This window comes from Apium graveolens, chromosome 1 (genome assembly GCF_009905375.1).
Source record: "Apium graveolens cultivar Ventura chromosome 1, ASM990537v1, whole genome shotgun sequence".
Taxonomy (NCBI): Eukaryota; Viridiplantae; Streptophyta; class Magnoliopsida; order Apiales; family Apiaceae; genus Apium; species Apium graveolens.
In genome coordinates, this window is record NC_133647.1 from 8,490,096 (window position 1) to 8,562,184 (window position 72,089).

The 72,089-nt window shown below is 36.1% G+C and overlaps 2 protein-coding genes and 1 long non-coding RNA gene across 17 annotated transcripts; 1 reads left to right on the plus strand and 2 right to left on the minus strand.

Moving 5' to 3' along the window:
• The first annotated feature begins 6,728 nt into the window (after positions 1-6,728).
• On the plus strand, positions 6,729-26,193 carry LOC141660496 (endoribonuclease Dicer homolog 2-like). Of its 15 annotated transcripts, none has more exons than XM_074467513.1 (26): positions 6,729-6,856; positions 7,549-8,574; positions 9,120-9,208; positions 12,630-12,906; positions 15,132-15,223; positions 15,503-15,680; positions 15,763-15,876; positions 16,232-16,366; positions 16,666-16,750; positions 16,880-16,944; positions 17,299-17,439; positions 17,617-17,745; positions 17,818-17,947; positions 18,056-18,155; positions 19,392-19,587; positions 19,669-19,829; positions 19,963-20,181; positions 20,261-20,487; positions 20,575-20,846; positions 20,927-21,351; positions 21,437-21,540; positions 22,118-22,311; positions 22,956-23,165; positions 23,880-24,284; positions 24,834-25,112; positions 25,516-26,193. In XM_074467513.1, exons 4-26 carry the CDS (start codon positions 12,820-12,822, stop codon positions 25,954-25,956), a joined length of 4,389 nt encoding a protein of 1,462 aa, XP_074323614.1. In that variant the 5' UTR covers positions 6,729-6,856; positions 7,549-8,574; positions 9,120-9,208; positions 12,630-12,819; the 3' UTR covers positions 25,957-26,193. The 15 variants fall into 15 exon arrangements, with proteins under 15 accessions (XP_074323614.1, XP_074323634.1, XP_074323589.1 ...); XM_074467533.1 differs by having other exon boundaries at positions 12,655-12,906; XM_074467488.1 differs by having other exon boundaries at positions 7,549-12,431.
• Positions 26,194-27,137: 944 nt separating this feature from the next.
• Positions 27,138-33,984, minus strand: LOC141660553 (uncharacterized). Its single transcript, XM_074467549.1, has 14 exons — positions 33,855-33,984; positions 33,008-33,095; positions 32,596-32,825; positions 31,890-31,962; positions 31,699-31,773; positions 31,265-31,375; positions 31,066-31,108; positions 30,448-30,544; positions 29,999-30,101; positions 29,826-29,921; positions 29,662-29,694; positions 28,501-28,594; positions 27,767-27,851; positions 27,138-27,640 (listed from the first exon to the last, which is right to left on the minus strand). Exons 2-14 carry the CDS (start codon positions 33,077-33,079, stop codon positions 27,523-27,525), a joined length of 1,230 nt encoding a protein of 409 aa, XP_074323650.1. The 5' UTR covers positions 33,080-33,095; positions 33,855-33,984; the 3' UTR covers positions 27,138-27,522.
• Positions 33,985-66,510: 32,526 nt separating this feature from the next.
• Positions 66,511-69,838, minus strand: LOC141660559 (uncharacterized). The gene is made up of 3 exons (XR_012549878.1): positions 69,702-69,838; positions 67,749-68,914; positions 66,511-67,637 (listed from the first exon to the last, which is right to left on the minus strand). It is a non-coding gene; the product is annotated as an uncharacterized LOC141660559 (long non-coding RNA).
• Between the last annotated feature and the right edge of the window lie 2,251 nt (positions 69,839-72,089).

Here is a 72,089-nt window from a genome sequence, read left to right on the forward strand (position 1 = left end):
GGTTATTGTTGTGCCTTCCCACAGATGGCACCAAATGTTATGGATAAAAAACTAAGGTTATTATTTGCCGTATTTATTACTAAAGAACGTGAGCTCAAGGCCTTTAATGGCTGCTCTCGTGTTTCGTAGCCTAACTCTGCCTTTACGAGATGCCTACGTATCTCTGTGAATTAGATAATCAAGCCAAAAACGTAGTTCTTGATCTGTGGGGTGAGGCCCCTTATATAGATGTGGGAGTCCTTGAATTGAACTTGGTATAGGAGACTTGATGGTCAAGTCTCTGAATTAGGATGGACTTAGGAGTCCTAGGAAGTAGGAAGCTGATTTCTTATCCTATGAGGTTCCTTGGAGGCCAATCTACAAGGATTTATATCCCCACTAGGACTTATCTTAATAGCTGTTTTTCTCCCTTATTAATTAATTACAAAATTAATTAATAATCAGGGTTTTGGGCCTTCTTTGTTCCATCAGGCCTGATCTGGTCCATCAGGCCTGATCAATGTGTTAACCTTTTGGTCTGAATATCATACATCTTCTTATTGGGCCTAGCAGCCTACATCTTGTATAATCAATGTAATATTTAATTACACAATCAGGATTTATCTATCCCTATCAATTGCTGTTGGTAGTTGTTGTGCACAGATATTATGGATGAGGAATCAACTATTTGACTATGGGCTAAATATTGATAAAATTTCAATATTCTGTGACAACACAAGTGCCATTGCCATTACTGAAAATTCAGTTCAGCATTCAAGAACCAAGCACATTGACATCAAGTACCACTTCATAAGGGAGCATGTGATGAATGGTACAGTGGAACTTCATTTTGTTCCAAGTGAAAAACAAATTGCAAACATATTTACCAAGCCACTTGATGAATCAATATTCACAGAATTAGTAAGTGAGCCAGGTATGCTTAATTATTCCTAAATTCATGTCTTAATTGTAATTTGTTTTGTAGCCTGAAATGAATTTGTTGCAAGAACAAAGTTGGCTTTAAGTAAAGTTTATTCTATCAATGGATATTCCCTATCCGTTGAAAGCCAAAGTTGTTCTATCAACGGATGTCCATTATCCGTTGAAAGACAAATACATTACTGGTAATTTTATCCTCCAACGGATGAAACTGTGTTAATCGTCAACGGATAACTATTTACCTCATCCGTTGAAGTGTCACATCAGTCGTTTTGAGTGAGTCACGACCGTTGATTCTATTTACTTAACCGTTGATATATATATATATATACACACACAGTTGTATATATTTGTATTAAAGGCAGTTTTTAGAATACTTACAGTTTTTCTTTTATTCTCAAACGGCTGTAATTCACTTAAAAATATTGTTTAATCATTCTCTTTACGTTTTAATTTGAGAAAGTATAAAAGCCCTTTTGAATTCTTATTTTCACTTTACGGTCATATCAGTGGGGTTGAACTCAGCAGTTGTCCATATTTCTTCAACTACCTCACAGTAAATCATTGGGGCTTCCAGCATTGCATAGCTCAGTTTGTAGTTTTTAATGAAGTCCATCATCTTGTGATAATCTGAGTGGGCTTCATTCTTTTCCACCAAAGCTACGAAATTGTTTTTCTCATAGACAAACCCAGATTGGGACATTATCTTTACTAAAGGTGCCATTGTTGTGAGTAGAAGTAGCAGAGAAAAGTTGAGAGTTTTGGGAAAGAAAGAGAGTAAAAGATTTTGAAAATTTCAAAAAAACGTAAAGTGAAAATAAAATAAGTACAATTTTATTTTTTGTAGACAAAAAAAATTGAATCATTAACTAAAAGAGAAATTTCATTTGAATATTAAGTTTTTAATTTTCGAAGCAAATAAAAAAGAAAAGACATGACTGCCACATGCCAAATAGAAAAACAAACTCAGGGTAATATAATATTTTTATTATTTTGCTCTGATAATTAAGAACTTGCTCTGAAAATATAACATCTTTAACTAAATTGTTATATATATACACATGTACGTACATACGTACATATGTTTGTATGGATATATGTATGTATGTATATATGGATATATGCATGCGTGCATGTATTTATATAATAATTAGTTATACATATATATTAAGTATGCAATAATTAATCGATATTAGTAAGTCACTTATGGGATAACTTATGTATTATATGATGCATGCATGTATCTCTATAATTATTAGTTATAAATAAATATATATACTAAGTATGCAACACCTAATCGATATTAGTAAGTCAGTTATGTATTATATGAATTCTTATGTAAGGGTTATCATTTAAAATTTTTATACTAATTTTTTTTAAGAGAGTATGTAAATTTTATGAAGAAATTATTTTTAATGACTTGTATATTAATGATGTTTTAATTGAGGTAATAAAAATTATATGAATAAATCCGTATTAAATATATAATAATGAAAGAGTTGCATATTAATGATGTTTTAATTGAGATAATAAAAATTACATGAATGAATCAGTATTAATTATATAATAATGAATGAGCATTAATGGTTAAAACAAATCATGTATGGATATTAATTACTGTATTTATGATTAAATTTGCTCAGCGAACCCCCATGTTGCTGTATTATATATATATAATAGATATGTCCATAAACTAATTTTTTTTCCCTCTTGGAGTCAGGTGTTGGAAGCTATTACTACTAAGAAATGTCAAGAACAATTTGATTTGGAGTCACCGGAGGCTCTTGGAGATTCCTTTCTAAAATACGCTGCTTGTCAGCAGGTGTTCAAAATGCATCAAGATAAATATGAAGGCATTCTTAGTATTAAAAAAATAAAATCATATCTAATTCTAACCTATGCAAGCTTGGGTGCAGCCGTAAACTCCCGGTATACCTCTTAAACCTTTAAGTCAAACACCTAGGAAACATGGGTGCGGATGCGGGGATACGGGTGCGCGGTACGGGGATACAGAAATTCGGAAATTTAAAAAATACGGGGACTCGGGTGCGGCGGGATACGGCAAATATTAAAATATTAAAATTATATTAAAATTATATTATATATAGTGAGGCACAATAAGCACCGACGAAATAAAGGAAAAAGAATATTGAAGTAGGGCTGAGCAAAACCGAACTGAAACCGAAAAACCGAACTGAACCGTGCTAATTCGGTTTGGTTGGGTCCTAAATTTTTCAGAAATTCAGTCTATTCGGTCTGGACCGAATAAACCGAAATAAAATTCGATTCGGTTCGGTTCGGTTCTTTTCACAAATATTTCGGTCCGGACCGAATAGACCAAATCATAAATACTATAATTTTGTATTATATATATTTTACATATATCTTAAAAATTATAATCAAAATTTTTAATTTGTAATTATATTTATGGAGTATTAGAACTCTACATATCACATTACTTTAATTATATTTTAAAATTTATAATTTGTGATTTAATTTTTAATGCAATTTTATTTTTGAAAAAAAAATCGGTCTATTCGGTCCAAAACCGGACCGAAACGAATTATTTTGGTTCGGTTCGGTCCGGTCCATAATATAACTTCGGTCCGGCTCGGTCCAAGGAAAAATGACTATTCGGTTTTTCGGTCCGATTTTGGACCGAACCAACCGAATGCTCAGCCATGTATTGAACATTCTCTCATTCTCTCGGTCTCAACCCCCTCTCAACTCCAACCCCAACCGCAAAAAGAAGCTGAAAAATCGAAAAAAGGAAAGAGATCGAAGAATTTTTTAATTGAAGAAGATATATTGCTCATTTCCGCTTTGTTAAATATTAGCATGGATCTGATACAAGGCAACAACCAAACACGTAAGCGTTATTGGGATAGGATTCAGAATTATTACAATGAAAATAAAAAGGGTCTTAGAGTGATCGAACCTCAAATTCGTTGTGTAATCGATGATGTACAATTAACGAAAAAGTGGCCAAATTTGTAGGATTCTACAATCAAGTTTGCTAAAAAAAATCTTATAGTAGAGAATACTTAAATGCATTACATTTCAAATATGTATTTATTTGAAATACTTAAATGCATTATCATTGATCATTGATTTGTGTGGAATGTGACTTGCTTAGTTTTGCTTTGAGTCCTTGAGTTGGTTATCTTGGTGCTCATTATGTTAATTGCTTAATTGTTGCTTAATTGTTGATTGTGGTTTGAGTTTAAGGGTCTAGCCATGATCTTAGTTTTGCAGTTTGAGTCATAAGGTCACTTCCCTTACTTGTTTTATGAGTTAGTCATATTTTATTTAAGTTGATGTCTTGCAACCATGAGTTTGCAATTACAGAAGGAAATGATGCAATTACAAAAAGAGGACTTACAACTAGGTTTGGCAAAAGAGGGGCGAGAAAGACATAAGGAGGAGCGGAGGAATCCATTATGACAATGGACACCAGAAAAATGCCACCGGATCAAGCTAAATATTATGATTATGATGCCATTTGTAATAATTTCAATTATGTATTCGACTTTATAAAATGCGACTCTTATGTATTTGTTAGAATATTTGAATAAAAAAATTATAGTACTTTTTATTATTTTGATTTTCTAACTCATAAAATTGATTTTGTATATCCCTAATCTATACTCTTAATCATAAAATTGATTTTGTAACTCCCTAATCTATACTTTTTAATAATAAGTGAAATCATGTATAATTTGGTGTTAAAAGTATTAAAATATCAAAGTACCAAATTTTGGTACTTATCTGACATAAGTTGACTTTTATTCTCAATAAATTTTGTTTTTAACACAAATCGACTTCTATTATTTGTAAATTTTATTTTGGTTTTAGTTAGTGTTAATCCAATTGTCTATTTACTTATAAAATAAAAAAAAATAAACGATTTGTAAATTATATTAAAAATTTATTAAGTTGCGTTAAATTAAGTAAAATAACTTTTATTTATTTTTAATTTTAGAAAAACTATAAAGTAAACTACTAACACGAATTGACTCTGTAAATTTTATTTATTTATAAACTATATTTAAAATTTATTAAGTTACATTAAATTAAGTAAAATAACATATATTTACTTTTATTTTAAAAAATTACGAATTACAAAGTAAACTATTAACACGACTTCTATTCTCGGTTTTATTTTCTATAGTATAATTTTAAAAATAATTAAATAATAACAAATGACTTTAGTAACATTTATTAACTTTTAAACCGAAAATTATTGATTTAACGATTGTATTTGTTACTGTCCATCACAACTTTTATTTACTTTAAATTAAAAAACATCATTTTAACAGTAACAAATTTATGGGTTGTATTTAGATTATATTAAGTAATGTTAAATACTGTTTAATAACATTTATTTACTTTTAATTTGTAAATTAATTTTTATCGATAATTAAGTAATATTAAATAAACTATATTAAAAAGACTAATTATAATATAATTATCGAATTAAATTTAATTAATATTAAATTATCTAAAGAACAGATATTTGGTTCATAAGATAGAGATACAATTCTTTTCAAAAAATAAAATTGATATGTTAGATTTATATATCAAGTAAAATAATGCAAAATAAGAATTATAGTGAAAAATTTCATAACTGATTCGATTATTTTTAACCACATAACTATTTTTTGCAAGTACCAATTTAATATTGATATTAATATACTAATTTTAATTCGTATTTCGCACTGATTATGAATAATTCTCTACAAATATTAATTCATTATTTTTAATCTCGGCACGGGTCTATACTAATAAGAAAACCATGTTTAGGTCATAAATCTTGGTACTCACTAGAAAATTATACAACTATTTTTAAAATTTTATGTAATAAAATCTCAACCGACAAAAATTAACTTCTACTCTTTGTAAATTTTATTTCCCTTCAATTTTTATTTGTTGTTAAACATTCAAGCGTCGGTTTACTTTAAAATAATTATATTAGTAAGTTAACATTTCAGATTTATATAAGTAAATAATTAGGTGCATGCATAACTAGATTTATACAGTGAAAATTTAGAGTTACACTTAACTTCGATTTTTTTATCCACACATTTTAACATCATTTTATATTTTATATTTAGATCTGTATTTTGCACGGATTATGAGTTTCAGTTTTATGCAAATAACAATGTGATATCATTATTTTTAATTTCGGCCCCTGTTTTGCACAGGTTACCAACTAGTAATGACATAAAGGTGAAAATGGGTGAAACGTGTTAGACGCTACTTATTCAGTAGATTGCATTTATTGTACCAGTAGATTGAATTCAATGTACCATCATGATGGACATGAATATAAATTTATGGTCATGAATTTTTCCGTTTTTTTATAGGCATACTTATTAGTGTAGTCTAAATGTTTAAATTTGAAAATAATATTAAAATAATATTTCTGAAACGAACAATGGACCAAAATATCACTTTTGAGTGCTAATTGGTCCAAAATGTCACTTTTGAAAATAATGACCCAAAATGTCACTTCAAAACGGTACTTCGTCTTCCGTTTTATTTTTTTAGTGCAAAACGGTACATAGTGTTCCGTTTTGGTATTTTAATTTTTTTTAAATTTTTTTTTATAATATGCAAAACGGTGGTTGATGTAGCGTTTTGGCTCAAAACGGTACATCATATAGCGTTTTGTACCAAAACGGAACTTCATCTACCGTTTTGCGCATAAAAAAAATTCAAAATACCAAACCGTTACATAAAGTTTCGTTTTAGGTATTTTACATAAACGGTACACGATATACCGTTTTGAAGTGACATTTTAGGCCGCAGTCCAAGAACAACATCTTGAGCAAATTTTAGCTAACTACCGTTATAGTTATCCCCGCCTAGGAAAGTATGAAAAGATGTTTGATCGAAAATATTCATCAGTTGATCTGGGAGTCGCAACTCGCAAGAGGTAAGGAATTTGTGTTATCTGAGATCATTGGTTATTAATCCAAAATTGTATTTTATATTCCCACGCACATAAAAACATTAGAGATAAAAGGAAATATCCTTTTGTAATCCTCACAGTAAGCAGCACCCCCAATATTTTTATTAAACTCCTGTATATATAATGGATATCGCTCTTGATTAAAACAGATTATTGATTATTCATTGAGAGGACTTGAGGTACAATAAATTGAACAAAACTTTAGACTTTATTTGAATTTCAGTTTTATGTTTGTATTACCTACGTATTTAATATAATGTTCAGTAAGTTTAATTCTGTAAATTTGTTCTAATTGTTTTTGTAGTGAATACTGTTTTGATTTGCATTGTTCCAGAAATTTACAAAGCTCTGATACAATATTTGAATGTAGTATTAGAGCTTACATTAATTTCTTACGTGTCTATGTTATATAAACTATCAGATTATTTAATGTTTGATATGGTTTTATTCTTTGAATCCTTCCAAATAATAATTGTATAATTTCTTCAATTTCTGGTGGTTAGTAGTTGTATATTTGTTGGAGTGTTTGGTTTTACATAGGCTTTATTCAGTTAGATTCTTATGAACTTATGTACCTAATTCTTTACTAGTTCTGTTTGTTTATTTCTTGGTCGTGTAAGAATTTATCCAAATTTATTTGTTAATGTGTTTGATAGTGAGATAGGAAGCTTGCTGTGTTGTATTCCGGAGTTGTTGAGATTACTAACCGAAAGGCTACGGCCATTATCAGAGGAGCCCAGTGCAAAGGAAGTGGAAACCGAAAACTCAAAGGTGGCCGTATGTAAACCTGAGGAGCCCAGTGCGAAGGAACTGGAAACTGAAAACTCAAACTCAAAGGTGGACATATGCGAACCTCTTCCACAAGAACTCGTAACCGATATCTTGAGCAGATTGCCTGCTGATAGTCTCTATCAATGTGCCAAGGCTTACAAGGATTGGAACTCTTTTTTCTCAACCCATTATTTTATTCATGTATTGTTCCTACCAAGAGCCTCCCCAACTATCATTGTTTACCGTGGATGTTTGGCCGACGATGAACTATTCTACCTTGATGGTTTTGGTAATGGTTGTAAGATAACTCCAATTACTTTTAAGGTTAATGATGATCCTTGCATACGTGGGTGTCTTCGATTAAGTTTTTCATCTTTTGGGTTGCTTTTCTTCACAAATCCATATCTTAATTATGCAGTTGTCGTTAATCCTGAAACATGCGAGAAAATATACCTTTTTCATGATTGTGGAGGCCATACTGATATATGTGGTGTATATTACCACCCAATTGCAAAAGAATTCTGTGTTTTACTTGTATCACAGTTTGATGGTGATGATTACATTCACTTTAAGTTGTTGAAGGAGCGGGGGCCATCCTGTTGGACTAGATTATCTAGCATTTTATACTTACCTTTGACTCTAGTACCTCCAGTATATCTTAATGGAGCGCTGCATTGGATGCGTTTACACATGACTCCTTGCTCTGACTCCATTGTTTTGTTTTCCGTTGTAGAAGAAGAATTTAAGTTAATGCCCCACCCAGCGGTTGTACCAGTATTGAATCTCAATGGGAAGTCGAAAATGCTAGATTATCTGATTTTAGCGTCTTCTCATTCTCACTCTCTTTATTACTTGTCTTATCACATTGCAGAGAACCAAGAGTGCAGGTGCAGGTATTGTTGGAAAATATGGTATGTTCATGTTATTCAGTTATTTTAGCTCTAAGAAGTCAATCGTTTCTAATTATTTATGTTAATTAAGCATTGGGGAGATAAATATTTTATTGTTTGGTGAAACTTACACTTAGGATTGTCTGCACACAGAAGTGCACGACTCTTACATGCTTCTTTTGGATAACTTTGATATCAGGTGGCTAATTATTTCCCTCTTCTAATCATAAAAAGTACTTCCAGTTTAACTTCGTTGTTAATACTTGACATGTAAATGGTTTGAATTGTTAGATAATCAGTCGCACTAAAACTTTAAGGTGTTAGAGGAAGGCCCGAATATGAATTTATATTCTTTAACATGAATCATGGAGCAGTGGTGGGTTGAATATTGGTGTATTTTTATGTCAAAATATTAAATGAGAAATTAGAATACTTAACTTTCTGCATTTTTGCTTGGTTTTGTTTTTTATTTTGGAGACTCCACATTTACTTGTAATGCTTCTCATAGTTTGTAGCTATCCATACCTCTTGTTTTAGCTTCATTATATTATACTGTTTACGTATAGGTACCAATTATGGTGCCAGTTCACCTAAGCAAATTAAAAAATTGGAGGTTCCACATCACTGCAGAGTTTTTTGTAATTTTTGTGGAAAGGTTCGTCTCTTTCCTCAAGTTTATTGAAAATTAACCATAAAAAGTTAAATTAGTATCAAGCGGCGCAGGTTCTAAATATCTAAGTTTTTCTTGTTGCACCGAATGCGGTGAAGAGAGGCTGGATGTAATTTTTCTGTATATTTTAGTTCATACTAGCTTTACAATCCGTGCGATGCACGAGTCTTCATTATTATTTTTATATTATTTAAAATTATAATAAATTTCTTTTTGAATCATTAGCTTATTAGTATATTTATAAATAATAATATAATTATTTGTTTTTGGCCGGATTCGAACATAAATTTTGGGTAGTGTATAAATAATAATAAATGGAGTTTTAGTAGTGTATAAATTATGATATAAATATTTGTAATTGGCGGGGTTCGAACATGTGAGCTTGAGTAGTGTATATTCTTTTAGTATTTGAATCTAACGGTCCTGATCACTTGATTAAAAAAATCCGACGGTTATAAATGGGGATAATCAAACCAACCAAAAAAAATTATACCAAATTATACCACATTCCGGTTATTATAGTATATATATACTAGCTTAAAACACGTGCGATGCACGGATAGCACAGATTTTTTAATATTATATAAATTTATTATTGAATTAAATTCTTAAATTTGTTTATTTTAAATTTTAAATGATATGACTTCATGATAATTCTATTAATACACGTATATGTTCATAATTCTTTTAGTACAGTCAAACTTATTTAAAGTAATAGCCTCGCTACATGGATATAATTATAGCGAGTTTTCATTTTATTGAGAGTAAAAAGACAATGTCTCCATTATGTCGGGACCTTTAAAATATTATATTATTTTAGCGAGTTTATTACTTAATCAATCAACCATAAGAGATATTAATTTAATTTATCTTGGTTCAATGGTTTACATTATATTTTTTTACATAGAGGCCCACTACTCCGACCAAATTCAACTAATTATTTTTAACTTAATTTTAATTTTTTTAAACCCGGATCTATAAGATAATATTGTCTTAGCCCAGATAATTAGTATATATGATTTTGTTTTAGTTGGTTGATTTATATTTTAGTTTTAATTTTGTGTTAGTTTGGATCAATTGTATAATATTTTTTATCCCGGATAAATAATATTATATTAATTTTTTATCCTACTTCAATAGTATTATTTTTTTGATTCGGATCATTAATATTTATTATCCCGAGGCACATTTATCCGCATATCCAACCAATTATATTTAGTTTAAATTTATTTTAGCTCGAAATATCAATTAGAATAATATAGAACTCAATATGAATTAGAATTTAAATTGGTAGAAAAAGTTGACTTTAATATCAATTATAATGATTTAGAGTTCGATATGAAATATAATTTAAATTGGTAGAGTAAGTTGACCTAAATATAATTAGAATTAGAATTGACTGAGCGACCAATTAAAATTTGAATAGTTAAATAAGATCAATTAAGTAATTTTAGTAAGTACCAACCGACCGACTATCAAACTTTGAAACTAAAAATTTATGGGATGATTTGAGCCTCCACAAACAAACCTAAAATACAATTGATGGGATGATTTTGTTTAGTATGAATTGAACAAATTGATGCAGTTGCTGAGATATATGAATTGAATTAATGATAAATAAATATGTGACGGTGGTTGTTGGAATAGAATGGTTTAGTTTGATGAACATCGAAAATTCGGTGAACAGTGAACTTGTTGGACCGAATTGATGATGCATGCATACTGAACAGAGTTGTTTGATTTGATAATGGTGTCTTAATATTCTGTTTTTTTATAAAATATAATCCTCTTTCACTAATAATTAGCTTTTTTATAAATTAATATAAATATAATCTATAAGGATAATTCGGTAAATTCAGCATGTAACAAAAAACAAGTATCGTACCAAAACTTTTAATGTTTCGTCTTTTATATAATAGTAATAGATTAATGGTTATAATATTATTATTCTATTTTATTAAATATAACTTGTCCGTGATATTTAGAGTGATATTTAGAGAAGTTGTTTTAATTGAGAGAAATAAAAAAGATAATGTGTTATAGTTGAAAACGATTTTTATTTCTTTATTTATTATAATTCGATTAATATGGTTAATAAAATTTTAAAGTAAAATAAGGGTAATTCAGTAAATTCAGCGTGTACCAAAAAACAGGTACCGTACCAAAACTTTTAATGTCTCGTCTTTTATATAATAGTATTAGATAAGTATAGACAAATAAGTATAGATAAGTATAGATAGATAGATAGATAACATAGATAGATATAGATATCTTAAAATAAATATTTATTTTATATAATGTAAAATTATTAATCTACATATCATATGGGACTTGTATAAATCGAAAGATTTATGATATTTTGTCACTGGTTGATGAGTTGAGGAAGGATGTTGAGAGAAGAGATAAGAATGTAAGAGACGAGTTGCTGGAGGCTTTGGATAGGAAGTCGTAGGTGATGAACGACCTCTGAGCATTGCGTGCAAACGATACTCGAAGGCAGGTAGAACTTAAAAAAAATCTTGCAGTTATGGAAACTATTGCCTCCAACATGACGAAGATGGTAAGATTTCAAATGCTGGATTTGACCAATTCAGTTGTTTGGATAGTTTCAATTAATGCAATGGTGGATATCTATTCCATTATACACCAATGGTGGATATCTATCAATGAGTGCAATTAGATCTTTAATTGCAATTGTTTTTTTATTTTTGTCCATCCATTTCGAAGTAGTTTTTCATATCAATTTGTAATTGCATACGAAGTCAATGGGCGTGGACTACTATTTCTACTTTTTTAGCTACTTTGAAGATACGTTCTTGATAGATGTCAATCCTTTTTATATGAAGTTCCATTGCTCTGCTCACGAAAGTTCAAGCTCAAGGTATTTAAGTCTCCAAGATGGTTTGGATGAAACAAGTCCTTGCGACATACAAGTGTATGTAGAATATTGATATTACTTTGCTTAGGTATTCCTTTTCCTAATTTAGCTGTATTGAAGCAAGGATAGGTTCATAATATTTGTTATAAGCTTGAAGTAAGGAAAGGTTTGGAATGAGGTTACATTATCTGTTATACTGCAAGTAGATCTTTTTGAGTTAAAAAATAAACAACAAAGAAGGTTAACATGATTTAGAGGCCTAATAAGATTTGGAGGCCTAAAACAGTTGTTGCACTTGCCTGGAAGAGACCCCTTGAACACGGACCATAGGTAGGCTATCTATGCCTACTGCTTTAGACGCTTCTACTAATATCATGTTTTCCATTATTATTGCTAAACTATGTCCTCCGCACAAGTTTTTTGGTACACCTCTCATGCACATCAGTCTAAAAATCTCTTTTGTCCTCTTTTTCTTAAAGGCTTTTGTCATGATAAATCTTTTGATTTCTATATATCTGTGTTTTTCAGAGTGAAATGGAAACACCTTTACCAGGAACACAAAGAAAGTTGGCTAGTTTAGATGATCTGGATGCAAGTATCGAACCATTGAGCTTCGTCCTATTAATCGATAACCAAGCATATCCTGTTATTACAACATGGTGGTTCTTCCACTCTAGCAAGCCTTCTCCAGTCAAAGTCTCAAACTGCTGCTATTGGCATGATATACTGCTGCTTTAAAAACCAAATAGCTACTACAACTATTGTAGCAACAAGTGGATTCTCGATTGCTCGCTTCTTGGTCAATGTAAGTAAAGAATTCCTACTTAAAATTTATTCAGACCATCATATCCAATTATCTCTTTCTCTTTTTCCTAATGCAAATAGCTAAATTGTCCTCCCCAATGACCAAAAAGAAGCTTAATCCTCATCATTCTTCCTCTAGCATGGATGATAAATAAATTAATTAGATTTAAATAATTATCTTTGAAACAAAGGAACTCAATTCTGCATGTGGTTAGTTTATTTGGAAGATAGATTAGTTTGAAGTTGTCATCTTGTGTCGAGTAAATCGTTTTATGTGAACTAGACTAACCAGAATACTTAGTCAACCCGAAACTTCTTACTTTCAGGTTTTCATCTAGAACCTCAAAGAGTTGTGATTTCAAATTATTGGTATCTTGCCACAACATTCAGGAATTTAATATCATATAATATTAAACAAAATTACTTAGAATGTTTCATGAGTTCAAATTAAATACTCTTGTGTCACACGCACATCCCATTTTTAAATGACGATTTATGAGGTATATTTTACAATACCGGATCTTGAGTACCTACTTCCGCGACTAAAATTAGAACATGATATAATATTCAATAATGAAGATATTGTTGCACTAGGAAGACATTTATTCTAAATTTGCAAAACTATATAAATTAAATATCTTAAGAAACAATATATTTAATAAATAGTGTAAATATTTTAAACGCCGAAGTCGAAAGTTATTACAAGGCATTATAGTTACCAAAGTTATTCCTAGGCATGATATTTTGAGGCAGAGATTTAGAAAAGAGAAGAAAAGTGGGTAAGTCAGTTGGAATTATTAAAATTAGTGAAGAAAAAAAAATTATTTTAAGAAATGTTAACAATTGGATGAGACATTTCAAATGGAACAGTTAACAATTTTTTGGGACAGAAGGAGTATATAATTAAGATTATGGTTTTTTGTTTTTTGTTTTTATATATGTATCATTAAACATGCGTCATACATTATTGTAAGCGGTAATCAGATGCACATTATTATATCAATTAAAATCACAATCTATAGATCATATTGATATTTTAACATTGCCCACCTATTGAAAACAATTAAAAAAATCATAATATATGGTGAATGGTATATCAAAAAACTCTTAAAAGGTCATTTTGGATTTTTTTTTTTAAAAAGTAATTGGGGAACATCTTATCGGAATGGAAGATTCGTTTGTTATAATTATAGTAAAATTTGATGAGCTTCGTATAAAAGCAATAAAGATTTCAATGATATATATATACGATGCAAACTAGTACATTGAACTTTTTTTGGAGTATGGAAGGATAAGATAGAGACTTCTATTTTCGAAACTTCTTATAAAAAGATAATAATTTTTCTTATAAAATATATTTAATATTAAAAATAATCTATCTGAAATAATTAAACTATTAATCAACTAACTTTAAAAATACCTTATATATGCATGATTAAGTTACGAACATGATTAAAAAAGATAAACCATTAAAAATCTAAGTTTATCAAAAAATTAAAAAAAAAAAGCAAAATACTATGCTATCAAATATCACTTCAGCATAATTGAATCGCCTGTATTCATAAATTGGGAAATGTAGTCAAAACGGTAAACAAATAAAAAAAGCAAAAAAAAAAGATGAAAAATCTCAGGTTAATATAATATAATGCACATGTGTTGGGATATCAATAGACATGCACAAATATGTACAAATGTTCACGTGCTATGACCCAGATATTTTAAAATCAATTTATGAATATACAGTTGTTTATATGTGCTGGGATAAATAGCCAAAAAGTTGTTTATATTTATTTTACAGCATTTACAGATAATATATCATTGAAATCTTTATTGAGTTTATACGATGCTCATTGAATTTTTCTATATATAAGTGAGAAAAGTGAAGAGTGGGAGATACAACACAAACAGTTGCAGGCCAATAATACAACAAATCTTGTTCTGATCTGTATAATCATTTCATTAACCCTGTCTCTCTGTTCCATGGCTATTCTGGTTGAAAAAACTGTATGTTATTCAGATTGTATGATTCATATATGTTATTATAGATTATCTTTATGTGTATAATTCAACATGTGTATGTTTCTGTTCAGTTTCTCAGGGTTGATCATTCTTTGTTTTACTCATGTTTTTTCTCATTTTTTTACTTACATTATGCTATGATTCACATATATGTGTGTGTGTGTGTGTGTGTCTGATGGAATTTACATGTATTTTTGCATTTTCAAGGTTGATTCTTCTCAGAGCAAGGACAAAGTTGGTGATATGCCTCTGGTTCACACAGAACAGGTGTCGGTTGACCATCTTCCTTTTGCTAGGAGGTACATATACACGTATATTATACATAGATATATTGATAATTAAACACGCACCCAGCCTGTTTTTTGACAAGATTTGGATCCTCGACCTCCCATAAAAGGAAGCGATGTAGATACCGCCTGACCAAGAGGCAGTTGGCTATATTTATATTTTATTGTTAATTGATATATTCGTTTTTCTTTTTTGGTCAAGTAAATTAACAGTGTAATTTATGTTTATGTGAAATAAAGAAATTGTTATTAATGATGTGTTTTTTGTTTGATCTTTTTCTATTTTGGCAGTTACCAACTGGATGCATTAGATATGGCAAAGAATAAAAATACCATTGTATTCCTGGAAACTGGTTCTGGGAAAACTCTGATTGCTATTATGCTTCTGCAAAGCTACGCCTACTGTTTGAGGAAACCGTCAAGTTCTCTTGCTGTTTTTCTGGTCCCCTCTGTTGTTTTGGTATCTCAAGTACGTCCAAATTGTGTGATTATTATGTGTTTAAATTTGATTGTGTTGAATTTAACTAGATTCTTCATTAAATTATGAATAGCAAGCCGAGGTTGTCGAAAAGCATACGAACTTGAAGGTGGGAAAGTACTGGGGGGAAATGGGCGTTGATTTTTGGAATGCTGCTGATTGGAAGAAGGAACAGGATGAATTTGAGGTCAGCATAATTTCTGCTAAGTGTATTTGTCAAATTTGTGAAAGATTAGCTTGTTGTATAAGCAAATTACTAATAAATTGTGAACATACTCAAAGAGATTATCCAAGTCCAAAGTAGTTATGATAAAAAAAATATAATTTTACAGGAAATCAAAATCATGTAATCTCCTATTACTTAAAGTTCTAAATTTCCTGTCTCTTTAAGTTACTGGCTGCTAAATCTTAGCAGAACTGTAGTTTGTCGTGTGTCTTTGCTAAACCACATGAAGCAGCTCTTCTTTTCAATATACTGAAATATGTTTTTACTATAAATTTTATGGCCTGCATATGATTTCCTAAAACCTTTTTGTTGTCAGGTGCTTGTGATGACACCACAAATATTGCTTAATGCCTTGAGGCACAGTTTTATAAAGCTTGAGACAATAAGGGTACTAATATTTGATGAATGCCATCATGCTAGAGGGAAACACCCCTATGCATGCATTATGAAGGTACGTTTATCTATGCAGTACTATCGAATTACATTTACTGCGACTTTTTATAGACCAGTTGATTGAGTTCTTTATAGTAGAAGTAGATTTTCCTTTCCATGGTTGCCTATGCATACTAATTCACGCTCCAGCGCTCTATACCTATAGATAATGTTTTCAAAAGGACAAGCAAATACACAACACATATGATTGTTGACACTGATGTCCTGTAATAGGAGTTCTGTTCATCTTGTTTAATATGTATATCTGTTGTATATCATTGTATCTACCTTTGTCGATTTCTTAATAATGCACCACAGGAATTTTATCACCCTCAAGTGGAATCTAATAACTTGCAGCTTCCTAAGATATTAGGGATGACCGCTTCCCCTATCAACACTAAAGGTACACAATCATTGAATTATATATCTATTCTTCTTAAACATAACTTTATTAAATGTCATTAAGCCTGGACAGGGCAGAGTACTTAATTATATATTCATTTTCATTCTTTTCTCTGTTTTCCAAATTTAGGTTCAAGTGATAAAACAGGTTACTGGAAGAATATCCATGAACTTGAGATTCTAATGAATTCAAAGGTCAGTTATGTTACTTTTATCTTTTATGCCTTTTATTGTTTTTGTTTTGTGGTTATAAGTATGGCATACAATACTGGTGCAGAAAGCATCATTACTTGAAACTTTTGCCATACTTTGAAGACAGATGTCTTGAGTTATAGTGTGGCTTGTCTGAGATATGTATTATATTGATTAAACAGAGAAGCACATTTTTTTAATTTTCTTGGGAACAAGTGGACACCAATATCACACACCTGCTACGCTGCTACCTGAATTAATTGTCTTGTGTTGTAAATTTGAGGCCTTTTGGTATTAATTTTCTTCAATCAGTTATGCATCGACCAAGTGAAATAGATATGTTTCCTTCTGGTGTAGATATTCACTACTGCAAGCGAGTCTGTGGTAGCAGAGCATCTTGCAATGTCAACTCCGGAGCTCAAGCATTATAAACATGTGGATATTCCCTATTTGTTGGTTGAGAAAATAGCCAGTGAGCTAAACACCTTGGAAAAAAAGGTACTGCTAAATATCACAAGAAACTATACAATTAGATACTTTATTATTATTAGGTATTATTGGTTGTTCCTCCTACTATTATTATTATTATCCCTATTACTACTATAGTACTCATAATAAATATTACTGTTATGATCTTTGCTTCAAACGGTCTGACTTGCAGTATATTCTTACCAGTTTGAATGTGACATTGAGAAAGCAAACCTTGAGGAGCCTCAAAAGGAAAATATGAGGCAAAGGTTATCAAAATTGTGTTCAACCTTTTTCTATTGTCTGAAGGAACTTGGACTTTGGTTGGCTATAAAGGTATTTTGGCTGCACATTTGGATTTTAGAACTTTAGTATATTGAATTAAACAGCTATTTTGTCGTTTACTAGGCAGCAGATTCTTCATCATCTCAAGGAAGCGAGATGTATATATGGGATAAACTCCATAAGTGTGGTGTGAGGATTCTAACAAATTTCAGCTCAGATGCATTTAAAGTACTCTCTAGTTATATGCCTTCTGGTATGCTTCCTCCTACTGAAAGAACTAAGCTATTGGAATTTTCTAAATTACATCTATTCCCTATCCTTGGTTGGTACTAATTGTTTCCCTATATCTATCATTGATTAGATCCGGACTGGTCTATATGTGATGACATGAGAGCTAATGTGGTGAATGGTTATCTCTCGACCAAAGTTATCTGTCTCATTGAATCTCTTCTTGAACGCAGGTTAGATGGGAACACTTGGCTGTACCTTGTTTAATGCATTAAAAACATATCCTCATTATTCAATTTTTTTACTCAGAGAAGGTAATAACTAAAGTAATAGCTTTTTTCTGATCTTTATTTAAAACTTAAAATTCAAAAATAATGTTCCCTGAGTATAAAAAACGTGGTGCATTATGATGCTATGCTGACAAGCCGACACCTGGTACTATCATCTTTTCTTACATATTTGTAGTATTAAGTGCTGGGATGAGTATTATATCTCCATGGAGTAATATATATGCTAAAACAACCAACTGGTATTCGGTATGGTAGTTTTTTGAACAGGGAGAAGTAATTCGACTCATTCACATCCAGATCATGAATGTTTGGAATCCATATTATGCAAGGAGACATTGTTTTTGCTAATTCGAATTGAAGGGTGATATAAAATCGGTCTTTTTCCGACATCATATCCATAGTTAGCAGTTCCAGCTCCGTATGAAGGTCACGATCGATATCGTCACTAGCATCAATATCCTCACTAGCATCAATATCCTCATCAATATCCTCACTAGCATCAATATCCTCACTAAGATTATCCAGGAACTTGTTCAGAAATACCGTAATGAAAGGAACCTGTGACATTTTGTACCCAAAACAAACGCGCTACCAAGCTGCGCTACATCCCTCCAATTGGTCTACAGTGTCATTGTATAGAATTCCTGTTTTGTTTTCCACATCGTTATTTCCTCCATTGATATATACAATTTATATGGGCATTTCGTCTTTTTGGTCCCATTTAACATATAATAATAGTAAAAGAAAAGTCTTATATACGTATGAAATACGGAACGGAACCTGTCGTAAAAATAAATGAGTAGTTTTCGGGAATGCTTGGGAAGAGAGGAACGTTTTTTTATGTTTTAAGAAAAAATTTTATTTACTGGATAGTTGTACATTTCAATTTAAATTAGGAGGGATAGGGAGAGTCAGGAAATATTAGCCTGGATTTAATGACTGAACGAAGTGAATACCTTATTTCAATTATTTTCCCTAGAATGATCGGGTTTATTTTTCTTAACAATGATGGCTGGTTTCTCAATAATCTCTACCTATACTTTATAAAAAAAGTTCTATCGTAATGCATGAGTTTCCGGTGAAAACTTGTACAAGTTATGTTATATGTACATTCAATTTTTTATGCTGTATCACTGTATAACAAATTTGCTTAATCGTTCCTGCATTTTATCCACACAGGGGCTTAAAAGATCTAAGATGTATAGTTTTTGTAGATAGGGTTGTAACGGCAATTGTACTTTGTCGCCTATTAAACGTTTTGCTTCCTAGCCTGAGTGGATGGAAAACAGAATATATGGCAGGCAGCAAAACTAGTCTTCAGTTACAGACTAGGAAGGCCCAAAACAAAATTGTTGAAGAATTTCGCAAGGGCAAGGTATTAAATACGTGTCATATATATGTAGCTTTCCCAATTTTGGAACAAGAACGTTTTAATTAATTACCAACAAATGACCAGGTGAACATCATTGTTGCAACATCAGTTCTTGAAGAAGGATTGGATGTTCAAACCTGCAATCTGGTTATACGATTTGACCCATCAGCTACAGTATGCAGTTTTATTCAGTCTCGGGGTCGGGCTAGGATGCAGAACTCAGTGTTTTTGCTATTGGTAAAAAGGTCAGGCTCGTTTTGTATTCATGTAATGTATAAAATTGTCACATGCAAGGTGACAAGTTTCTGAACTTTTCTGTATAAAGTTTGCGGGTTCTTCTGAACGTAAATTTTTAAATTTCTTTTGTTACAAATATAGTGGCGATAATTCTTCGTGTGCTAGAGTAGAGAACTACCTTTCTAGTGGAGAAGTTATGAGAGAGGAAACTTTGCGCCATGCTGCAGTGCCTTGTCGACCACTTGATCCTGAAATTTATAATGAAGTGTTCTACCAGGTTGAGTCTACAGGAGCTTTTGTAACACTGAGTTCTAGTGTGTCCCTGATTTACTTCTATTGCTCTCGCCTACCTTCCGACGGGTTTGTCTTGAATACTTAATTTGTATTTGAACACATAGAAGTATTATTTCTTTTCTTACATGATTTCTTTTCCATGTAGATACTTCAAACCCTCTCCGAGATGTGTTATCAACAAGGAGTTGCAGAAATGCACCTTAGATTTCCCCAGAAGTTGCCCATTACCTAGTGTTACTGTTCATGGAAGTGTCAAAACACTGAAACAACTTGCTTGCCTGGAAGCATGCAAAATGTTGCATAAAATGGGAGCGCTGACTGATAATCTTGTACCAGATATGGTGGAAGAAGAAGAAGATGCTAAAGGAATGGGTAATCAAAATCAAAATTTTAGTATTATTAAATTTCTGTACATTTATGTGTCATATAACATCTTACCTACAGTTTTAAAATGTGCAGGTCATGTAGACTATGTCGATGAACATGACATCTATGTTCCATCAGAACTTGTTGGTCAAGGTCTGAACCATAGTGCAAAGATATACTACTTCTATTTGTTAGAGACAAATAGAAGTTTTAGCTATGATATTCCGATGGATCATCTAATGCTTGCTGCTAGTAGTGAGCTTAATTTTGGTGAAGACGGCATGGCATTTGAATTGGAAGTTGATAGGGGCACTGTAACAGTACACGTCAAATATTCTCAATCAATGAGTCTCACCTCTGAAAAGGTGATATATCTTATTTGTCTTACTACTCATAATGAAAAATAACAACCTATATGTTTGTTGATCCTGAATTCTTTTGTTAGGTTCTTATGTGCCAGCAGTTTCAAGTAGAACTTTTCAGAGTTATGGATAAGAACAATTTTAACAAGTTAAAGGAGACCCTTGATGTTTTTCACCCATTGAACGACCGTACTGTTTATGATTATATCTTACTCCCAACTACTGGCTCACAGCAGTCACCGACTATTGACTGGAAATGTGTTAGGTCTATCCTGTATAAGAACGAAAATATCTTCCATGATTGCCCTTTGCCTAAAGACCAGTATAATATTGTGCAAACAGTGAACGGTATGGTCTACAGATGTGTTCTAGAAAATTCTTTGGTCTGCACACCTCACAATGGTTATATATACTGCATATCGGGCACAATAGACGGCACAAATGGAAGTTCAGTATTGAACTTAAGAGACGGAGAATCTATAACTTACAAAAAGTACTATGAAAAAAGGTTAGTCAAGTTATTGTTATCAGCATATTATTCGAGGCTTTATAACAGTTTTGAGTAATTCATTCCGTTGTCATGCAAAAAACAGGCATGGCATTAACTTGCAATTTGAACAGGAGCATTTTCTGAAGGGAAGACATATTTTTCCGGTTCAAAATCACCTTCATAAATATAATAAGAGGAAGGAACAAGGTTATATTTGAATCTTTATTACTATTCTCTCTTGTGCGCAATGTAAGCTGATAAGTGTGTAGGAAGATCATTGGACAATGTCCAATGCAGCCGAGCGACCGAATATCATATAGCATATACATGAAGCATGCGATGTTTAGCTCTCTATATCCATGTTGATTACACTTAATTAATTTGGGCCTTTTTGCAACTGCAATTTTCAATGATTATAACCTACATTTTCCTTTATTCCTTCCCATCCTTTTCTTGATATGCATGTTTGTAAAATTTATAAAAATATCAACATAATAACAAATGTACCAGAAGAATATAGAGTGACATAAAATTTATATCGTTGACATTCTCTTACTACATGCTCTTATATGCAAGTAATTACTGTCACTAAAAGTACTAGACTTGTAGAATCTACATGTCTGTTCAAGTTTCTTAGTAGTGCTTTTAACGAATCCAACGCTAGTAGTTCCAGTGATTGAACATGCACAGAAGGAAAGATTAATGAACTACGGAATCCTAATATATTTAAGTCAGTATCAAACATGATATTTTCTCCTTCTGATTGATATTTTTTTAATTGTAGAACGAAGCAATGCATTTGTGGCATTGCCTCCTGAACTTTGTTCCATCGTCATGTCACCTATATCTGTTGGCACCTGCTATGCGTTCTCGTTTGCCTCAGCAATCATGCATCGGATAGAATCTATGCTCATTGCTAGCAGCTTGAAAAAAACGCTCGCAGATTATATTGATACAACTAAGATTCCAACCATCAAGGTAACTCTAATACCAACTCATTACCAATTAAGTATGTATCTCTTGATTCCGATAAGATACATGTAGTTCTTTTATGGTTCTTGTTATTGGTTAAACGACAGTGTCCTTTTTTGAATTTTTTGGAGCTTCTGCTTAATTAACTATTAAGTTTTACTCATGTGAAGGAAAGCCACTTGTATGTGGATCTAGGTAGATTCTGATAAATAGAAAATGTTTGAACCTGAATCCTGGTTTTATATAGTGTCTATGTGATATGTAAGATAAACAAACAGCAAATCAGAGGCTAGTATCTTATTGTTGGCCTGCATATTTGAGTTCAGTATACTTGATAAGTTCACTGAGTGTTTAAATGTGTGTATGTCATTATGAAGTTGGATCAGCATTCCTATTTCATGGACTTTGTTGGTGAAGCCTAGTAATGTGCTAAACTTTTAGGTGTTGTCATCATGGAATAATCGGTAATGTCTGGTGTAAAGTGCAGCAGCTCCGCATTGTAAAATAGGATTACAAATGATTTTTTAATAAAACAGAAAGGTTTCCATTGTGTGTCTTTTCATATGATTATGACGCGTCATTTAGAACCAACTTTTGCATTTTTAGCTGTAATATGTTCATAAACTAATTTTTTTTCCTCTTGGAGTCAGGTGTTGGAAGCTCTTACTACTAAGAAATGTCGAGAACAATTTAATTTGGAGTCACTGGAGGCTCTTGGAGATTCCTTTCTAAAATACGCTGCTTGTCAGCAGGTGTTCAAAATGCATCAAGATAAACATGAAGGCGTTCTTAGTATTAAAAAAAATAAAATTATATCTAATTCTAACCTATGCAAGCTTGGGTGCAGCCGTAAACTCCCGGTATACTTCTTAAACCTTAAAGTCAAACACAGAGCAGATTGTTGTTTCCATCTCATAATATTTTTTGCATTATTTATTTTATTGATCGGTGAACTACTAAATATTCATATCATCAGTTTTGTTTTATCTGATATAGCCTTATATAAAATATTAGTTGGCAGAGTGCAAGATACTGTTAGCCTCCTAACAAGTAAAATAATTGGGGCTTGGTCATCTTGTCAGTGTACTTCAGTCTGAAACTCCTCTTTCTATACTTTCTATCATCTGAACTAATTTAATCTGCATAATGCACAACAGCATAGGGGGTGCATGCATGCACGCACTCATTGTTTGTCTGATTCCTATTAATTTTACTTGAATCACTTCGACGCACAATGGAAGTTATTGTCCACGAAGAAATAAATTTCTTCTTGCTTTTTCTTCTGATAGTCGTTTTGATAGAGTATTAAAATAAAATATGCTCCTAAGGCCCTCCCATGATCATATTGTTTGAAGTTCCCTCTTGGGCAGACATGGGAGTTGGGACTATGATTTCTGTAGTGCCACTTCCTCAGTCTGGATGGTACAAGTCAACTGGTTTTTAGTATTATGATAAGTTCTCCATGTTGTTTTACTAAAATTAATGCATTACTTCGAAACATATTCCCGTTTACCCAAACATCAGCTTTCTATTTTCATTTTGTGTACCAAGTAACTTTTTGTTTAATGCTTCAGGGTTTGATACGTAATGAACCCTTTGATCCCATGATGTGGATCATTCCTGGTGATCAAATGGAGGCTTTTCATGAAGTTCAACTATCTACTGCTACAAAAGTATTCACTAAAGGAATGCGAAAAATAAAAAGTAAAGTTATAGCTGATGTTGTCGAGGCATTAATTGGGGCCTTCCTCAGCTGTGAAGGTGAAGTCGCAGCACTATCATTTATAAATTGGCTTGGAATTGAGGTCGATTTTCTGAATAGACCATATAAGAGGAGCTTTTCAGCACATCCTGAGAATCATGTCAATATCAGCTTTATTGAGTCCATTCTTAACTACTCATTTGAAGATGCTTCACTACTTGTTGAAGCACTAACACATGGTTCTTATGTGGTACCTGAAATTCCCCAGTGTTATCAGGTACCCATTTTTTCATTATCCCTTTCGTGTATCACTTGTATTCAATAGGGATTGAGGCACAGGTAAGTTTTGGAATTAGTTTAAGTAATTATAGATTTATTTAACAACAAGCGCAGTTGTTCTCTGATTCCAGTCTGTATAGTTGATGTCTATGTAAGTGATAAAATGATGATGAATTAGAGATTTTGTTAGAGTTCTGATTAGCATTTAAGATAAACCTATCCAGTATGGTATGGTGCTAATTTTTCAACCTTAGAACCATTATGCGGGACTTGTTTTTGTGTGTGATTTGTTTGATGGAATGGAAAATATATTATCTCTTTGAGAACTAGTTTTACTTCAAATGTCAATTGTTTGCGTGTGCGTGTTTGTGCGCGTGTTAAGAAGTGTACCTTCCACATGGAGAAGGATATTTATTTGGGGAATGATATGTCTCTTCTGCATAAAGAAAATATATACTGCAATTGTAAGTGTTGCTTCGATTTTGAACAAGAGAATATATAATCAAATTTCAGTATTGTAATTATATTTCTCTTTTTTCATCCCCAGCGTCTTGAGTTTCTTGGAGATGCTGTACTGGACTATTTAATAACCTTGCATCTGTACAGTAGATATCCTGGAATGTCACCTGGATTGCTAACTGATCTGAGGTCAGCTTCTGTAAATAATGACTGTTATTCTTTATGCGCGGTTAAGGCCGGACTGCAGAAGTGCATTCTTCAAGCCTCGCAAGAACTATGCAGGCAAATTTCTTCCTCTGTTCGGAATTTAGATCCTTTATTAATGGGATCTACGTTTGGATGGGAATCAGAGAACTCTCTTCCTAAGGTTAGTCTTCCAAGCTTGACGCTATTCTTTTATTTTCTTTTTGAATTTTCCAGAACATGTTTTGGGTTGTAGATAAATTATTAATTGTTCCTTATTCTTATTAAAGCACCTGGGGTATGACATTTGATACTCATTATTAACATGATACTTATGTAAATTATTTTTAGATAAATATATATTAATATTGTATTTAGAAAAAAAATTAAAAAATTATTTGCAGAACTACCTATTCTGTGTACCTTAAAATACTTTTAAAAAGTCAAATTGACTTCTAATTTGGGATAGAGATGTATTTATTATGATAAACTTCTTTTGTTAGTCAGGTACAGAATGTTTACAAAAAATCCTTTTACACTTTTTGAGTTGAGATGGCGATTTTAATTATGTTGTGCTTGCGGTACAGGTTTTTGGAGATGTGATAGAATCTCTAGCAGGAGCAATTTTAGTTGATTCCGGATACAAAAAGGATATTGTATTCAAGAGCATACTACCGCTTTTGGAACCCTTGGTTTCTCCTGAGACACTCAAACTCCAACCGGTGAGAGAATTGTATCAGTTGTGCCAGAAAGAGAACTATGTTTTGAAAAAGCCTGTTGTGTCATGTGAGAATGGCGTGGCAGCTGTTACAGTCGAGGTTGAAGCTAGTGGCGTCATACACAAGGAGTCATGCACTGCTCATAATAAAGCAGAAGCGAAAAAACTTGCTTCAAAAGCTGTTTTGAAGTCGTTGAAAGAGAGCATGTCCACCGAACCTCACCCTACCCCTTTCCTCTCGTCTCCCAAGGGTCAAAAGAGAAAGGAAGAAGGAAAAAGCCATGGTAACTTTGTACCTTCAGTACTCTGAGTTTCTAATATGCTGAACTTCAGTGCTGGATTTACTTTAAGCAGTGCTATCTTCATTATAAGAATGACATCAGCCATAGTATTATTTTTATATAGAGCGCTTTTTTGAAGTTTTAGGATGAAAATTGTTAAAAATTACAATCCCAATTCCCAGGGAATGTATATTATAATAGAATTTGTAAAGAATTATAAAAGATTTATTTTTTGGAAATGGAAGGTATACTTGGGCTTAAATGAATCTTTGTCCTGTCCTTTTTTAAGCGAAATTTAAGTCCTGTCTGGTATCACCATAGTTTTAGCATTGTCTTGGTGTACTGAACACTAATGTGAATTATTAACTACTCATGAATTGGTCATATATCAGTATAAAATAGAATATCCGAATTGTCTTTTTTTTCAATATGTTTTTAGATGACTTTGTATTGCATACCTCTTGTTGCAGAGGAATTTAGTAGTGAAACCGCATCACTGATTGGAGATGTATTAGTGCATCATTGCTCTACTGATAATCATACATAGTAAAAAAACGATACATAGTAAGGCAATATGTAGTAATTGCAAGTATTATATATTGCAAGTGTTGCTTTTGTTTTAAGCGCTTATAAGTGTCGGGTTTTTAGGGTTCTTGGAGATTTTGTAAACCATGACTTGATGACAAACTCTCTGAGATTCTCGTAATCTATTTTCATTGCCAATTTCTTATAATCTCGTAATAGTAAGCAAGTGCACACTCGTTCAATCTCTAGTTCTACCATCTCACTTGTTCGTATCAAAAGAACTCTTTTTTGGTCCAAAAACATGGCCAATTTCTTTCATGTTAAGCCTAAAAACACTTAAATTTGTTTATGGGTGGAACAAGGATCGCATTTTAGTCGGGAACGTCCAGACTTGGCTCAGCCACTGACTGTCAAGTGAGATTATATGGCGGAACAAGATTGCAAATCAGTCGGGACACCCCGGTGAGGTGAGACTATACGGAACTATGTCCGATACCCTCTGCGCAAATTACTCCGCAGACCCTGACCTGGCCTGATCGCAAATTACTCGGCAGACCCTGGCCTGGACTGATCGCAAATTAGTCGGATGCCCTCTGCGCCCGGCCTGGTTCAGCCACTGATTGCCAACTGAAACTATGTTGAGGACTTGGGGATATCCATCTATATATCTCTGGAAAGTAAAAGGTTTGTGTACTAGTGTGATGAAATATACTACTATAGTCGAGTACTAAAAGAAACAAAAGATTTCATCATCATAATGTAGAACACTACACTAGAATCCTAAACATTTCAACATTGTTTCCCTACCTTATATCTAACTTTCATCCAACATAATCATTCCTCTCCATTTCCTTAAAAGTTTCATAGCCATTTCATACTACAATTTTCCAACTCTATTCCTTGCAATTTTGTCATAGCCAAATTTACCATTAAATCCTTTAGGTTCTTCCAATATTACATAATTCCTGATGCGCTACAAATCATTATAAATCTCTTGTGATGCTCAGGCAGCTTTCTATCTGCAATGCCAAAAAGCATCTCAAAAAATCCTTACAAACATTTGATTATGTTCAGGCAGCTTGCTGTGCTTTAAAGCCAAAAAGATTCTCAAATAATTTTGGAGCCATTGGTGGAAGGTTCATGGGCCGAGGAGCCATGAAATTGACAATCTTTTCGTGAACATGATACCTGCAAACCCGTTAAAACAATATAGTGACATGTTTACACCGACTAAAATAGATCAAATGTTTAATGCAGGTAAAGCTAAATCAGTTTTCTAATAACCAGACATTGAATAGCACATAAATTACTGACCTAATTTTGCGACTTTTTGAGGCACGCTGATCAACAACCTTCCGCTTTTTGGTTTGCATCCTCTTAAGGGCATAGAATGCCGCCTCTGTAGAAAGATGATCAAACATACAAATTTCGCATTGCGTGAGTGGTTTAGACGATTTGTGGAAAGAAATTTTGATATATTTTGGTATGATGTTCCTGTTTTTCTTCCTTTTCTTTTATGGGTTGGGAGTATAATCGGTTGTTTAAAAATGATACGTAGTAGCTATATTACTCCGACTCTACTGTTTAGGTTACCGTACCCGTGTCGGACACTTGAACACTCGGACACGACACTTATTCCGTGTAAGATCCTTTGACTGAAATATGGACACTTTGACCAATTTATAGATCAAATATTAGTCACACTTCATATTCAAAATACATATTTAAGAAGAAAAAAGAAGCGGGAATGAGATAAAAGTGGGGAAGATACCAAATTCGCAATGTTGTTTAGAAAATCAAGTTTAGTCGAAGTTCAATTGTTACTTTATTCTAAAATGTCTAACTTAACATACTTGTTTATTAATAAAATAAACCGTGTCCCCGTACCCGTGTCCAGAAATCGGAGAGTGTCCCCGTGTCCCTAATTTTTAGTCTTCTAAAGTCCGACACTTGGATAGGTGTCGTGTCCGACTCTCTGTACCCGAGTCAGAGTAACATAGTGTAGTAGTACATAGTATTGGCACTTTTTATTTAAATAGAAAGCTTACCAGATGAGGTTGGATCAATTGTTTCAAAAAATTCTTTCAGTAACTGCTGATAGAACTCAGAGTCGTCTAAAAGCTCCGGATCACCATTTACCTCCTGCAAATGTAAAATTCTTGTAAATTAATGCGTTCGATTTAGGTGTAAAATTCATTTAAGGTAGCCTAATAATATATGCAAGAAACATGAATTAGGAATTTGATAATCATCCAACTATTAACGACCATGCTCGACTGCATGTTACGGAGACAACCATCCAGCTATTTGATAAACTGTAAACATCAATTCTGATGGAATATGAAAAGAAAATGTCATTGACTGTTGCTCTGAAGAAACGATGCGTATAAGGTTATTATTGCGAACTAGGGACTTATATGTGATCCAGAACTAGGCAGCCACAAATACCTTGGTGCATGAATCTATTGCCAGCCAGACGCCTAGTGACTTTTAATTGCCACTGCGCCATACAGTAACACTGGCGTTCTGTGGCGGAGGGAATAACATCCACAAAGAAACATACAGATCAATAACACACCATCTTCTTTTACAACTAAAGAGCTTTTGGGAGGTTTCCAGACAAGTTATTATCAGAAGATTGGTTGTCAATTGATTATAATGAGCTTGACAGACAAGTTTTTGTTATAATCACGCCATTAGATTATCGTCAAAAGAGAAAAACTTCTAGAAGCTCTTCGGCAACGCTTCTTAGTTCTTAATAAAACTTGGTGAAATCTGGGGTTCTTAATTCTTATACAAAGCAGGTGAACCTTTAAGACTCAAATGCAATCAAGTTACTCTATAATGAAAAAATAACTGCTAAAATCATTACACGACTAACATGTTTATCTTACTGATATTACATTAAATTTAAAGTGTCTTATTCAGGGTTATACTAAAAAGAATAGAGGGATATGGTACCTCAACCCCATATATCAACCATTATAACAAAAAGTATACCGATAACCAGCTAATGTCAATGGTAAGAAACTCATACCAAAATATCAAGTTCTTATGCTAAGAGACGGTAATACTTTTTTATACAAATGTTGGAATTTTCATTTTTTTGCGAAAGAAAGTATACAATAAATTAGAATTTGATTCTGTTTAATTTTCATGATAGAGAAAGAAAATGAATCTAAGATTGCAGAAGAAGAAACACATGATACCTCTGCCTTGCCGTTATTAGACGATTCCGAATCCTGTCAACCAACAATACTAACAAGTCAGCACAGGTATATACATTAACTATATGAAATGTATTAAAGTACGAACTTATTTAAGAACAATGTTAACAAGAAGTGAACAAAATCAGTGAATTAATTATGCTTACCGTTCCAAATATGGCAACAGCTGATCTCCTTTGCTGCATTCCATTCACCATTCTACTAGGATCCCTCATATAAGCTGAAACTTGATCACTGATACTCTGAAGTTGATTAAGGGATTAGAGAAGATTTTTTATAGAAGTTGGAAAAATATAAAAGTTAAGCGAATTTGACGCACCTGATTAAAGGCTTGTAATTTTCCTTTAATTGCAGCAGCGCCAGTTGTCACCTGTGCTTTCCTCTGCCATTTATCGACTGCTTTATTCCTAAAAGAAACTATTCTGAAAGATGGAAGCATTAACTACATCAGTTTATAAATTCCGACTTATCTCGTTATATCATACTGGCTAAGATATATAAATTGACATACAAATGCAGCTTCAAAGCATAATCTGTCACTTGTTAATAATTTTAAATACGTATATGCTGATGTGAACCTTAAATACAAGGTAGTACATGTAATCTGAGTAACTGTCTTCAGAACTTCTCGATGAACACTTTTTAAGGAAAAACTGAGGTGCTAAATATGCAGCGAACAGGAAAAATGCAAGTAAACCCAAGCTATACAAAGAACAAAGTGCCTATTGCAGATTGCCTTTAAAAGATTTAACATAAAGATGAAAATACCTCGACTGCATTTCAGATATCTTTAGCCACTCATGATCTTCTTCCACGGTCGCGTTTTCAGAAGCATTCGACTGCTTGGTCTTTTTTCCGGAACTACCTAAGATGAGAAGGTAATAAGCTGGTACATAAGCATAATAAAGGAGAAGTGCATCCCCAGAGTTTACATGATAGCAATAAGTAGTCCGACCACAGGCATCAGGCACAATAAGCACCGACGGAACATAGAAATATGTCTAGTTATCAAAATTTGGTTCTAGGCATAATGTGGAAAGAATAGAATATTGAACATCGGTACGTTTCCCTTAAAAAACTTTTGGGGGGAAATACAAATCGAAGAGAGAGGGAAACAAGTAGTTCACAGGTGCTTACACTTCCCCAAAGAGAGTGCCACGATATATTCGAGACTGTCTTAGCATCTCCAATATATCATCACTTGAGAATAATATACGTAGAAGATCATAGAGGTAATAAATATGCAAACCAGACAAGAAAAGGCTAAATACAAAACTGATTTTGGAAAAAGCGTCAAATTCCTGAATTGGTTCCAACATCAATAGAAGGATGTCAAGTCTGCACTATAAAATACAAATAAACTCACAAATAAATCATGTAACTTACCATCTGTACCCTGATTAATTGTAGGGTTCTTCTCGAGTAGTGCCTGTTAAATAAAATATCAGATGAATGCATCAGGCTTGATATATGAGCCATATTATAATTGTAAAACTTCCTGAACACTATGAAAAGTTTTTAAGTATTCAGATCATATTAGAAGAGACATAAAGCATTTCTCCAAAACATTGGTACAAAGACAAACCTCCTGCAGTTTCAGTATAGAATCCAAGGTCTTCTTTGATGAACTTATAAGGTCTGAGTATGCTTCACTGGTGTCACTAGAAGAATCACAGAATGATGATCTTATTGGATCCTGCACCAAACACCACCCACAATCGATTACAGCATAATACAATAGATACTCCCTTCATCTCTTGTGGTTGCACTACTATTAGTACTGTATGGATTTTATGACATGATGAATATACTTTGAGAGAAAAGGTTTAACTTGCATGTCTTAATAGGATTTTTGTTTACACTTCTAGCATTTTTTGAATTCCATGTGATCTAACAAAAACTGAGCAAATAATAGAGTGCAGGGTGTGTTTATATGTCTCCATGTGTGGTATAACCTATAACATATCTTCATATAAACAAAAATTCATCAATTACAAAGACTTGTGAGCCAAAGTTAACCTGTGGAAGTCTATTTGAATTTGAAAATGCTTTCTGCAGCAGAAATCTCAACTCAAGAGTCTTATCCCATAAAGCCTTCAAAAGTTAAAAAAAAAAAAACAAAAATCGTCACATTAATCCATAACAAAAAATATTCATAAAAGTTGTTTATTCAAGCAAGCCTAAAAATAAATTAGAGAGACCATATGTACCTTCTGGCTTTTTACTGCTTGGCCTTTTAAAACGTCTTCATCCTTTTGCCGCCTTAAGTTCTTTAAAAGATCTCTGGATACAAATTAACAAAGACAATTCAATAACTTATTAGAAGATGCACTAAAATGTCTTGTATACAGAAAGTAATAACAGATATTCACAGACCAATAAAAGATGATAAATTTATAAATATTGTTGCAAGCAACTACACAAGTACAATTATTATTAATTGTGATATTATAGGAAATTATAAAATGTGAATGCATATGAGCTATTATATACTAGTTTTCCTAACCTAATAATGACTTAACAAAGATACTGATCCTTCCTAATACGTACAGGTAAGATTAATTCCAACTGCTAAAAGTTGATAAATGTATTGATAGAATATGAACTGTATCATTAGTCGATCAGTCAACAAAATTAAAAATATCACTTAATGTATAAGATTGAAGAATACATCAACTACTTATGATAATCACATTTTATATCAAAAATTATTTTATTTTTTCTCATTTTGGGTGCTCTTCACATATTTAACCAATATTATATGTGCCTCATTTTCAAAATTAATCAACCAACCAACCAAAAATAAGAACGTAAGACAATTAGAACATGTTGGTGCACCATTACAATACACTGAAGCTACAAATAGTCATATATGCGTGTGTATCAGAATTAAATAAACGTAGAAAAAGGACTTACTGCTCCTGGTGACGAAGCCCCGAATATTCTTTTTCTAGTTCTTCAACCTCAGCAATATTCCTCTCCTCATGCTCTGCATCCTCCATCTCGTCCTCTTCACCTTCTTCGTCTCCACTAATTTCATCATCTTCCAGTCCATCGTTTTCATCATCTTCCACTCCATCACTATCCTGATCTTCCAAATCATCACCCTCATCATCAAAATCAGACCCATCTACCTCATCGTCTTCCTAAATCATTAAAACCCTTACCATCACCAATAAACATAACGCACAATATTCATAAATAAATTTCACAATGAATATTGTAAATACTAAAAAATTAACATTCGAGAAAATATCCCAGCAAAAAAAATGCCTTCAACTGTGATATCCATTATGACTAACAAGAGAAGTTTTAAGCATCAACTCACAGAATCAAGCAATTCTGCGCCTTCATTTGTAAAGACATCGTCTTCACTCTCACTCTTCCGTCCGCGTTTCATTCTCCTTGTAAAATTTCTAAGCAAGGAAAGCAGATGTCAGATTTACTTTTACTAAACTCAAGTTTTAGCTGAATTAGTCAACTAGAACTAGTACGACTCAGTTAATTATAAATAGTACAAGTTACGATTCTAGCAGCCTTAAGAACTATATATATTATATACTTCTGTATCTGGATTACAATTCACAATCCAGCCACATATTTATTATTTCATACATCTCCTTACCAACCAATCATCAAGTCTTGCTGATACAACAGCTAAAACATAACAAACCTCACAAAAAACTATTTATAGCCCGATAAATAAAAACGAAACCTTGCAGCTTCCTAAACCAAAAGAAACATACTTTGACGGTTTCAATCCTTAAATTCTCAAGAAACCAATCAATTTGACAGCAAATACCTCATTTACAAGAAACTTAACAATAAAAACACAATCTTGAAATTTAGCCAAAAAATACAATCTTGATTTATTTATTTTAATTTCTTTGAAAACCATGAATTACCCTTATCTTAACTATAAAAACACAATCTTGAAATTTAACCAAAAAATACAATATTGATTTTTTTTCAACTTCTTTGAAAACCATGAAACACCCTCATCTTAATAACTTACAACAATCAAGAATCATGCAAATAAACAAGAAAAATCAGAATTTGAAATAACCCAATTGAAAAAACTAAGTGGAGCTAATTCAAGAATTATAGCAAGATAAATAGATACATACAAAGACAAATATAGATACAGAATTAAAAAGGGGTATATCTCAACTAACCCTAATGCTGTGTGACTTGAGTTTGCAGAGCAGAGGCGAAAGAAGCAGCCCTAATGCTGTGTGTGTGTCTAGATTATTATATTCAATTAAATTAATTGCAGGAAAACTCGAAATTTATAAATCAAAATTTATATTATACTAAACTCCGCTTAATAATAAAAAAATTGAAATAATATAAATTTTGATTTATATTCGTTAATCTCAGCTTCGCGGCTCGTGCTTCTGAATAATAAAAATTAAAAATTTCTTTTGAACATTATTATGATATTTTATGAATTTTTTATTTTATGTTAGTCATTTTGAAATTGAAAATTAATATAGAATATCAAATAAATATAGATAAGTAACTTATGACTTAAAATGATTAAGTGTGAAATAAGTGATAAGTTGATAAATATTTTTAAGTTTTATAAGTGTTTGGATAAATTTACTTATAAGTCAGAAGTTTTTTTACTTAAATGAATTAAAATAAATAATTATTAAATACAATTATCTTAGTTCATAAATCTTAAATTAGAAAATATTTAAAAATTTATATTTTAAAATCAAAACTTTAGAAAAAAGTGAAAAAATGAAAATAAGTTGGAAAAAAATACGCCACTGCCAACTTTCTAGTTATCAGCTTATAAGTTGTGAATTCAACTTATAAGTTGGGTCGACAAACAGTCATCAATAAGTTGTCACGAGTTTATAAGCCATAAGTAGCTTATAAGCTAGTAGCCAAACAGACCCATAGAATACTAAAAAAACATGCTCTAAATAAATATTTATACTCTCAAAATCTTAACATTATTTGTTTTTAATATTGATTTTGTTCCAAAATTCCGGCTCTTAATTCACAAGTTTACAGAAGCAAATTTATTTACATATATACTATTGTCGTTAAATAAAGATAAAATAATATAAAAGATGATCATACTGGATAAGTAAAAAAGGGGTTTTATATTAAAGTGGTCACCTATCTCGCTCAAATATGTTCGAGTAACTCCCCGTTTTTCACGGGTACTCATTTAATGAACTGCAACATAATAATATATCAGTCCATTATCTTCTTTTAAAAAACTTAAGGGAGTTGATGATAAGGCAGGCTGACATGGCTGGTTTGAAAAAAATGGCTAGTTTGACCACGTTACTCTTTATATACATAGAGATATATGGCTATACATATTAGGGTTTATTAGTTCTCTTCGTGACTTCTCCCTCATTTGCAAATAACTATATATTTAACATCATCAGCGACCTAAAAAGTAAATCCCATGTCTAACTTGTCGTCTGTTAATATGGTCGTGTTTGATTGTGCCTTGAATGCTCGAGTATGAACGTCATGGACAAGTAAGAACCCAGTAAGACATTTTCGGAATTGTCAGAAGAACGAGGTAAACTATGTTCGTAGACATGTTGTAGTTTAACTCTGGGGGTTAATTAAGATTTTAAAATAAATTTATTGTTATATTAGGATGGGAGGAGCTGTAATTTTTTCATGTGGATGGATGATGAGTTGTCTGGACGGACAAGGAACTTGCTTTGTTAGCTGAATCGGAGGAATGTGATGCTTGAGCAAAATCTGGTAAAACAGGATGAGGAGGAGGAGGAGATAAAGAAGCAAAAGCAAACCCAAAATTTCTTATTATATAGTGTGGTAGTTTGTATGTTTGCTATCATTGTAGTTTTAATTGTCAGCAGGTAATTGAACATCGAACAAAGGAAGCATCTACCATGAATTATTGTATGTAACCATTGGAAAAAATAATAATATGAGAATGCTGCACTTTTCAGTTGAAATAAGCAAAACAAGTCTCATGAAAATTAGCAAAGCAGATACCAACATTGGATTTATTAGCAAAATAGTTTCCAACATTGTCTCACCAAATCAAATACCAACATCAGAGTAACATCAAAATAAGTACCAAAATAAGTGCCAAAATAAGTACCAGAATAAGTACCACAAAGTAAAATAACTAGGTTATAAGTACCATAGCAAAGCAACAAGTCTCATGAAAATGAAATTGCCATACCTAAAACTAATCATCCAAAATGACTGGATCTTCAGGGGTATAGTTAGAGGTATTAAACTTGTTCCTCATGAAGGCCACTTCTTTCAACCTTTCACTTCTTCTAGGAGGAGGTACATCCAAATTCGAATCACTTTCAATCTCAGCTTTTTCACTTTCAGTCTGAGAACTTTCACATTCATTGAGAACCTAAAAAAATGATATTTTCATCAAAATATGAGGGAATATTCAAACGTGTTAGATATAAAGGAAGGTGCAATGAAAACCTGATTACCCATATAGAGGTCACTCTGAGATTTTGTAGGTGGAATGGAGTTGGAGTGACCTCTGGAGTAGTTTGTGATGCCTGTGTTGGGATGATCTCTGGAACTTGGTTAATAATTGATTGTGGCCTCCTAATTGGCAACGTAATTCTTGGTGCCATGTTTATACCAACAGCTTGAGTTCTTCTTAAGCCCAACTTGTTCTTAGTTAAAACTCTAACACCACTTGATTGACCATTTCATTCTCTTCTTGCTCACCAACCCTTTTACAACTCTTATTACCAACAGTTGCAGCTCTTCCACCAATTTGACCCCCTTCATTCCCAGCTAGTTCACCACCCCTCTCATCACTGTTATTATCGATAATTGTAGCTTTTCCACCAGTTTGACCAGTCTCTCAATTCTCAGCATTCTCAACTACTCTTCTTGGACATTTATTCTTTCTATGGTCTGTCCGCCTGCAGATGCTGCAATGTTGGATCCTCCCACTACTGAATCTCTAAACTTGGGGGACATCATTTACAATATGTTTACCTTTCTTACCATTGTTACTCTCCATTCCTCTCTTTTCTCATTCTTGTTGGTCTTCCTCTTATTTTTTGGGCATTTCAGGTGGCAAAAGAGGTTCATACTTTATTTTCTCCCAATACTCCTCCCATTTAACAACTTTAATAGAAAAACTGTATGATTGAAACCTGTTAACATCACCATCATTGACCCTTGTTCTGCAATCTTCACAGTACTATTTGGATTGATCTTCATTAATTTATGACCAAAATCCCAAACTCTGGAGAAATATTGTTTCAAGGACTCATGAACACCTTCAAATGCTATTTTTCTAAGCCTCACTTGCCTTGATTCATGGAATCTCAATCTCCATCTCTTTCTTGATGCATTTTAACATCTCTTTAACTTTCCATATGGGGTTTTTTCTTATCCATTCGCCAAACTGTTCATCAAGGTACTTCACACTTGCTAACTTGTTCTTATAAGGTTTAGTGCATGTGTGTCACTGAACAATGTCCTTATCTCTATAGTGTCACTATTTGCCTTCCTTCTCACCCAAATATAAAAAATGCAGCCTTATTCCCACTTAACTTGGCACCTATTTGTGTCATTAGCACCAAAATTGACAACCCTCCTTTCTTTGATGCCATACTTCCTCACCATTGATCTGAACTCATCTATATTCACAAAGGCCTGCCCAACTTCCCATTTTATCTTTCCTTTCCTATCTTTTTTTGTGACATCAATAACATTTCTCCTTTTTTTCTTTGTTATCACTGGGGGACCAACATATCCAATCTTAGTGTTTTCATCTTCACTTGAGCTCTCAATTGACCTCAACTCATCTGAATCAAATTCTGATTCACTATAATCCCTCTCTTGCATCCCTTCCTGCCACTTTTGTAGTTTATTCTGTTCTTCACAAATTTTTCATCACTTGCATCATCAATATCTGAAGCCCCAATGTCAGGCTCTTCAGTTTCTTGCCCACTTTCAACATCAAATTCGTAAGATGGGTCATCAGGGTTAATGTCTTCACTACTTGCATACTCTTCTTCATATCCCTTCAAACATTCTTCAAGGTTTTCTATCTTGTTTTCATCATCTTTATCCTCACCCCCACCACCATTGTCATCATCAGCAACCAAACCCTTATCATCACCCACATTATCATCATCAGTAACAAACCCCCAAATGGCTTCATTAGTCAAAGAACTATCAACATAGACCTCAATATTACCATATGGCTCACATAACCTAACCATGTCCCTAACAGAAATATCATCATATAACATACGAATTCCATCACCAAAATTATGATCATTATTTTTAAAATACACTAGACTCTCAGAGTTATAATTAAACATTTGGCCCAATCATCCAAGTCCCGAAAAGAGAGTGTATTGGGGTCTATATTATCCACGACATCACATCGACCATCAATATAAATACATTCAGGTTGCAGACCAAACTCCCCATGATGATTAACTTCTAGAGTTGTGAAACTTGACATAGTGTTTCATAAACATTTACCCCTAATCAATTAATCACTAAAACGAACAAATATCACATAAATTACATAATATATATATTTAACAACATATAAAACACCTAAAAACAACAAATATATACAAATGACAAACTTGAACAAACCTAGGTAAAAGAACAAACTTGAAAAATCCGAATACATACATTTATCCAACGAGACGAAGAAGACGAATAGAGTACTTGATGATGATAACTAGGGTTTATTGATCACACTTTGAGGTTGCTCGCACTTCAATCATCATTCAATGGTTTTTCCCCATTCCGAAATGAGGAGGTCGATCATCACTTGTGTATATATTGTCTTGCACTATTTGTAGTGCATGTATATTGGATGTACTCCCTTTTAACCTTTTATTTTTGTAGTTTTAATGTATATGTGACGTGGCATCAATTTCTTTTAAGTTTTATTTTGTTTTTCCATGTCACCTACCAAGTCATCTTGACTAGCGGATTTTGTTCAACTTTAACGTTTTTCGTTAAGTTTTTTCAAAAAATATAACGGACTGATATATTATTATATTGCAGTGCTTTAAATGAGTCCCCGTGGAGAATGGGAAGCTACTTGAGAGATTTGAGTGAGATGGTGGCAACTTTGATATAAAACCCTAAGTAAAAGTAAGTGATTAAAATATTAAATTTAAGAATTATGTGCATCCCTTTGTGAACAAATGTCACCTATAAACTTGGCCTGGAGAGATTGTTGAGGACATTAATCGTCGTTTGACCTTTTAAGATTGTTGGTGCTGCAAATCATTGCAATGCGTTAATGAATTTTAATAACCTGCAAAGTTATTGTAATAATGTTAAGATTATAACAAAATATATAAGAATATTGATTAAAAGAAATCTACAGTTAATCCGATCCTTTTTATTTTAATAAATAACAAGACCTTTATTTGTTTTCTTACTTTTTGTGCAAGGTTAATTTATTTTTTGGCTTAAAGAGAAAGTTTAAAAAGTATTAAAATAAAATTTTTACTTTCCCCTTTGTCAGTATACATTTAAAAGTTAAATTAAAGTATTTTTGGACTTGAAAAAAAACTTTAAAAAAATATTAATGAATTTTTTTTATTTTCCTCTATTATCAAATTTTTGGAAGCTAAATTTGAAGAAAATTTTCAGAAAAAAAAGATGTTAATTTGAGTTTTAGAATTTTTGGAAGGTAACAGAAAAAATGGGAGGATAATAAAATGATAATTTGAGTTTAAGAGAATAATGTAATTCATATTTATGAAAGGGATGTACGCGGCTAAGTACGTACCTGGATGGAATAGTGTATGGATGATGTACCAAACATGTATGGATTATACATGGGAAGACCCGGATATTAAAACCTAAGTGATTCCCTTTGGGTGGTAAGGTGTGACTTATGCAAAAAAAATACATATATATAGGTTCATTGGATGAATCTGAGTGGGTGCTCGATTCCTGGTTTAGGTCGCATGGGTCTGTGAAGTAAGGTGGGATAGATTTGTATGAAAATACGAATATCTGGTTTTCCACATGTGCATATAAATCTTAGGGAAACTGAGCTAGTGTAGTTAGTGTGAAGTTTTTCATAAGTATGGTTGGAGTGCAAGGTCCTTGCACCAGGAATAGGGGTTGCAAGGACGTTGTAAGTTCAAGGACTTACGAGGATGTAAGTTCAGTGATATGGATAGAAAATACATCTTAAAGACAAATTAAATGTCGCATTAATTACACTTGGACTTCTTGTCTAAAGTCCAGTACAGACCTGTCTGGTCTGAGCTCGTAGCAGACTCAAGACAGTCCATGTAGACAAGGCCCACCAGCTAAGGTCGTCAAGGTCCACGAACACAAGCTGTTCACGGACTAGGCCCAATACGGCTGGAAGAGCAGAGACGTATATCCCAAACGGACTCAAAGTCCTACACAGAAGGTTCTGGAGTTCCTTCTCTTATAGGACTCCTAATTACCATCTAAGTTGGAGATTTTTCCACCAAGTCTCCCAACAGAGGTCTAACCCTAGACTCACCTCTATATAAAGGGCTCTACCCCTCAACCTAGAACTACATTTTTGGCTTGATTCTCTATCACACAGAGATACGTAGCCGAACGTAAGAGCAACCATTAAAGCTCAAAGCTCACAAACCCTAACATTAAATACTAACGCACTCTAGTTTTTATTCCACAACATTTGGCACCGTATGTGGGAAAACTACAACAACCATGGTGAATACACGGAGCAGAAACAACAATGGGAAAGATACTCATGTTTCATCACGAACAATCGCATCTGTAGTGGAAGTACCATCACATTCAACTTATGCCCCCACCCAAGGAGGAACCATCGTAGGGGCAACTGAGGCTCAGGCACAAGGGACGAATCCCCCGGCTCCTCAAGGAATGAATCCCCAATTTCAGCAGATACATGTACCTGTGAACTCTCAACCCGTTGGGTATGAGTACTCTTCGATCGTGACAACTAACCCCAGTTACGGGATGCCTCTATACCCGAGGCTGGAAAAAGTGGACACTCTAATAGGAATGAAGCACAAGGGTGGATGCCCCAATATATACGTGGCTTAGCTCCTATTCCGGAGGATCAAGAATTCTCCGGACCTTATACTGATAGAGACTCCGAATCATCGGATGACGATATTGCTCTGAGAATGAGGCGTGTTGGCAAAGAGACGATGACTAGTACTAACCAGCGCCCCATGAGCACTCAAGGGACGAATCCCCAAGATGTTCAGGAGAGGATCAGGGCTCATGAAGCTGAGATCTAAAGGCTGAAACGCGACCTGGAGACACATCTGAATTCAAGACCCCCACTTGCTCCAAGGCGGAGAGATCCTCCTCCAATCATAGACCTGGATGGTCCAATACCAAGAAGGGATGTTGCCTCAAGGGCTAATCCAAGTGATCTTATGCCCCTAGGAGATCCTGATGATCTAAACCCACCATTCACTGACGAGATAATGAATGCCCGCATCTCAAGGAAATTCAAGATGCCCGCCATCAAAGGATACGATGGTACTGGCGACCATGTTAATCATGTGAGGACGTTCTCTAACGCCCTGTTGCTACAGCCCGTGAATGACGCTATTAAGTGTCGGGCCTTTCCTCAAACCCTATCGGGTATGGCTCAAAGGTGGTACAGCCGTCTACACCCAAACTATATTGGATCTTTAAGGACTTGAGCCAAGCTTTTATCAAGCAGTTCATAAGTGGCAGAGTACACGAGAAGAGTTCAGCCTCTCTCATGGGCATAATCCAAGGAGCAAGGAGTCCCTGAATCTGAATCAATTTACGGATGAGGCTTTGAAGGTCTCTGATCTTGACGATAAGGTAGCTATGATAGCCCTACAGCAAGGGACTAGAGATGAGTTCTTCAAAATATCCCTGGATAAGCGCCCTCCTGAAAGCATGTTATAGCTCCAGGATAGGGCCAAAAAGTATTTCAAGGTAGAGGAGAGTATGAAGAAGACGACTTTGAATAATGAACCTACTGGAAACAAGAAGCGAAAGACAGATCAAGAGTACTATGCCAAGGACAAATATCCACGAATTGGCAAAAATTCTGGCTCCCCCACTTCTATGAAGAATCGGCAACTAAGGTTCACTGAATATATGAGGTTGAATGCTCCAAGAAGCCAAATTCTTATGGATATCGAGAAGGACAAGGAGTTCAAATGGCCGAAGCCACTAAGGGGGGACCCCGAGAAAAGAGACAAAAGTCGATACTGCAGGTTTCACAAAGATGTTGGTCATGATACTGACGATTTTAGGCAACTCCAGGATGAGATTGAGTATTTGATCTGAATGGAAAAATTCGGACGTTTCACCAAGGGTGAAGATGCTGGAGGCCAAAAAAGAGACAATGATCGAAGAGATGACGATCGAAGGGGTAACGATAGAGATCGCAACCCACAGCCCCGAGGGCCAGTAATCAATATGATCTCTGGAGATCCTAAAATAGCGGGTACTACAAGGAACTCCCGAAAAGTTTATGTGAGAGAAGTAATGAGCATAGTTGGAGAGCCATCTAAGCGTTCTAAGTCAGATATGACGCTTGAATTTGGTGAACCAGACCTTGAAGGTTTGAAATTTCCTGAGGATGATCCTCTGGTTATAACTCCAAAAATTGGAAATTGTCCTGTTATGAGGGTCCTAGTGGACAATGGAGCTTTCTTGGATATTCTGTTCCATGACACATTCATAAGGATGGGCTATAATGATTCTCAACTAACTCCATCCGACACGCCCATCTACGGGTTTAACCATGTGGAATGCAAAGTCAAAGGAGGAATACAACTTCCCGTTACTATTGGGGAATAGCCCAGAGAGGCCACGCATATGTTAAACTTTCAGGTTGTCAAGGCAGCCTCTACTTACAATGCTATCGTGGGTAAAACAGGGATCCATACTTTTAAGGTTATGCCCTCGACCTACCACATTGTATTGAAGTTCCCAACTAGGAATGTTGTTGAAGAAGCGAAAGGAGATCAGAAAATGGCCTGCAGTTGCAATGTTGCAACACTTAGGCCTGATGGAACTGGGGGGCAGGTCCTCCTCATAGAAGACATGTATGTCCGAGAGAATGATGAACTACGAGGGAAGCCAGCCGAGGACTTGGTCCCAATTCCCTTAAACCCCTTAGACACGGAGAAGGTCACGTATATTGGGGAATCTCTGGACAAGCCCTTCAAGGGCCAAATGAGAACTTTCCTACAAGAGAAAAGTGATGTGTTTTTTTGGACAACAGCTAATATGCCTGGGATTAACCCAAACCTTATAACTCATTGGTTGAACATTGACCCAACCCGAAAGGTTATGAAGTAGAAGAAGATAACTTATGCCCCTGATAGGCTGTAAGACATTAAGCAGGAGGTCGAGAAGCTTTTAGAAGCTGGATTCATTGAGGAAGTGCAATTCCCTGAATGGATGGCTAACCCCGTAATGGTTAAGAAGTCCATTGGGAAGTGGAGGATGTGCATTGACTTCACTGACTTGAATGATGCTTGTCCCAAGGACTATTACCCCTACCCAAGAATTGATACCCTGATCGATGCCACTACTGGGAATGAGATACTAAGCTTTATGAATGGCTTCAGTGGTTACAATCAGATTAGAATGCATAAGGATGACACCCATAAGGTATCTTTCATAACTGACTTTGGTGTATTTTGTTATCTTGTTATGGATTTTGTACTTAAGAATGCAAGAGCTACTTACCAAAGATTGGTAAACGAGATATTTGCACATCTAACTGGGAAGATCATGGAGCTCTATTTTGATGATATGTTAATCAAAAGCTTAAGCAAGGCCGATCATATTAGTCACTTAAGAGAGGCATTTGAAGTGCTGAGGCACCACAAGATGATGTTAAACCCGACCAAGTGTGCTTTTGGCGTTGGGACTGGAAAATTTTTGGGTCACATGGTCTGTAAGAGGGGAATAAAGGCCAATGCCGACAAGATCAAAGCCATCCTAGACATGGAGCCACCACGCTCCATCAAGGATATTCAGAACCTGACAGGAAGAATCGCAGCTCTACGGAGATTCATCTCCAAGTCTGGAGACAAATGTCTGCCCTTTTTCAAAACCCTCAAGAAGGTGAAGGACTTTGAATGGAAAGCTGAGAGCTAAGAGGCCTTTGAACAGCTAAAAAAATACATGAATGAAGCCTCATTGTTGGCCAAACTAAGTCCAAAGGACACTCTTTATTTGTACCTCGCGGTATCCGAAAAAGACGTGAGTATAATCCTCGTGAAGGAAGAGCAGAAGCTCCAGAAGCCTGTATATTATGTAAGCAAGGTGCTCCATGGAGCAGAGTTGAATTACTCCCCCATGGAGAAGTTCGTGCTTGCTCTCATCAGAGCCTCGAGGAAGTTGAGACCATACTTCCAGGCTTACAAGATCGAAGTCCTGACGGACCAACCCCTGAGGAACATTCTTCATAGCCCGAAGGACAGTGGAAGGCTCATCAAGTGGGCAATTGAGTTAGGAGAATTTGATATCTAGTACAAGCCTTGAACGGCCATCAAGGCTCAGGCCTTAGTAGACTTTGTGGTCGAATGTACCATTAATGACCAAGAAATCGAGGGCAAGAGATAGTAACCCCGGAAGGAGGAGAGAAAGAGAAGGATAAAGAAACAACCCTGAAGGAGTATTGGGTTCTCCATTTTGACGAGGCGTCCAAAACAAAATCTAGTGGTGCAGACCTAGTCTTACAAAGTCTGATGGGTTTATGATTGAGTATGCTTTGAAGTTGGACTTCCTAACTATGAAAAACGAAGCAGATAATGAAGCGTTGATAGCCGGCTTAGGCTTGCTTAGAGCCGTGAGAGCCAAAAACTTGAAGGTCTGTGAAGACTCAAGACTTGTAGTTGCTCAAGTTAATGGAGAGTTTGAGGCCAAAGATGATACTATGGCCAAGTACCTGAGAGTCGTAAAGGGAATATTGACTCAGTTCAATGAATGGTATGCGAAATATGTTCTGAGAGAGGAGAACACTACGACGGATGCCTTGTCTCAGTTTGCCTCGTCTGAAATCGAGAACTATCCGAGAAGTATCTACTTCTAGGTCTTGAAGACCCCTACTATTCATTTCATAAATTTGATAGCACCGGTTGGTGTTACAAGCTGTTGGATAGACCCGATCAAGACCCACTTAGAGACTGGGTGGTTCCCCGATGATGCCCAGGAGGCACGCAAGCTGTCGGTCTGAGCGTTGAGATATTCATTGATTGAAGGTCTTCTCTACAAAAGGTCCTTTGTTATTCCATACCTAAAGTGCTTGAGACCTCATGAAGCATATGAGGCACTTAAAGAAGTCCATGAAGGGATTTGTGCACAACACTTTGGGGGCAGGGCCCTCGCTCACAAGATAACTCGGTTGGGATTTTACTGGCCAACTATGCTAGTCGATGTAAAGGCTTTTGTAAAGAAATGTGAAAGATTGCAGAGTCAATCTCCAATAGTACGAAAGACCCCATAGAGGCTTAAATTTATCAGCACACCCGCCCATTTTACAATGTGGGGAATAAACATACTTGGACTATTTTCTGTAGCGTCGGGACAGAGGAAGTTCATTGTGGTAGTCATAAACTACTTTATGAAGTGGATTGAGGCTAAAACACTGGCCAAGATAACCATTAAGCAAATTACCCAATTATTCTGGGAGAATGTGATATGCCGATATGGAATCACACGCAGTCTTGTCACGGATAATGGGAAACAATTTGATAATGCAGAGTTTAGAGAGTACTGCGACGATAACAACATAGAACTTCGCTTCACCTCGGTTGCACATCCTCTGACAAATGGGCAATCAGAAGTTGCTAACAGAATCATCCTTGATGGACTTAAGAAGAGGGTCGAACGCTCGAGGAACACTTGGGTGGATAAGTTACTGCCTATACTATGGGCATATCGTACCACCTGCAAAGTGACAACTAAAGCTACCCCATTCATGTTGGCTTATGGAGCCGAGGCAGTGGTGCCCCTTGAGATCACTTATGGATCCCCCAGAATCGAAGCTTACGAGCCAAAGATCAACGAAGAAGGCATGAGGCTCGATCTCGATCTTATTGACGAGGTCAAAGATGAGGCCAATGCCCGCAATGCAGAGCATCAACGAAGAGCATCCCTCTATTATAATAGAAGGGTTAAAGAAAGGTTCTTTCTGCAGGGAGATTTGGTTCTGAGGAAGATTGAGGCATCAAGAGTAGGGGAGAGAGGAAAGCTAGCCCATAACTAGGAAGGACCTTATAAGGTCAGGAAGACATTAGGACGAGGATCCTACAAGTAGAAGACCCTGAATGGTGATGAAGTGCCACGCACTTGGCATGCTTTAAACCTGAAGGTTTATTATGTTTAGGAATTCACTACATGTTCCTAGTACTTAGTATTAAGTTTATAAATAAGGACGATGAAAACATCTATTGTAAGGGTTGAACCCGTTTCTCAGAGATATTATCTATTTATGCAAGTTTATTTTTATCATCTTGTCTACCAATTTATTTAAGTACGAGCATCTAAAGAATGCAAGTCTTGAAGGAATAAATTCCGAAAATAAAAGACAGGTATGAAATGAAACTAAACAAATTGCATAGATAGGGATCCCGAAGGATCATAAGTTAAAGTCCCGAAAAACCAATAGTTTACAATCAATAAAGTTCAAATAAATAAATTCTGATAACATGGCCACAAGAGGCAACTAAAGCCATGCAAGGCCACACAAATCACTCGTCAGAAGAATCCTCCCCTTCACCATCCGAGCCCTCCTCAGAAGAAGAATAGCTACTCCCTGGAATTGGCTCCCTGATTTTCCCACGAAGGGCTGCTCTGGAGTTAGGGCTGCCCGAGGGGGCCTTATCATTGGAACCGAAACCACTGTAGCTAGAGCGTGATTGTGACCTCATGTAAGGAGTCTCGGGCACAGATCCAGAAGCTTGTCCCGATGGGTCCATGACGGGTAGCTTCTAGGGGCAAGATAGAATACTCGGGTCGACCAAATCCGGCCATACGCCTTGAGCATCGTTGACTCCCAACTTCCAACTTATGGCCAGGTTAACAGGGCGCATCTCATCATCATGCTCGTCCATCATTTTGGTGAACATAGAGGATTTGTGGTATGCCCCAACGAGGTCTTTACATTCCCCCTTCCTCTTCTCCTCCGAGCTGGCATATTTCCTCTCCATGACAGCAAGCTTACCCTCTGCTTCATAAGCTTTGGACACCCACTCCCCCGAGGAGATAGTCATTTTATTCATGGAAGTCTGCAGCCCAGCATAGTCGCCTCACATCTTGATATCCTGAGTGGAGGACGTCGTGAAGTAGGCGTTGTCCTGACAAGGAAAATATGAATAGAGTTATAAAAAGTTTAAATAAGAAGGACCGAGTCACCGAGAAGTGATTCCTATAACGCTTTTCAAGTTCTAAGGAAAAATGCACTTAAATGAAATTTATACATGAAGAAGTGTACCTGGTACAGGGCTTGAGCCCCCAATATCTCGACCTCGAGAAGCTTCTCACCGGAAGAGACGAATATGAGGTCAGGAGCAGTGATGTAGTTCTTCGACCACTCAAGGGAAAGGCCCAGGCTGCTAAGCATAGAGTCGTTGGTAGAGATACCCCATACTGGTTTGAAAAGGAACCTGGCATTCCCATCAAAGTCTTTAGTCCTCTTCTAACCGGATCTCGATGCCTTAAGGAAGGCAGGAATCTTAGGAACACGGTTGGCCTTCTTAGCTACATCCCTGGCCATCCTACCCGTAACAGCATCACTCATATTGGCATTGGCATCGAGAGCCTCAGCAGCTGAAACAAGAAGAAAAGAAATCAGATATAAGAATAAACTTGCACAAAGTTAAGGAGAAACAAAAATAAATACTCTCTATAGAGAGGCTGCTAAGTTCAGCTTCCACAAGCTTGGTTTATGTTACGAACTCCCAATAGGGGGTTCTTCCGTCATCATCAATGAGGAGATCTCGGGCAAGAAACTCGGCATCCAAATGATTAAGAATGAAATGAGGACTATCAACTGGGCTGCTAAAGTCACGTATGAAGTATGTCCCCCAGTCTCTAGCCTTCCATTCAACGACCACAAACTTCTTGTTCTATTTGTGGTTTAAGTCATGGAGAGAGTTGTTGTTCATCATATGAGGAAGAAGAGCTCTTTGTTGTACCACGACCCAACCAGGTCGACTCAAAGGAGAAGCCTTCATCATGAAAATGCTACGAAACATCGTCACACTCAAGGGGATTGTAACACCCCCAGATCCGGGGTCGGGGATCCGGGTTGTCACGGTCTTTCTTTCCACCATATCACTTCACTTAATTAATAATAAATAACCTCATGCTGTGACCCCATACTAACACACACCACAACCCGTTATAGTCTCAGAGATGAAATTGAAATAAGTACAAGTCTTTGAATCCACCATTTAAAAGTTATTACAACCCAAAATGATTACTTGATAAATTTACAGTTAATTGCCATTATCTGCCACAAGTTATAATTATACATAATTTGATTCTCAAAAGTAGATGGTCTGAACTACAATGGATCTACCTCTGCAGCTATAGTAGCTACAACATCATCGGGAAGACGCGGGACGCTTCCCACGCGCTTGCGCTGGGTCTGCTGGAGTTTGGCCATCTCTCCTAACTGTTGTTGTGTGATGAAGAAATAAAGCAAGAGTGAGCCTTACAGCTCGCAAGATAATACATAGTGATAACAATAATATAAGTATCTAAATGGATACTTACTAGAATCTCTATCATGTGTAAGATAATTACTTACTAGATATAAGTAAAAACAAGGAATGAAGTTACCAATACTTCACTACACTTATATCATTTACAAAGCTACTTGAACTACCACCGTTCAAAGTATTATAAGTTTTAAGAAAAACATCCCATAGATGAGACCACAAGTTAAGACTTGAATAGATTCAATCTTTGAAATATTATTGAATGAAAAAAGTTACGAGATACTTTATTTAGTCCCGATATATATATATCCACATATATATCTCTTAAACATTTCCTGGAACCTCTGTTATGTAAAGTATGAACAGAGTTTGAAACATCCAATGAATTTTGGAAAGGAAAAGAATTTTGGCATAAACCAGATATCTTGCTGATCAGGCAAGGATACCAATAAGTAACCTTTTCTACTAGTAGATGGATGAATCCCCCACCGGTCATCACCCTGGCCACATAAGGACCTTGTGTTGGACCGCCACCCGGCCTCTTACGCGTTGATGGACTGCCACCCACCCACTTACACTTTGATAGACCGTACCCCGGCCTGTCGCTTATGCCGACTCAATAAGATGGGCTTACTTCCCGAACATTGGGCAAGTAATCAATTCATTTACCAAAACTGCAACCTCGTTGCGAATATAAAATACACCACAGAGCCGGATTCCCCAGGTTTTGAGCGAGTATTTAAATCCCCTTAAAAAAGGAAGATCTTAAATATAAAAATGAGTTTTGGGATCCGCTCTGACTTGAAAAATCATTTTGAAGACTCGAAAACACTTTATAGAGTGTTTGGAGTAAAGCTGATTTAATGAAGTAAATCAGTCCCCAGAATATTTAGAAAATGACTGAATATTATTATTTAAATAATATTCCCATAAAGAATAATCTTTATAAAAATAATTGAAGTAGAAGTATTAAACTTATACTTGAAACGAGTATTAAATAACCAAAGATATACTTATATGAAAGTATTATCTTTATTTGAATAATCGAAAATAAGTTTGATTATTGACACCTTATTCTTTAATAAAATAAAGAATATACCTCAGCAAATAATCGGAGTCATAGATCCTCAAATGAATATTCAAATAATATTCATTAAATAATATAAAAGATTCATAAGCCCTCGAATGAATATTCAAATAATATTCAGATAAATAAATAAAAGGAGTCATACGCCTTGAAATAATATTCGAAATAATATTCAATAATGAAATAAAGTTAAAGTTATCGAATAAACCTTATTCGATTAATAGTTTGGAAAACTATAACCATATATATATATATAAATATATATATATATATATATCCATATCCATATATACAAAATCTACTCGGGATCCTCGACTCCCGGTTTTTTTGAAAATATTTTCACCTTTGGGTCCCTATACTAAGGGTATATGCAAGCTACCGCTATCCTCTAGCATAGGTATTATCAACTGAACCAACAGATATATATATGGAAAGAATGCGAAACAGGCATGCATATATATATACCATATCAGCATGCTTCAATATATTGCATCATTTGCTAATTAACCAACATGCATCTATCGCAAGATAATGCAAATACATATATTCATCACAACAACAGTTATAACGGGTAGAAAACTTGCTTGAGCGACTCGGGGTGATAAAAGGCTCGGGACGAGTCTGGTAACCTATAAACAACAAGTAAGTTGGAATTAAACCAAAATCACTTGTAAATCTATACTTTAAATAACTTAGACTCTAACGCTTGTTTTGCGCTCACTGATTCGCTTAAGTCACTCGGGTACCCTCGGCTCCACCATTTTTAATAATTTAACCTTTACGAGTTTTAAAGCGATTCCTTCACGAGTGTCTTACCAACTGCCTAACACACTTACCATAAATGTTTCATACATTAATTAACCCTTTTTGGTCTTTAACCTATGTTTCAAAGTAAGGCGAGGGAAAAAGTTTCGTTCGCGAAACGCCGTTACTTGAAACGGTCGTTTCTCCTAAACCGTTCATCGGAATCGAACGAACTACATATCAAAACGAAGCTCGTAACATGAGATATCTAAACATGGCAGTGGTCATAATCTAGCAGGGGGTTCTCGGGTCCTAATGCTATGCACAAAAACAGTCCAAAGAAAATCGGACGTTATGACGGCTATGTTTACGCGATTTCCAATATTTTAAATCATTCAAAACCATTCCAAATCAACCTCAAATCCAACATACAACCAACATCCATCCTTATCACATCATAACAACCCCAACCAATTCAATTTAATCAATCATACTTATGCCTAAACTTAACTTTAATCGTACTTAAGTTCTTTTAATCAAAACCACAACATTTACCATTCCGTTTCACTACCATTTCAAATCCCAAACTCTAATCACAACAACAAGCTACAATATCATCCTACTAATCAAAATCATCTTATAATATATAGGAATCTAGGGTTTGGAGATGGTATACCTTCCTTGAAGTGGTGGGAGGAGCTAGGAAGCCTTAAAAAGCTTTGAGAAGTCTTAAGAATGCTTGGATCTTCAAGAAAAACAAGAAAAACTTCAAGTTAAAAACTTGAAAACACTATTCATAGTCTTATTCTTTGATTAAATGAAGAAGATTGAGAAGGAATTAATGGCTTAAACTCATGATATAGCCCTAACTAAGCATGAAGATGATTAGGGAATTTACTCACCAATTTAGGAAGCTTGGATCTTGGATTTTGAAAAATCTTGCCTTTAAAAAGTGAAAAAGCCGAGAGCAATGAAGAACTAATGCCTTGGTTTCTTTTTGTTTTGATGAAGAATGAATTATTTGGCTTGGTTGGTTGTAGTTTTGTATTTGATTTAGTCAATTACCTTCTTGCCCTTGAATTTGTGTGGTTACAAAGCCACCACACCTCATTCCTTCCCATGTCATGCTTATGTCATCCTCATGATGTCATCCTCATGATGTCATCCTCCCTTCCTTGTCCTCTTTCTATTGGTTGGATGACATCATTCCCACTAATCCCTTTGATTAACTTCCTAATCGTTTGCCTAATGACCGCTGATCTGTTATACGGTTCGCTTAACTTTCGTTTTCGTTTATCGTTTGAAGGATCATACCCGGGATCTTATTACTTAGGTTCCTTTAACCTTTCTCAATACATTATATTCCTTTTTATGATCCTCTATTATAATCCTTTAATTTAATCCTTTTTATCCTGTTACCTTATACTCAATTCTCTCCGTATCTAGTGGATTTCCGGGAAAAACCAAAGTGTTCGGAATTGGATTCTGACGATCTTTACATACACTTATATACTTCATAGAGTACTAATAATATCCCAGAATATCCATAACAGAACCCCTACATAGTGTGGCGTGAAAAGTTTTCTCATTCAGCTAAAACACTATTCACAAGGGTTACAAAAAGTTGAAAATTTTGGGGTTATTACAGTCTCCCCTCCTTAAAAGGATTCCGTCCCGGAATCAAACAGAAAACAAATGGGGGTACTTTTCTAGCATTGTGCTCTCTAGTTCCCAAGTTGATTCTTCCACGTTATGATTCTGCCATAGTACTCTGACTAGCTTGATCACTTTGTTCCGAAGCACCTGCTCCTTCTTATCCATAATCCTTACTGGCTTCTCCACGTAAGTTAGATCTGGCTGCATATCCACCTGCTCGTACTCCACTATGTGTCTGGCATCCCGATGATACCTCCTTAGCATTGACACATGGAACACATTATGAACTTGTTGCAAATTAGGGGGTAGGGCTAGCTCGTAAGCTAACTTTCCAATCCGTCTTAATATCTCAAAAGGTCCAATGTATCTTGGGCTTAGTTTTCCTTTCTTTTCGAACCTCATTAATCCCTTCCAAGGGGATACTTTCAACAGTACTAAGTCCTCTACTTCATATTCCTTGTCCTTTCGGGCTAGGTCTGCATATTTCTTCTGTCTGTCTTGGGCTGCTACAAGTCGCCCTCTGATAAGATCCACTATATCTTTGGTCCTTTGGACCACTTCGGGTCCGAGCATCTTCCGCTCTCCTACTTCATCCCAGTATAAGGGAGATCGACACCTTCTTCCGTACAGGGCCTCATAAGGCGGCATTCCGATGCTAGCATGAAAGCTATTGTTATAAGAAAACTCGATCAACGGCAAGTGATCATCCCAACTTCCTTTAAGGTCTATTGCACAGACTCTCAACATATCTTCTAGTGTCTGGATGGTCCTTTCACTCTGTCCATCCGTCTGGGGATGGTACGCGGTACTCATATTTAACTTGGTCCCCGCACACTCCTGAAAGCTCCTCCAAAATCTGGAGTTGAACCTGGGGTCTCGGTCTGAGACAATGGACGCTGGGACTCCATGTCGCGTCACTATTTCCTTAAGGTAAATGTCCACCAGTCTATCGACTGTGTATCTCTCATTGATAGGAATGAAATGAGCTGACTTTGTCAGTCGGTCTATAATTACCCAAATGGCGTCGTGATTGGCTTTCGTCCTTGGCAAGCCTACAACAAAATCCATCGCTATCTGTTCCCATTTCCATTCGGGAATCTCCAGGGGTCGCAAAAGTCCACTGGGTCTCTGGTGCTCTGCCTTTACTCTTTGGCAAGTCAAACACTTGTTTACCCGTTCTGTTACGTCCCTCTTCATGTTGGGCCACCAGTAATATTCCTTCAAATCCCTATACATCTTAGTACTTCCCGGGTGAATGGAATACCTTGAACTATGGCTTTCATCCAAAATCTCATCTTTAAGTTCTTGAACATTCGGAACCCAAATTCGGTAGGAGTACCTCATTATCCCTTTATCATCTTTCTCAGTATGGATCTCCTCTCCAGTCATTGACTCTCTGCCTTCATTCATTATTTTCTCCTGGCACAATCTGATCTTTTCCAATAACTCTGGCTGCATTGAGATCTCAAAAAGCTTTTCAGTTCCGGTTCTGGTTACCTTTACTTCTATTTCCATTCTCTCAAAATCCCTTATCAACTCTTCCGAAGTCGTTATCATTCTGAGTCTTTCCTTTCTACTAAGGGCATCAGCCACCACATTGGCTTTCTCTGGATGATAGAGAATCTCACAATCATAGTCCTTGATTAGTTCTAACCATCTCCTCTGGCGCATGTTGAGCTCTTTCTGCGTAAATATGTACTTGAGGCTCTTATGGTCTGTGAAAATCTCGCACTTCTCTCCATACAAGTAGTGCCTCCAAATTTTTAAAGCAAATACTATTGCCGCGAGCTCAAGGTCATGAGTAGGATATCTAACCTCGTATTCCTTCAGTTGTCTCGACGCATACGCAATAACTTTACCGTGCTGCATAAGCACACATCCTAATCCTTTGTGCGACGCGTCACTATATATCACAAAATCTCCTTTTCCGTCCGGCAATGCCAATACCGGAGCCGTTATCAACCTTTTCTTTAATTCCTGAAAACTGTTCTCGCATTTCTCCGTCCATTCAAACTTCTCTGTCTTACGAGTAAGTCGTGTCAAAGGGGCTGCGATCTTCGCAAAGTCCTGAACAAATCTACGATAGTAGCCGGCCAATCCTATGAACTCCTTACCTATGTGGGTGTGGTTGGCCTTTCCCAATTTGAGACCGCCTCTATCTTGGAGGGGTCGACCAATACTCCTTCTTTATTGATCACATGTCCTAAAAACTGTACTTCATTCTGCCAGAATTCACACTTCGAGAATTTGGCATATAACTGCTCCTCTCTGAGTATTCCTAGAGCTATCCTCAAATGCTCTGCATGTTCTGCCTCAGTCCTTGAGTAGATCAAAATATCATCGATAAAAACTATCACACACTTGTCCAAGTACTTCTTAAATACTCTATTCATTAAATCCATGAAAGCCGCTGGGGCGTTGGTTAATCCAAAGGACATTACCAAGAACTCATAATACCCATACCTGGTACGGAACGCTGTCTTGGAAATATCTTCGGGTTTAATCTTTAGTTGGTGATATCCAGTTCTCAGGTCGATCTTGGAAAAATAAACAGCATCCTTTAGCTGGTCAAACAGATCGTCTATTCTAGGCAATGGGTACCTGTTCTTTATGGTTAGCTTGTTCAACTCTCGATAGTCGATGCACAACCTCATGCTCCCATCTTTCTTCTTAACAAATAAAACTGGTGCTCCCCACGGAGACACACTGGGTCTTATCATACCCTTATCCAAGAGTTCCTGCAATTGGATAGCTAATTCCTTCATTTCTAACGGGGCTAACCGGTAAGGTGCTTTTGAAACTGGCGCCGTCCCTGGGGCCAACTCAATAGCAAATTCAATCACTCTATCGGGTGGTAATCCCGGAAGGTCTTGTGGGAATACATCTTCAAATTCGTTGACTACTGGAATATCTTGTAAGTTGGGCACCTCCTTCTGCGTGTCCACCACATAGGCTAGGTAAGCCTTATTTCCTTTTCGTAGCATCCTTTTGGCCTGGGCCATGGTCAAAAATTTATGCGCCTGCCTCTTTCCTCTAAATATAACTTCTTTCTTCCCGGGGATATTTAACTTAACTTTCTTCCCTTTACAGTCTATCTGAGCATCGTTGCTAGATAGCCAGTCCATTCCCAAAATCACATCAAACTCCCCTAATTTAAAAGGAATCAGATCAACACTGAAAGATTGCTCCCCTATGCCTATCTCACAGGCGGGGTGAATCTGGTTAACAGGAATAATTTCATCATTGGCTATTTCTACTTGCAAGGGTTCTATCAAGGGTTCAGCCTTAAGTCTTAACTTACGCGCAAGGTCCTTTGATATAAAAGATTTAGTTGCTCCCAAATCAAATAAAACATTTGCACTAACTGAATTTAGAGAAAGGGTACCTGCTATCACATCTGAATCTTTCATAGCATCCTGGACTGTCATGTTGAAAGTCCTCGCAGTAGGTGGCTTATTAGAAGCAGCCCTGCTTGCTCCCGAAGCTGCTGGTTTGTTCATTGGGCATTCCCTCTTCCAATGACCTGGGCGTCCGCACTGATGACAAGTGGCGGTTGGAATGACGGCAGGGGTTGATGATGGGCACTTATTTGAGTAGTGGCCTTCCCGACCGCACTTAAAACAGGTTACAGGCTTTCCTTTACACTCACCAGTGTGATTCCTTCCACATATGTTACAGGCTGGCAATGGGGGTCGAGACTGGTTGGAATAGGACATTCTTGACTTCTGGCCGCCCTGGCTCATACTCACACTCATTGGACGCTTAAACCCAGTGTTCCTTCCTGGTAGGGACACTGCTCCTCGATTAAATCTAATTGGGAAGCTCCTTCCTACGGAACCTCCACCCATGCTCATACTTTTCCTCTTTATTCCTTTCTTCTCTCTTTCCTTCTGCATCTGTTCACTTCCAACTTCTACAATCGTTGCCTTTTGCACCAGAGTGGCATAGTCCGTAAGCTCAAGGATTGCCACCCTATTCTGAATCCACGGTTTCAGTCCCTGCTGAAACCTCCTAGCTTTCTTTTCCTCGGTGCTCATAAACTCCGGCACAAACCTTGATAACTCAGTAAATTTCGCTTCGTACTCTGCTACAGACAAGTTATTTTGCTTTAGCTCCAAGAACTTGAGCTCCATCTGGTTTTCCATAAACCTCGGGAAATACTTTCCCAGAAACAACTGACTAAATCTCTCCCAGGTTATAATAGCATCTGTCTCCATGTTTTTCTTGGCCTCCCACCAGTAGTTAGCTTCTCCTTTCAGAAGGTAGGTAGCAAATACAGTCTTTTGTGCCTCCTCGGTACTCAAAATCTCAAAAGATTTCTCCATTTCCTTTAACCATGCCCTTGCCTCAACTGGGTCGGCTGATCCGTGGAACTCAGGGGGCTTAAGGGACTTAAAAGCCCTGAAAGAGTTTGCCACAGCATTGTTACTTCCTTGAGGGGGTGGGTTGGGTTGACGTTCCAAATTCTGCCTTAGGAGTTGCATGAACTGGCCCATGGGATCCATGCCTGGGTTTGGTACTGGTTGCTCAACCTCGGTTTCTCCTTCTTCAGCCTCTATCTCAAATCCCTCAACATCATATGTTTCCTCTTCCTCTTCATACAGGGAGTCATCATGTTCCACATAATCCTCATCTTCCTCTTCACTGTGTTCTTGGTTTCTATTGTCCTGATTATGGCTTCCCTGGTCCTCAGATCCAGGGTTCGCCCTAGTTCCAATCTTTCTTGGCGGCATGATTCTGATAATAATAAAAAAAATTGTTGGGAAAATTCAACGTTAGGTCACAATCATATACAACATTGTGCCTTGCACAGCTCTTATAATGGGGAGAACGTATATCGCAATTCTATTATTTTAAGAAAGTTCTAATACGAAGTGCAGTAATAATAATGATAAAAACAGTGATCCCTTCACTATGGAACTAAACCGAAAGGAAACAAATATATACATAATGCGAGAAATACATAGTTTGATCTGGTCAAAAGTACAACAGTGCTACAGTCATCTGTCCCAAAAGTGATACACAAGAGTCTATCTGTCTAGTCAGAAAAAAGGATGCTATATACAAGTCAACTATCCCGGAAAATTGGCTCTTACTAAGGCCTCGGTTAACTAGACAACTAGACTATTCCATCATCAATCCTGAATCACACACCGGAGCGGGTCAGCTCCCAAACCCTTTCCATCGCACGACGGAAGATATAGTCGGCCTGCCGCCTGGAGATCCTACCATGTCTGTCCCCCTAGAGCGATCTGAGCCTCGCTCGGGATGTGAGCTCTATCCCCGTAAGCTCCCTCCTCAAGGATCGGGGTATAGAAGCCCTAATCTCATAAGCTCGGGTATGCCTACCCGCCCTCTCTGCATCCAACTCCCTCCTGGCCTCATCTAGTCGGCCCTCGGCAACAGCCACTCGGGTCCTCAGAACATCCTGAACATATCCATGTGCTAACGAAGACTGCCTGTGGGCAGGGTCAAGAGGTAGTGAATCCGGAGCCGCTGAGGGTGCCTCCTCGGTCTGCCTAGGCTCGGAAGTATGGGTCTCTGAGCTGTCATCATCAGGAATCCAAGATAGTGGTGGAGGGGTAGGGGCTCTGACCACCGGAAGTGTGGGTAATGGGGTACCAGCATACACTACCATAGGTCCAACACGCTCCTCAGCTACTGGGACCTCATCCAGGTCCTCCTCATCTGGAATAGCAATAACCTCTGTCTCTGACTCCTCTGAGGGGTCCTCCTCATCTGAAATAGCAATGACCTCCGTCTCAGGCTCCACTGAGGGGTCCTCCTCATCCTCCTCCATCTCAGGCTCCTCCTGATCCTCAACATCTAGCAATGCCTCATCATGCTCACGCTCGAACATCTCAGGGTCCTCTATCTCAGGCGCCTACATATTAAACGAGCTAAGTTACTATCATGATACTTATAAGGGTTCCCGTAAGGGTTTTAACTGTCAGCACTACTTTAAGTAGTCCGACCATGAACTTGGCAAGAGTTCTTATTATCTTTGTGAGTTTGTTATTATATCGACTCATCATCTCTGAGGTTTATAACGCTTAGCTCTGATACCATTTCTGTAACACCCCCAGATCCGGGGTCGGGGATCCGGGTTGTCACGGTCTTTCTTTCCACCATATCACTTCACTTAATTAATAATAAATAACCTCATGCTGTGACCCCATACTAACACACACCACAACCCGTTATAGTCTCAGAGATGAAATTGAAATAAGTACAAGTCTTTGAATCCACCATTTAAAAGTTATTACAACCCAAAATGATTACTTGATAAATTTACAGTTAATTGCCATTATCTGCCACAAGTTATAATTATACATAATTTGATTCTCAAAAGTAGATGGTCTGAACTACAATGGATCTACCTCTGCAGCTATAGCAGCTACAACATCATCGGGAAGACGCGGGACGCTTCCCACGCGCTTGCGCTGGGTCTGCTGGAGTCTGGCCATCTCTCCTAACTGTTATTGTGTGATGAAGAAATAAAACAAGAGTGAGCCTTACAGCTCGCAAGATAATACATAGTGATAACAATAATATAAGTATCTAAATGGATACTTACTAGAATCTCTATCATGTGTAAGATAATTACTTACTAGATATAAGTAAAAACAAGGAATGAAGTTACCAATACTTCACTACACTTATATCATTTATCAAGCTACTTGAACTACCACCGTTCAAAGTATTATAAGTTTTAAGAAAAACATCCCATAGATGAGACCACAAGTTAAGACTTGAATAGATTCAATCTTTGAAATATTATTGAATGAAAAAAGTTACGAGATACTTTATTTAGTCCCGATATATATATATCCACATATATATCTCTTAAACATTTCCTGGAACCTCTGTTATGTAAAGTATGAACAGAGTTTGAAACATCCAATGAATTTTGGAAAGGAAAAGAATTTTGGCATAAACCAGATATCTTGCTGATCAGGCAAGGATACCAATAAGTAACCTTTTCTACTAGTAGATGGATGAATCCCCCACCGGTCATCACCCTGGCCACATAAGGACCTTGTGCTGGACCACCACCCGGCCTCTTACGCGTTGATGGACTGCCACCCAGCCACTTACACTTTGATAGACCGTACCCCGGCCTGTCGCTTATGCTGACTCAATTAGATGGGCTTACTTCCCGAACATTGGGCAAGTAATCAATTCATTTACCAAAACTGCAACCTCGTTGCGAATATAAAATACACCACAGAGCCGGATTCCCCAGGTTTTGAGCGAGTATTTAAATTTCCTTAAAAAAGGAAGATCTTAAATATAAAAATGAGTTTTGAGATCCGCTCTGACTTTAAAAATTATTTTGAAGACTCGAAAACACTTTATAGAGTGTTTGGAGTAAAGCTGATTTAATGAAGTAAATCAGTCCCCAGAATATTTAGAAAATGACTGAATATTATTATTTAAATAATATTCCCATAAAGAATAATCTTTATAAAAATAATTGAAGTAGAAGTATTAAACTTATACTTGAAACGAGTATTAAATAACCAAAGATATACTTATATGAAAGTATTATCTTTATTTGAATAATCGAAAATAAGTTTGATTATTGACACCTTATTCTTTAATAAAATAAAGAATATACCTCAGCAAATAATCGGAGTCATAGATCCTCAAATGAATATTCAAATAATATTCATTAAATAATATAAAAGAGTCATAAGCCCTCGAATGAATATTCAAATAATATTCAGATAAATAAATAAAAGGAGTCATACGCCTTCGAATAATATTCGAAATAATATTCAATAATGAAATAAAGTTAAAGTTATTGAATAAACCTTATTCGATTAATAGTTTGGAAAACTATAACCATATATATATAAATATATATATATATATATATCCATATCCATATATACAAAATCTACTCGGGATCCTCGACTCCCGGTTTTTTTGAAAATATTTTCACCTTTGGGTCCCTATACTAAGGGTATATGCAAGCTACCGCTATCCTCTAGCATAGGTATTATCAACTGAACCAACAGATATATATATGGAAAGAATGCGAAACAGGCATGCATATATATATACCATAGCAGCATGCTTCAATATATTGCATCATTTGCTAATTAACCAACATGCATCTATCGCAAGATAATGCAAATACATATATTCATCACAACAACAGTTATAACGGGTAGAAAACTTGCCTGAGCGACTCGGGGTGATAAAAGGCTCGGGACGAGTCTGGTAACCTATAAACAACAAGTAAGTTGGAATTAAACCAAAATCACTTGTAAATCTATACTTTAACTAACTTAGACTCTAACGCTTGTTTTGCGCTCACTGATTCGCTTAAGTCACTCGGGTACCCTTGGCTCCACCATTTTTAATAATTTAACCTTTACGAGTTTTAAAGCGATTCCTTCGCGAGTGTCTTACCAACTGCCTAACACACTTACCATAAATGTTTCATACATTAATTAACCTTTTTTGGTCTTTAACCTATGTTTCAAAGTAAGGCGAGGGAAAAAGTTTCGTTCGCGAAACGCCGTTACTTGAAACGGTCGTTTCTCCTAAACCGTTCATCGGAATCGAACGAACTACATATCAAAACGAAGCTCGTAACATGAGCTATCTAAACATGGCAGTGGTCATAATCTAGCAGGGGGTTCTCGGGTCCTAATGCTATGCACAAAAATAGTCCAAAGAAAATCGGACGTTACGACGGCTATATTTACGCGATTTCCAATATTTTAAACCATTCAAAACCATTCCAAATCAACCTCAAATCCAACATACAACCAACATCCATCCTTATCACATCATAACAACCCCAACCAATTCAATTTAATCAATCATACTTATGCCTAAACTTAACTTTAATCGTACTTAAGTTCTTTTAATCAAAACCACAACATTTACCATTCCGTTTCACTACCATTTCAAATCCCAAACTCTAATCACAACAACAAGCTACAATATCATCCTACTAATCAAAATCATCTTATAATATATAGGAATCTAGGGTTTGGAGATGGTATACCTTCCTTGAAGTGGTGGGAGGAGCTAGGAAGCCTTAAGAAGCTTTGAGAAGTCTTAAGAATGCTTGGATCTTCAAGAAAAACAAGAAAAACTTCAAGTTAAAAACTTGAAAACACTATTCATAGTCTTCTTCTTTGATTAAATGAAGAATATTGAGAAGGAATTAATGGCTTAAACTCATGATATAGCCCTAACTAAGCATGAAGATGATTAGGGAATTTACTCACCAATTTAGGAAGCTTGGATCTTGGATTTTGAAAAATCTTGCCTTTAAAAAGTGAAAAAGCCGAGAGCAATGAAGAACTAATGCCTTGGTTTCTTTTTGTTTTGATGAAGAATGAATTATTTGGCTTGGTTGGTTGTAGTTTTGTATTTGATTTAGTCAATTACCTTCTTGCCCTTGAATTTGTGTGGTTACAAAGCCACCACACCTCCTTCCTTCCCATGTCATGCTTATGTCATCCTCATGATGTCATCCTCCCTTCCTTGTCCTCTTTCTATTGGTTGGATGACATCATTCCCACTAATCCCTTTGATTAACTTCCTAATCGTTTGCCTAATGACCGCTGATCTGTTATACGGTTCGCTTAACTTTCGTTTTCGTTTATCGTTTGAAGGATCATACCCGGGATCTTATTACTTAGGTTCCTTTAACCTTTCTCAATACATTATATTCCTTTTTATGATCCTCTATTATAATCCTTTAATTTAATCCTTTTTATCCTGTTACCTTATACTCAATTCTCTCCGTATCTAGTGGATTTCCGGGAAAAACCAAAGTGTTCGGAATTGGATTCTGACGATCTTTACATACACTTATATACTTCATAGAGTACTAATAATATCCCAGAATATCCATAACAGAACCCCTACATAGTGTGGCGTGAAAAGTTTTCTCATTCAGCTAAAACACTATTCACAAGGGTTACAAAAAGTTGAAAATTTTGGGGTTATTACAGGGATGCCCAAGTCATGACACCTCACTATGAACATAATAATGAAAGACCACCCGTTGGGGTAAAGCTGACATGGATGAATCTTGAGCTCATCTAGAAGCCTCGGAATGAAAGGGTGCAGGGGAAATCGTAGCCCAGACTTAAGGGCCGTTTGTACACGAATAGCCTTTGGTGGCAGAGGTTGCAAGACCTCTCACTAGGCTTAGCTTTACGAATCTTTAAGCAGTCAGGCCAAGAGTAAGTCGACTTAATCTCTTAGACATCCTTCTCACTGAGCATACTTCTGTGATGAAACGTATCGAAATGGACGGTACTTGGGTACTCGTTCACTCTCTCGTCCAACATACTCTTTAGGCTGGTGGAACAACGGTTAATGAAGAAGAGGGAGCAAGAGCTATACCTTGAAGGGAGCGAAGAGTGGCCCTCTTATGCAGAGCTTCCTTCTGGGAGAAAGAGGACTTGTTAGGACCTTGTCCTCTAGACATTCTTGAAGAGCTTGAAGAAAGATAAAAGCTTGAGAGAATTTGAGAAGTTGAAAAATGAAAGTGTGAATAAAAATGAGCATTTCTCATCTTCTTTTATAGGAAAAAGGTGATCTGCTACATCAGGTCGTAAGTCTTCCTAATTCGCGCTAGCAGGTGCCTCTCTAAAAGAACACCGGAAATGATGGAGAAGAACAATCAAAAGATAAGAAAGGACGATATAATAAATGAAAAAGCGGTGCAGGACATCACTTATCGTATCGGTCCTCTGAGAAAAGCCTGGATGGGACTAAATACAAGTTATTAGTCGTAACTAAGGGATGATTACGTTAATCACCATGATTAGCAAAACTAGTAAAGATTAAGACAAGATTAGCTTTTCAGCTAAACTCACAATTATGAGAACATAAAGTTACTCTTCTCACGGATCAGACTACCCTGCAGGAGCCTCTGTAGTAGACCCATGACGGCCATAACTTACTTACGTAGTGGCCCTGGCCGACCATCCAACAAATGGGGGGGCATATGGCCGACCAGGAGCCTTCGTAGTAGAGCCAAGACGGCCACAATTTGCTTTTGTAGTGCTCCTGGCTGACCAACCCACAAATTGGGACATTTTGGCCAATCAGGAGCCTCTGTAGTAGAACCATGACGACCACAATTTGCTTTTGTAGTGCTCCCGGCCAACCATCCCATAAAATTGGGACCTTTTGGCCAACCAGGAGCCTCCGTAGCAGAGCCAAGACGGCCACAATTTGCCTCCGTAGTGCTCCCGACTGACCAACCAACAATTGAGACCTTTTGCCAATCAGGAGCCTTCGTAGAAGAGCCATGACGACCACAATTTGCTTCTTTAGTGCTCCCGGCCGACCAACCCATAAATTGGGACCTTTTGGCCAACCGGGAGCCTCTGTAGCAGCGCCAAGACGGCCACAATTTGCCTCTGTAGTGGCCCTGGCCGACCAGCCAACAAATTGAGGCCTTTTGGCCGACCAGAAGCTCCTGTAGGAGAGCCATGAGGCCTTCAAAAGTTACTTCGTAGGCCCTCTTGAGAGGTCTTTGGAAATTTCTCGGAAAGAATAACTCTTAGCAGAACTAAGTTTCGTGAAGACTAGAACGTCCACGAGAATGAGTTCATTGGAGTACACAACATCCTACAAAGGAAGTTTGGACAAAGTTCAATGAAGTATAAAGCTTCAAATAGAAGAAGTTCTATAGAACGTTCACTGAAACAGCCGTAGCAGAACATTCACTGAAACAGCCGTAGCAGAACGTTCATTGAAACAGCCGTAGCAGAGCCTTGAGGAACTCAAGGGCAACCATGAGATTAATTCCATGGACAACCAAGAGCAACAAGGGCATGGCAAGGTATGTGGAGAACTAACTCTGAGTAAGAGGTTCCAATAAAAAAATTGGAGCAAGAACCCCTGGACAGCACAGAGCAGGAGTACCTACTTCAGGCCGACCAGGGGTGGCCGACCTCTATAGGCTGAGCAGCCCACATGCAAGGGCATGTGGCCAAGCAGAGCCTTCTGCAGCAGAAGGTTCTGCTCGACCCCAGTTACCCCCCTGCGAAAATTTTCAAAATTTTTGAATAAATCAAAAAAAATTTGATAATTTTGAATTTTCAGGATTTTAAGATTAAACCCAGATTAGGGTCGATTAGTGAAATTAAGCCCAAATTAGGGTTGATTAGTGTATATTAAGCGTAATTAACCCAAATTATGGGTAATTAGTGATTCATATAATGAAATTAGCCCAGATTAGGGTCGTTGAACCTATTCACTCTTAAAATTAGTGTGAATTAGGGATAATTAGTGTCTTATGCACATTGATTAGTCCCTATTAGCCCCGTTTTTGGCAGATTAGCCTCGATTAAGGCCAATTAGTGTATTCTAGCTTAAAATTAGGCTCTTTTAAGCCCAATTAACAGCTTATACATAGAAATTAGCCCCGATTAGGGACGAGTAGCCCCGATTAGGGCCATTTAGCAGCTTTCACCCTATAATTAACCTTGATGAAGGTTAACGGGTGGTAAATGCTCATTTTTTAGTCTCGATTAGGATTGTTTAGTGTTAAACACTATCCAAATAGCATGTGCAAAGGCCTTAAGTGTGTATACTCACACTAATAAGTCATTATAGATGTGCAGATCGCTCCACACTTTACGATAAAATGACGATACCCATGAAGGGCCGATACCCATGAAGGGCCGATACCCGAGAAGGGCCAAAAGTATCCCGAGTCGCGAAAAGACCATTATAACTTCCACGAAAACTGGAGCAGTATTCCCGAAAGTTGGGGGCAAATGATATGGATATAAAATACATCCTACAGACACATTAAATATCGCATTAATTACACTTCGGCTTCTTATCTGAAGTTCAGTACAGACCTGTCTGGTCCGAGCTCGTAGCAGATTCAAGACGGTCCATGTAGACAAGGCCCACCAGCTAAGGTCGTCAAGGTCCACGAACACAAGCTGTTCATGGACTAGGCCCAATACGACTGGAAGAGCAGAGGCGTGTGACCCAAACAGACTCAAAGTCCTACACAGAAGGTTTTGGAGTTCCTTCACTTATAGGACTCCTAATTACCATCTAAGTTGGAGACTTGTCCACCAAGTCTCCCAACATAGGTCTAACCCTAGACTCACCTCTATATAAAGGGCTCTACCCCTCAACCCAGAACTATGTTTTTGGCTTGATTCTCTATCACACAGAGATACATAGGCATCTTGTAAGGACTGATAGTCCCGAACGCAAGAGCGGCCATTAAAGCTCGAAGCTCGCAAAGCCTAGCATTAAATACTAATACTCTAGTTTTTATTCCACAACATTCAGGTTCCAATATGAACCTTAGAATTGGAATTGGAATGAGAGTTAGGCATGTAGGTGAAGAGAATGGGTGATAGTAGCAAGAGGTAATCTTGTTTCTTTTACTTGTGTTATTTTATAAAATTGAACATGTCTGCATGCGTAAAATAAATTAAATAAATTATTAGCTTGTTGGAGAACCTTTGTGTTAGTAAGACCTTTTAGGTCATTTTAAATAGTCTTTGCGAGCAATGGTGAGTAAGCAAGTTTTGATGTAATGTTACATGATAGGTTCGAAGCATAGCTTCAACTATGGGTACAACTATGTGGTGGTACCTCATGCAATAAGCTTCATGCGTGAACAATTGATTAACTTAGTCTCTTTTTAACTAAGCTAGTATATGAACTGGTTGGTATTAAAAGAAGAGTTCGAAGTTACTTAATTAATTGCCAAGTTTTATTTGAATAAATGAATAATACAAAAAGGTTAAGTTAAGGATTGGTGTTGAAAAGTTAGATTAAGGTGTGCATGTTGGTAAACTGCTTGAGGTGCTATTATTCAGTTAAACTTGTGCATGTTTAAAGATTATTATTGGTATAAGTAGTAAGCATCTGATATGTTGTTATAACATGACTTGTGAAATTTGTGCTAAAGGATTTTATTGGTTAATATTGCTTTAAATCAAAGAAAACATACGTCAGAGAACTACTTAACGAAACTTGTACCCGGTTTTTTTTCTTCTGAAGGTGCGTAAATTATATTTGAAAACAGGTTTAAAAAGGTTAAAATATGCATTTTAAGGAAGAATGTGAGAAGTATCTATACATGATAATTGTATGGGTATAAAAGTCAGCATTAGTTATTCATCCTTGAACTATGTTCATTTCACAAGATAACGTTCATGTCTAAGCAGTTCATCTTTGAGGAATGTATGAGTAAGAGCCCGATTTTGTTTAGTTTTTTAATTGGTTAATCGATTTAAAAGGGTTAATCAAAGTAGTCTAAGTACTTAAAACTTAATTTCTATAGTTCTAGGTTTTGGTTATAGGGTGTAAAGGTACAATTTGAACCTATTTTTTTTGTTCTTAAAATAAGGATAGATTATGTGAAGTCTAATTTATGTCTAATAAGGAATAATGTTATCCCGAGTTAAGGCTTGGCAAGCAGAACTTCACCCAAATTTGACCATATATACCTGTAACTAATCCTAGTGACAGATGAAGCCAAACTTAGGTTTTACAGGAGAAAATTTTAAATAAGACTAGGTGTTTATTTTATAGAATTAGATGTACATCTAAGCTAAGTGCACCTAACATCTACTTTAGAGTAGTATCGAAATATTAAAGGAAACCAAAGTACGATAACTAAAATGAAAGTATGGGGAAAGGGAATTTAGGTGGCATCATCCAAAGAAAACCATAAGTCTTGGTGTAAAGCACCGTTTAGTTCACAGGATCATACAAAAAGTTCTTAGAAGAAATGAGATTTAACCATGGTAGAAGAGCTAATAAGTGGTCACAACATCAATGGCCATCTCAACGATGGCAGGTTCATCGACAAGAGGATCATCTGAGTGTACCTCAACCTGGAAACAGTGGCTGGAGCTTTGTTTTCCATAGTAAGAGCATCAATTACGATTGGGTTAGCCCTCACAGCTTCTTTGGATTTCTCCTTCCTAACCTGCTCAGCTTCCCTAGCAGTATCCTCTCCAAGCTTTGACCAGTCCAAATTGGGGAATTCATCTATGGTGGATTTTATAAAGTCCTTCACACAGTTGGCCCATCCAACCTTGTACTTTGCCTTTTTGGCGTCCAAAAGCACGGCTTTGTTATTGTACACCACCGTTTTAAGTTTGGAAATCTTCAGCTTAAGCTCGTGCATCTTTCTGGCATGTTCAGCTGCTACTTCTTCTTCTCCTAGTCCATGGTACTGATGGTCTGGTTAAGCTGGTCCCTTTCCTTGAGAAGCTTGGATTCCGAGTTCCTTATCTTCTTCAAAGTTTCTGCAACTCTCTTTATGTCGCCGTCCCTAGCTTTTAAAGAAGCTCTTAATACTTTGACCTCCTCGGAAAGCCTTTGGTCCATACGGGAAGCTTTAGTGATTCGCTTCCCGTGCTTCTGCTGGAGGAATAGACTTTAGGCATTGGCCATGGTGATGAGAGGTGCAACTTCAATAAACTTGATCTTATCTCATTGGGTGATGATTTCATCAGGAACTTAGTTTTTGAGCATCTCGCTAAACAAGTGAAACTTCCCGACATCTTCTATAACAACACCACTTCTTAATCTCTTTCCCAACTTGGAAACTGAAACTTTAACATGATCAGGAGTAGTCAAAGAAAGATTCCTTTTGTAAAGGTTCCGGACTTTTCCAGGGTTGAGGATGAATGTGGAAATCTTGAAATGGGGGAGACCTGAATAGGATCCGTGTTCTCGTCATCAGAAAAAATATTTTCAAAACCTAATTATCTTCTTAATTCCAGAGGGAATTCCAGAAGCCATCTCTGCAAAAATAGATAATGGAAATGAGTCAAAATATATGGGAAACATGGATAAAGTAGTATGAAACGGTCACTATGAAGTAATGGAGAAAACATAAAGATGCATGCATGAACCTATCATATGTGAGGTCCCAACTTTATCAGCTGAATGTCCCTTAGAAACAAACCCACAATCTTTCAAGTTTTCTCCAGTCAGTAAACTTATACCATCTCCTAGACCGGGTGAAAAGGCAAGTGGTTGTTGAGAATGCTTTAATAGTTTACCTATGAGGGGTGACATAACAGAGGCCGCTACAAACACAGGTATGAGGACAACAAATTAACGAAGGGAGGTAGAGAAACCCTCTAGATGTCTATAGAAGAAAGTTAAGTTTTATAACACTGAATAAGATGCAGATTAAAATCTTTCTTGTAGCATGGGCAACCATAGCAATACAAAAAATGATGTTGCCACCCGTACATCCATTTTTTATTTCCACTTATGTACTAACCTCTGTGCACTCCCCAACCAGCAAGATAGAAGTTTCCTGAATTTTTTCATGATGGCTTAATTTCGTAAAAGTAGGTCAACTGATATGCGGATAAGACTGTTTTAAGCTCCTTACGATATATGATGTACATGCACATGGCCATCCTATAGGAGTTAGGTGTGAGTTGAACGGGTGCAAGGTTGAATCTGTCCAACACTTTGACGAAAAAGGAGTGTAAGGGCAAGGATATACCTATTCTGAGGTTGTGTGTAGAGAGGACAACATTGAGGATGGCTTGTTCAGGATCAAAGTTATTGAATCTATGGCAATGTTCTCATCTGGCGGGTATAACAAGGTGGCACCCGAGGTTACAATAATTTAAGAGGTTGGTCAGTGTAACTCCATTCATGGTAGTATTCGTGTTCTCACAAATTAGGTTGGCATTTTTAGAAACTACTGAGTTGGTCTCACATTCTGTGGCTTCAGTAACAGCCCCCACTAGCTCAGGTTCCCTGGCCAAAGGTAGATCAGGTACAGGTGTACGATGGGAAGACATTTTATCCAGATTCTCTTCAGAGGTGGTCCAGTTTAGGTGTTCTAAGTCCGTATTCTCAATTGGATCTGGTGATTGGGGGTTCTGACTGTGATTATGGCATGTTCAGGGTTTACTACCCAAACTTTGGAACAAGTCCTGGAATCGACAGTTCTAGGAGGAGCTGAAGGATCTGAACTAAGGTCGAAAAGATCCACACGAACGGCTTCATTGGTACTAGATTGGTGGGAGATGGCAGCTACAGATCCGCTTGACATCTGCAAAGGTGCAAAGCAGAATGAGCAAACTGCAAGCTAATCCTAATGACATAGAGTTGGAATTGAACAAAGGAATGCACCAATATTGGATTGAATCTAAACTTCATTGTAAGATGAAAAAAAAATACAATGGATCTGGAAGGATTCACAACTACGGGGAGGCATGTTCATTAGAAATAAGCGCACAGACAATATGTCAAACAGGTTATAGGAATTGCTAAATGGGTATAGAAATATTTATTCAAGAGTCTCTTGAATAAAAATGGATATCACTAGGTTTAGGTACCAGCTCAAAGTTGAAGCAGGGAAGTTTCAGGAAAGGGAATTATCAAGAAGGCCCAAATTTATAGTCGTAACATAAACATTGAAGCACGTTGTCTACTAGGGCCAATCAAGGGAGATCTGGGTCAGGCCTAGACATGCATCTAATTTACGGATGTGATGATTGATGTATGTGCAGATATATGCATGATTATGTGATATAAAGTTAGGTGTACATAAGCGGGAAGATAAACAGGCATAGAGCAAATATGTGGTGTTACGAGTTTAATCGCAACACCACAGTGTAATTATAATAAATGAAAGATAAGTGACATAAATGGATGACATAGTGATGCAATCAAGGTATGAGATTCAAAAGTAAAAGTAGTTACAGGCATCTAAGCTTAGATATAGACAGATGTATACAAGAATTATATATAAATGTGTCAGTTTAAGTTCATGGAGTATGCAAGAGGGTCTGCAAAAATAAACAGGCAATGAAGAAAGAAAAAGGAGTGATATGTACCTTGATCTGAGAATAAAGGTTGAGAATCAGAGAGAGAAGCTGAGATCATCGGGATCCTGAACACCGTGGAAGCTCGGAACGTTAGATGGAGATGAAAGGGTATGTAAGTATTTGCAGTTTGTGAATAATGAAAAAAGTTTGTGAATAATGAAAAAGGAAAAAGAAGTAAAAGGGATTAAGTTTATATAGACTAGGGGAAGTGAATAGGCATTGAACACGTGGTGCGTCCTGAGGAAATTGTTGTGTATATGTTGTGGACTTGATGATTACTTGAACAAAACACCTTAATAGATTTCACTTAGTGAAATAATGTAGCACTCGACGGATAAGAATTTTAGTCCCGACGGATAACTCAACACAGTCCCGACGGATGATGACTTATTTATCCATCGAGTGAGTAGCTTATGTAATAATGAGTCTGTAGCACATTTCTGCATTCACCATTGTATAAATTCTGTAAGTAGTATTCAAGTCATGTTGACTTTAATTAGATATGCAGAATAGGTTGATTAATTGTACATAGATGATGTCTTATAATTCTGCATAAGTGAAATGAAGTCAAGTGCCGGTTTGCTACCCGACGGATAACCTACAATGAAGTCGACGGATGATCAATATCTCGACGGATGATCAATCTCGACGGATGATCATAAACCCGACAGATGAAGAATTCAAATATCAGTTTACAGTGACAACACAGTCACATGCGTCGAGTGGATGCAAATGGAATGTGGTAGCCTATTCAACTGGGTTTTCGAGAACAAAGAAGCATTACCATTTCCATGCTATTATGAAGATATTCAAAGATGCTGGAATAGAGTAATGAAGTAGCATTATAATAGATTAGATAGTTTTTATTTTTATTATCTTGTCTTATTACTTTGTAATCTTGGTGATATATAAACCAAGAAGTAGCAAATAGAAACAAGAATCTGAGAAACAACAAGAGAAACATTTGTAAGCAGAATTCTTAGCATTTCTCTGTATTCTCAGCAGTTCAATATTTGTAAGCAGCTGTGAGCATTCTTGCACACAGGGTTCTCTCGATATATAATATATATCTCTGGTGGAATCATTCAAATCCACCAGAAAGTTATTAAAAACTCTTGTTTTTAATTACTTGTGTTTTGATTCACTTGAGTTTTATTCCGCATTGTGCTAATCAATACACTTATATTTATATTTGAGTTAGAACATTTTATTTCAAGAAAAAGTTTCAAGAATTCCATTCAACCCCCCTTCTGTAATTCTTGTCATATTGTTAAGGGACTAACAATTGGTATCAGAGCAAGCTCTTAACTTACAAAGAGTTTAAAGATCAGAACAATACAGCAAGATGAACAAGAAGGATGTTGGAGTCAAGATCCCTTTTCTAGATAAAGATAATTACCATCATTGGAAGGTAAAGATGCATCTTCATATGCTTTCTCAAGATGAGGCCTATGTGGACTGCATAGAAAGAGGCCCTCATGTTCCAATGAGAGCTGCAACAGGAAACGAGCCATTAGTCCCCAAGCCAAGGCATGAATGGTCTGATCCTGACATTGAACAAGTCAGGAAGGATAAAAAGGCCATGAATATCCTGTTTAATGGAGTTGATGGAGATATGTTTGACAACATTATCAACTGCAAAACTGCCAAGGAAGTTTGGGATACAATACAGATCATCTGTGATGGTACTGAGCAAGTTAGAGAAAACAAGATGCAGCTCCTGATTCAGCAATATGAGCATTTCCATAATGAAGAAAGTGAGTCTCTCACTGACATCTTTAGTAGGTTTCATAAACTACTAAATGCTCTAAATTTGCATGGAAGGGTCTATCAAACTAAAGATTCCAATCTGAAATTCCTTAGATCTCTTCCAAAGGAATGGAAACCAATGACAGTCTCATTAAGAAACTCACAAGACTATAAGGAGTTTACTTTGGAGAGACTGTATGGCATCCTGAAAACCTATGAGCTTGAAATAGAGCAGGATGAAAGGATGTAGAGAGGGAAGAAGAAAGGAGGATCCATTGCACTAGTTGCTGAGTTGGAAAAGGAGAAGGAAGTGAAGATGGAAGCTGTTGAATCAACTTCAAGGGTCTGTGAGAACAAGGGCAAGGGGTTTGCAGTAGAAAGTGAAGATTCATTGAGCCAAGATGACATGGAGGACATTGATGATCACCTAGATTTTCTTTCCAGGAGATTTGCCAAGCTCAAGTTCAAGAAGAACTTTGGAGCAGCCAAGCCAAATAGAAACATGGTGGATAAATCAAAATTCAAATGTTTCAAATGTGGCTTGGCAGGGCATTTTGCCAGTGAGTGTAGGAAGTCAGATTCCAGTAAGAAAAAGTTTGAGTCTGTGGATTATAAGAAAAAATACTTTGATCTACTCAAGCAAAAGGA

What these genes read in the sequence shown, in the direction of transcription:
- LOC141660553 (XM_074467549.1), bottom strand. Translation starts at nt 33,079, where the DNA reads ATGAAACGCGGACGGAAGAGTGAGAGTGAAGACGATGTCTTTACAAAT. An exon ending in CTATACTGAAACTGCAGGAG is followed by an intron (nt 31,109 to 31,264) that starts GTTTGTCTTTGT and finishes TTTATTTAACAG; the next exon opens with GCACTACTCGAGAAGAACCC. An exon ending in CTGTTGCCATATTTGGAACG is followed by an intron (nt 29,695 to 29,825) that starts GTAAGCATAATT and finishes GTTGGTTGACAG; the next exon opens with GATTCGGAATCGTCTAATAA.
- LOC141660496 (XM_074467488.1), top strand. Translation starts at nt 12,820, where the DNA reads ATGATATACTGCTGCTTTAAAAACCAAATAGCTACTACAACTATTGTA. An exon ending in TTGCTCGCTTCTTGGTCAAT is followed by an intron (nt 12,907 to 15,131) that starts GTAAGTAAAGAA and finishes TGCATTTTCAAG; the next exon opens with GTTGATTCTTCTCAGAGCAA. An exon ending in GGTGCAGCCGTAAACTCCCG is followed by an intron (nt 23,166 to 23,879) that starts GTATACTTCTTA and finishes TTAATGCTTCAG; the next exon opens with GGTTTGATACGTAATGAACC.